A 55,724-nucleotide genomic window follows, 5' to 3' on the forward strand; every position below is an offset into this window, starting at 1 on the left:
CTATATGTTATACATATGTAAAAGTGCCTATGTACATATTATCCTATGATACATATGTATCATAATCTTAAATTTATCTCTGTTTGTAACTATTATTAAAGCCATTTTAGTCCTTTTTTAAAGACATGACCAAACATTATAGATTGTGGCTCTGTTTAGTTCATAAAAAATGTGCTATTTCTATCAAACATCTAATATTATTTGGCTGATATTTAAATTTCTCTATTAGCTACTAAATATTCTGTTAAAGTTGGGAGGCAATAAGAAAAGAAGAAATGCAGTAATATTCTTCCATATGTAGTTTTTATTTTCTGAATAAAATTTATTATTTTTGTGATGTGCCTATTATTCTCTTTGTAATAAATCCATACTACAAAAAAGTATAAATAATTAAATAAGTCAGACATTATCTGAACTCCTGTCACTGTAAAGAAGCCCATTCTCTCTTCTAATACACATCCAGATATTGCTGACATACATACACACCAACTAGAAATATGCACGTGTGAAATGTTATATGAATATACGGATGCTATCTCTCTTTGTTTCACAAAAATAGAGTTATATTTATACATACATTTATGTACTTATTAAATGCCTGAAAAGCTTGGGATTTCCTCACTGGCTTGGCTCTAAAACATTGTCCTGAGAGACTGTGCAGCATCACATGGTAAACGGGCGTCTGTGCCTACTATGTTCCAAATGAGAACAGCTTCCCTTTGCTTTACTAGTGTTGTCTTTTGCAGTATTAAAAAAGCTTTTAATAAACATCCTTGAACAAACACGATTAACCATCATTCTTGGGCACATATTTTTATAAGGCTTCATTGATATAGTTTTTAAAGTAAAAAAAAAAAAAAAACTACATATTTTTAAAATCACTGTTCCCAAAATACAGAATTTATTCCAGATGATTAGAATAAAAACAGCATAATAAAAAGACTGCTTACACAGTGTATTCCTTTCCTAGATCTATTGTAACAAATTATCACAAATTGAGTGGTTTAAGTAACAAAAGTTGAGTTTCTCACATCTTTAAAAACCAGTGTACCAAATCACAGTGTTGACAGGGTTTTCCTCCACAGACTCTAAAGGGATAGTCACTCCTCACTTCTTTCAGCTTTTGGTGGTCCCTGACCTCCTTCGCTTCATGGCTGTGTCATGCGTCACTCCCGGTTGCTTCCTCCATCTTCACGTGATATTCTTCTATGTGTTGCTGCGTCTCTATTTTTAACTTAATCTCTCTTCCCACCTTATAAGAACTAAGAACACTGATCATAGGATATAGTGCCCTTCCCTTAAATTAAGATAATCTTATTCCAAAGTCCTTAACTGAATTACACCTGCAAAGGCTTTTATTTTCCTAATAAGTTCAGGTTTGCAGGTTGTAACCTGACATATATTTAGAGGGATCAACATTCAACCCAATGCAGTTTATAGTTTAAATTCCTAATATTCCTAATACTAAGGAAACACTACAAAAGTGAAACATGAAGCTACAAGCCGGAGGAAATGACGTCACTAGGAATAGTCAGCATTGAGGTAACAAAGAATCCTTTCAGGGTTTGTACTCTGAAAGGGTTATGGACACTTGCAAAACAGACAAAGAAGGAAAAACTGCAAGAAAGCACTCAGATTCCCCTACTCCCACCAACTTGGATGTGGTTGTTATTTTCTCATCGTCTAAATCCAATCGTAAGTACAGAAAAAGACGGTGAATATTCCTGAAGGAATTGTAAGTTTCAAAGAAATTTCTTACAGTCATGACCATGATCATTGGTTATATTGCAGTTAACTATCATTTTATTGCTCAGGAAATCTCTTAACTCACTCTTTCCCAGTGAGAGGAAAGACAGGTCTTCAGAAGAGATCATTGCCATGGAGATAATTTGTGTTTTGATAACCCAGAAACCCTTAACTCTTTGAAACTAAGGTCCTTTCACATAATGTGAGATGGCAGTGATGATACTAACTATCAGTTTATAGGAACATAGAAATAAACTAGATTAATGTTTTCTGATGTATTTACATGGGAAACATAGAAACAAATTGCTTCTGTAATTTCAAGCCTTCGCGTCAACTTGATAATTTACTTAGTAGTTTCCTCAGTGCTACAGTGATATCTTTGTTCCTCAGAGTAAATATAATGGGATTCAACATTGGGATCCAAACTGTGTAGAAAACAGAGATCAACTTCCCAGTTTCTTCAGATTGATTTGGTTTGGGCTGTAAATAAGTGGTAGAGGCTGTGCTGTAGAATAAGACCACCACTGTGCGGTGAGACGAGCAAGTGGAGAAGGCTTTAGCCCTCCCTCTGGCAGATGGCGGTTTCAGAATGTTGGAGATGATTTTGCCATGGGAGACACCAATCAACAGAAATGGAACCATGATGAACACCGCTGCAACTGCATAGACTGCTGTCTTGTTCACAAATGTGTCCCCACAAGCAAGCTTGAATACTGGGGGGAGGTCACAGAAAAAAAATGATTAATTGTGCTAGACCCACAAAAGGGCAGAGAGGAAACCTGCCATGTTTGCCCCATTACAACAGGAGCTCCACTGACCCAAGAGGCAGTGACCATCTGGACACAGACTAGGGGCTCATGATCAGACCATAGTGAAGAGGGTTACAAATGGCCACGGAGTGGTCATAGGCCATCACGGCCAGGAGACACTCTAAACCTCCAAAAAGAAGGACCAAACACATTTGTGTAGCACAGGCAATGAAAGAAATGTGCCCTTTCTGGTTCAGAAGGTCCATGAGCGTTCTTGGGATAGTGACAGTTACATAACAGGTTTCTAAAATGGAAAAGTGGTTGAGGAAAATGTACATGGGGTTCTGGAGAGTAGGGTCAGTTCTTGTTATCAGTACAATGACACTACTGCACATCAGGATGATCAGATAGAGCACTAAAAATATCCCCAAAAGAATCCGTTAGAAATTAGAGATATCGGAAAACCCCAAGAGGATAAATTCCATCACTGTAGTGATATTTTATTTTTCTGTTCTTAATTTGTACTCCATCTGTAGATATGGCAAATTCAAGATGGTTAATTCATTAATGCTTTTGAGCAACGTTTCCCTTCTGTTAACTGGATCAGATGCGTGAATCTATTTACATAATCTATGCAAGTACTGCTGCCTTTGCCTTGCTCAGTTTTTAAGAAATGAGATTTGAAACCTCAGCAATGAACTGACGTGCAGTTAAAATCAATTAGGGAAATAAAATCCGTATTTTTTACACTTGGATGTACTGATACAAGAGGGCTTCCCTGGTATCTCAGCAGTAAAATAATTTGCTTGAAATGCAGGAGATACAGGAGATGTAGGTTTGATCCATGGGCAAGGAAGATCCCCTGGAGGAGGGGATGGGTTAGGGTATTCTTGTATTCCAGTATTCTTGCCTAGAGAATTGCATGGGCAAGGAGCCTGGTGGGCTACGGTCCATGGGATCACAAGGAGTCAGACATGATGGAAATGACTGAGCAGCAGCAGTAATGATACCAGAAACAATATGATGTATGCATTTTTATTTAGAGCTGTTGTGCAGCAATAGTATTAAATTGTTTCACCCCTTTTAAGAGTGAAATTATATGTGACACAGCCTTACTATTGTTTTTCTTTGGGTTCATCAATTTCTTTTTCTGTACCTATTGACTTATTCCATTTCCTTTCAACTCAAAGCTTTTCACTTAAAACTTTTGCCTAATTTTTATTCATAACATTTTAAGCCCTCCCATTTCTACTCCACTGAGAACTGACTTTCTTAAACTCAGTCCTTGTTATTGGGGGAACAGATACGTGTAATCATATTGTTCTCGTCTGTGTACCTCACCCATCAGTTATGCTACACATGGAAAGCATGTTACATCATGGGGTCCAGTAACATTCGCTATTCATACCCACTGTATGCTGCATTACAAATACCAATTAACCTTTAACTTGGTCCATACATATGACTTCATGATATTTGGAGTTCCCTGATAGCTCAGTTGGTAAAGAATCCACTTGCAGTACAGGAGATCCTGGTTTGATTCCTGGGTAGGGAAGATCCAGTGGAGAAGGGACAGACTACCCACTTCAGTATTCTCGGGCTTCCCTTGTGACTCAGCTGGTAAAGAATCTGTCTGCAAGGCGGGAGACCTGAGTTCGATCCCTGGGATGGGAAGATCCCCTGGAGAAGGGAAAGGCTATGCACTCTAGTATTCTGGCCTGGAGAATTCTATGGACTGTCCATGTGGTCACAAAGAGTCAGACATGACTGAGTGATTTTCACTTTCATGATATTTTAATATAGTCTGTTCTTAACCTATGTGATTCTCTGATCCATTGTCATCTACTTCTCTTACAACCAAATAAAATACTTCCTATATAATTCCTTTGTAATTTTATCTAATAAATGTAACTTTATTCAAACCCTATGATTATTTATTTTAGGAATGCAAATGGCAAAAGCAATAGATGGGGAAACAGTGGAAACTGTGTCAGACTTTATTTTGGGGGGCTCCAAATTCACTAGAGATGGTGACTGCAGCCATGAAATTAAAAGACGCTTACTCCTTGGAAGGAAAGTTATGACCAACCTAGATGGCATATTCAAAAGCAGAGACATTACTTTGCCAACAAAGGTTCGTCTAGTCAAGGCTATGGTTTTTCCTGTGGTCATGTATGGATGTGAGAGTTGGACTGTGAAGAAGGCTGAGCGCCAAAGAATTGATGTTTTTGAACTGTGGTGTTGGAGAAAACTCTTGAGAGTCCCTTGGACTGCAAGGAGATCCAACCAGTCCCTTCTGAAGGAAATCAGCCCTGGGATTTCTTTGGAAGGACTGATGCTGAAGCTGAAACTCCAGTACTTTGGCCACCTCATGCGAAGAGTTGACTCATTAGAAAAGACTCTGATGCTGGGAGGGACTGGGGGCAGGAGGAGAAGGGGACGACAGAGGGTGAGATGGCTGGATGGCATCACTGACTCGATGGACGTGAGTCTGAGTGAACTCCGGGAGTTGGTGATGGACAGGGAGGCCTGGCGTGCTGCGATTCATGGGGTCGCAAAGAGTCGGACACGACTGAGCGACTGATCTGATCTGATCTGATCAGTTTAATTTCTAGAAGACTGCTTCTGTTCGGTGATCATCTGGGTTTGTGTTTTAAGACTACTTTTTCTGTAGATGATTTGTCCTCTGAAGCTCCTTCTTGGCATAAAGGTTCCCCTCTGTGGGGGTGGAAAGATGACACTTAATTATCTAGCATCAATAGTGGAAAAATGACACTTAATTATCCAGTATCAATAGTACTTTCTGGAAAAAAATTAAAACTTTCAATTTATTGCATTCCAGACCATTAGTAATTGCTGTAAGTTTGCCTTCCTTAATTTTATTCCCATAATTCATTCAGATCTCATCTTTCACATCTTTAGAAAAGTGTATCACTTACTAATACACAAACGTGATATTGTTGTTCTTTCCAATATACTGCGGGGAGGATTAGATCCCTTTTCAGAAGTGGAACGCTGTTCCTAGATAAACTTTTGTAGAAATTAAAGCATGTTGTATCTGCTGACAAAAATCTAGGTAGTTTTATTCATGTTAGGATATCTAGTTGGTCATCAGTGTAGGTATCTAGCAGATTCAAAATGAAAGGCACCTTAAAAATAACCTAGAGCCTGTTATGCACAGTGAAGTAAGTCAGAAAGAGAAAGATACCCTATATTAACACACATGTGCACATAAATATATGTGTGTGTGTGTGTGTGTGTGTGTGTGTGTGTTCGAGAAAAATGATACTGAAAAACCTATTTGCAAGGCAGGAATATAGACGCAGACATAGACTTCTGAGGGAAGGAGAGGGTAGGACAAACTGAAAGATTAACATTGAGACATACACATCACCACAAGTAAAGCAGATAGCTAGTGGGAAGTTTCTAAATATATAAAACAGGGAGCTCAACCTGAAGCTCTGTGACAACCTGTGGGGGGACAGGGTGGGGTGTGGAGGGAGGTTAAAAACAGAGGGGATGTATGTACACCCATGACTGATTTACTTTGTTGTATGGCAGAACCAACATAACACTGTAAAGCAATTATCCTCCTATTAATAATTTTTAAAAAAACATTTAAACCCAATTATTTAAGACAGAAAAAAAAAAAAAAACCCTCCTACAAAATGCTTTTTCTATTTCAGCTACTTCCAGGCAGGTATGTAGCTAAAATTATCAGGAATGAGGTTACAAGGCCAATATCCACTTCTGCTCATAAGCACATTTTTTCTGTTTAGAGATTCTTTGACAATTTGAAACACTATTCATGTTTCTAAAATAGTGTTTTTGTCTTTTAAACTTGCTTCTCTTTATTACAGCATGTTCCTCATAAATTGGACTTATGAACTCTTTTTTAGGATTGATGTTGTACCCATCATGACAAATGTAAATAAACATTTGTCATATTTATTTACAAATGAGAATTGCACTGATGATTTGTTTCAACTAAGTTTTACTTACAGGATGGAAAAAACTGCATGTCTGTCACCCATCACCCATGTGAGTAAACTGATCTAATCCTTAAATCTATAGTTAGGATAGTGAATTGAATGTTTCTGTGTTCAATTCAATATCATCACCTGCCGGGGTCCAGCCCTGGTGGATCCAGGGAATTCGAAGCGGGGACGGCGTCGGCGAGGATCAGGAAACAACTGCTTAATTAAATGTTAATTAAGGATATAAAGAGTAATAGAATAAGGATAGCTCAGTAGGAAAATTCAGTGAAGAAAAGAGGCTGAAATAAGGATAGCTCAGTGAGGAAATTCAGTGGAGAAAAGAGGCTGAATAATTCAGCCAGAGGGTGAGAGAAAGAATGACATGGGGAGACCAAGTTTCGGTGAACAAAGCCCGCACTTTATTTTCCAAAGTAGTTTTTATACCTTAAGTTATGCATAGAGGATAATGGGGGAAGGGGTAGAGTCACGCAGCAAGCCAGGCTTTCTTCTTGCAAACTTATCATATGCAAAAGCTTAGGTGATTTGCATCATCTTCTGGCCCAGAGGCCTGTTAACATTTTAAGACCCTTTCTTCAGAAAACTTATTTTTCTCTAAAGGTGGTCAGGAGCCACCCTCCAAAAGCATTAGATAAAGTTCCATTCCTACAGAGCAAAGGTATGGTGGGCTCAATCAAGAAAAGAATTAACTCAAGGGTCCAAGGTTACAAACATTAAAGCTACTACTTACACCAATTATATTAATCAATACACTGCCAGGGACACAGCAGGTAAGGGATATGGAGACTTAGCAGCAAACATTGGCCCAACAAGTGAAAAACCCTTCACCAATACAATTTCTAATCAATCTTTTAACTGCTCAAAGGACTCTGTATTCAGACAGTTTAGAACATCTCATGCCTCTCACAGTTGGGAGGATCTGAGCGATCACATGTGGCCGGAAAAACCTATTCAGGCAGGCTAGAGGACTTCCAAAGGACTTTGTAGGTTGAAACACTATCACACCCAGGAACTTTATTAACTAGAGCTATAAGTTAACTCTTTTTTCAGAGCGAGGTAGTGGGGGACAGCGCCCCCCCCTCCCCTAAAGTCAGAGGTGTAGGTGAGAGCACAAAGCAGAAAGTAGGCAGACTCTGGTTTTGGGGGTAGATGCTCGAGAATTTCCAGGGGGACTCCTGAGGCTCGATCCCACCTTTTCGTATGCCGAGCCTCCTTCCTCATGACCTTTGCCATGGGCGAAGTTCCTCACGCTGGCTCCCGGCAGTGATAGAATTCTAGTTGAGCTATTCCAGATCCTGAAAGATGATGCTGTGGAAAGTGCTGCACTCAATATGCAATATGCAATATGTACTCAATATGCAATATGCCGGCTCCCGGCAATCACCTGAAAACAAATCCACACTCTGAGACAATACCTCAAATATACCAGTGTAACAAAATAAAGAAACATCTTGCAATCATATTACAGTACAAGTTTGCAGTCAGTGAAGAAGAAACTCTGGTTGTTTCCATCTAGGAGTCCCACTGTTCCTACTTCTTCTTAGTAGTTCCTACTGGATCTTCAGCATGCAGAAACCTGAGACGGCAGACAGAGAGAACATAAGGAAACAAATACACTATTCAGAGCCTCTATACGTAATAAACACATCACTTCTACCCATATGTCATTGTAGAAACCAATCACCTGGTCCAATGTAGTTCTGAGAAGGTTAGGGAATGATGTTCATTGTATGTCGATAAAACAGATGTATTTGAAGAGCATAAAGCCAGACTCTGTTGAAAAGAGTCCTCACTTTTGGTCACTAAAAATAAGCAACATGTATACCTTTGGACTGATGATTTAGCATGACACATAATGGAATAAGTGTTCATGGTACACATTTATGCATATTAATGTTTTATAGATATATTTGAGCCTAACAACACAATGCCATTATTATTTTCATTAGGCTTTGATGCTTAAATTAGCAATAGTGGTGAGGCATAATTTATATAACATAAAGCACGACCTTTAAAATTCAGTGATTAGTTGAGATATACTTGACTTTATAGCATTATATTAACTTCTGAACAACATAAATATATTTTAAATGATCATCACAATGTCTAATGTTATTATCCATCAATGTTAATATCCATCACCACCCAAAGTTATGCATTATTTTCTTGTGATGTGAATTTTTAAAAATTTCTCTTAACAACTTTCAAATATGCAAAATTATTTAACTATAGTCACCATGCTCTATATTATTTTCTTGGGCACCAAAATCAGTGTGGACGGTGAGCAGTCATGAAATCAAAAGGCATTTGTTTCTTGGGAAAAAAAGCTATGCTAAAACTAGAGTGGGTATTAAAAAGCAAAGACATCACTTTGCTAACAAAGCTCCGTATAGTTAAAGCTATGGTTTTTCCAGTAGTCATGTATGGATATGAGAGTTAAAATATAAAGAAGGCTGACTGCCAAAGAATTGCTGCTTTCAAACTGTGGTGTTGGAGAAGACTTTTGAGGGTCCTTTGAACAGGAAGGAAATCAAACTGGTTAATCCTAAAGGAAATCAACTCTGAATATTCATTGGGGGGATTGGTGCTGAAGCTGAAGCTTCAATACTTTGGTCACGTCATGCAAAGAGCAGCTCACTGACTAAAGGAGAAGGGGGCGATGGAGGATGAGATGGCGTCACTGACTCAATGGACATGAGTTTGAACAAACTCCAGGAGATAGTGAAGGCCAGGGAAGCCTGACATGCTGCAGTTCATGGGGTTGCAGGGTCAGACGAGACAGCTACTGAACAACATCAGCACCATACTGTATATTGATTGGATTGCTATACATTTTAATAGTGGTTTTATAAATATGACTAAATTTAAATTTACTGTCTTGCTGTTTGTGTTTTGTTTCTCTTATACATATATTTTCTCTTATACATATATATTTTCATTGTTTTTTATTATTTTTGTGATTTTAATATACTTTTAGTATATATGTATCCTTAGACACCATATTAAAAAGGAGAGACATTACTTTGCCAACAAAGGCCCGTCTAGTCAAAGCTATGGTTTTTCCTGTAGCCATGTATGGGTGTGAGAGCTGGACTATAAGTAAAGCTGAGCACCGAAGAATTGATGCTTTTGAACTGTGGTGTTGGAGAAGACTCTTGAGAGTCCCTTGGACTGCAAGGAGATCCAACTAATCCATCCTAAAGAAGATCAGTCCTGAATATTCACTGGAAGGACTGATGCTGAAGTTGAAACTCTAATATTTTGGCCACTTGATGCAAAGAATTGACTCATTTGAAAAGACCCTGATGCTGGGAAACATTGAAGGCAGGAGGAGAAGGGGACAACAGAGCATGAGCTGGTCGGATGGCATCACCAACTCAATGGACATTAGTTTCGGTAAACTTTGGGAGTCGGTGATGGACAGGGAGGCCTGGTGTGCTTCAGTCCATGGGGTCACAAAGAGTTGGAAATGACTGAGCGACTGAACTGAACCATTTTTTTATCCAATGTTCCTTATTAATTTTTAGCTGTAACTGTAGAGTTTGCAAAAGAAATATCTGCTTAATGCAATCTAACATTAAATAAATTATATACTTTAATATACAAAATGTTGAGATCCTGAAAAGAAAATACTCCTCTTTGGACAATCTTATCTTTTGTTTTGTATTATTGCTTTACACTTACTCTTTTTAAATTAATTTTTATGAGAAAACAGTTGATTTCCAATGTTATATAGCTTCTGTTATGCAGCAGAGTGAATCAGTGATACATAAGCATACTTTGACTCTTTTTAAGATTCTATTCCCATATAGATTATTGCAGAGTATTGAGTAGGGTTCCTGTGCTATACAGTAGGTTCTTAGTTAGTGAAGTCACTCAGTTGTGTCCAACTCTTGGTGACCCCATGGACTGTAGCCTACCAGGCTCCTCTGTCCATGGGATTTTCCAGGCAAGAATACTGGAGTGGGTGGCCATTTCATTCTCCACACAGTAGGTCTTACTACCTATCTATTTAGACAGGTTAGTTTGTATATTTCAACCCCAGTCTCTCAGTGTACCCCTCCCCTTCCACCTTTCCCTCTTGGTAACTTTAAGTTTGTTTGCAACGTGGGTGATTCTATTTTTGCTTTGTTTCAGTTCCAGTTCAGTCACTCAGTCATGTCCGACTCTTTGCAACCCCATGAACCTCAGCACACCAGGCCTCCCTGTCCATCACCAATTCCCAGAGTACACCCAAACCCGTGTCCATTGAGTCCATGGCGTCATCCAACCATCTCATCGTCTGTCGTCCCCTTCTCCTCCTGCCCTCAATCTGTCCCAGCATCAGGGTCTTTTCAAATGAGTCAGCTCTTCACATCAGGTGGCCAAAGTATTGGGGTTTCAGCTTCAGCATCACTCTTTCCAATGAATACCCAGGACTGATCACCTTTAGGATGGACTGGTTGGATCTCCTTGTAGTCCAAGGGACTCTCAAGAGTCTTCTCCAACACCACAGTGTTGGAGAGGCATCAAAAGCATCAATTCTTCAGTGCTCAGCTTTCTTTATAGTCCAACTGGCACATCCATACATGACCACTGGAAAAACCATAGACTTGACTAGATGGACCTTTGTTGGCAAAGTAATGTCTCTGCTTTTCAATATGCTGTCTAGGTTGGTCATACTTTTCTTCCAAGAGTAAGTCTCTTTTAATTTCATGGCTGCAGTCACCATCTGCAGTGATCTTGGAACCAAAAAAAAAAAAAAAAAGTCTGCCACTGTTTCGACTGTTTTCCCATCTATTTTCCATGAAGTGATGGAACCAGAAGCCATGATCTTAGCTTTCTGAATGTTGAGCTTTAAGCCAACTTTTTCACTCTCCTCTTTCACCTTCATCAAGAGGCTTTTTAGTTCCTCTTCACTTTCTGCCATAAGGGTGGTGTCAACTGCATATCTGAGGTTATTGATATTTCTCCCGGCAATCTTGATTCCAGCTTGTGCTTCTTCCAGCCCAGCATTTCTCATGATGTACTCTGCATATAAGTTAAATAAGCAGGGTGACAATATACAGCCTTGACGTACTCCTTTTCCTATTTGGAACCAGTGTGTTTTTCCACGTCCAGTTCTAACTGTTGCTTCCCGACCTGCATATAGATATCTCAAGAGGCAGGTCAGGTGGTCTGGTATACTCATCTCTTTCAGAATATTCTAGTTTGTTGTGATCCACACAGTCACAGCCTTTGGCATAATCGATAAATCAAAAATAGATGTTTTTCTGGAACTCTCTTGCTTTCTCGATGATCCAACGGATGTTGGCATTTTGATTTCTGGCTCCTCTGGCTTTTCTAAAAGCAGCTTGAAAATCTGGAAGTTCATGGTTCACATATTATTGAAGCCTGGCTTGGAGAATTTTGAGCATTACTTTACTAGCATGTGAGACATGTGAGATGAGTGCAATTGTGCGGTCGTTTGAGCATTCTTTGGCATTGCCTTTGTTTGGGATTGGAATGAAAACTGACCTTTCCAGTCCTGTGGCCACTGAGTTTTCCATATATGTTGGCATATTGAGTGAAGCACTTTCACAGTGTCATCTTTTAGGATTTGAAATAGCTCAACTGGAATTCCATCACCTCCCCTAGCTTTGTTCGTACTGATGCTTCCTAAGGCCACTTGACTTTGCATTCCAGGATGTCTGGCTCTAGGTGAGTGATCACACCATCGTGATTATCTGGGTGATGAAGATATTTTTTTATATTGTTCTTCTGTGTATTCTTGCCACCTTTTCTTAATATCTTCTGCTTCTGTTAGGTCCATACCATTTCTGTCCTTTATTGTACCCATCTTTGCATGAAATGTTGCCTTGGTATCTCTAGTTTTCTTGAAGAGATTTCTAGTCTTTCCCTTTCTACTCTTTTCCTCTATTTCTTTGCACTGATCACTGAGGAAGGCTTTCATAAGTCTCCTTGCTATTCTTTGGAACTCTGCATTCAAATAGGTATGGCTTTCCTTTTCTCCTTTGCTACTGGCTTCTCTTTTTTTTCACAGCTATTTTTAAGAGCTCTTCAGACAGCCATTTTCCTTTTTTGCATTTCTTTTTCTTGGGGATAGTCTTGATCCCTGTCTCCTGTACAATATCATGAACCTCTGTCCACAGTTCATCAGGCACTCTGTCTATCTGATCTAGTCCCTTAAATCTATTTCTCACTTCCATTGTATAACTGTAAGGGATTTGATGTAGGTCATATTTGGGTCATATCTGAATGGTCTAGTGGTTTTCCCTACTTTCTTCAATTTAAGTCTGTATTTGGCAATAAGGAGTTCATGATCTGAGCCACAGTCAGCTCTTGGTCTTTTTTTTTTTTTTTTTTTTTGCTGACTGTATAGAGCTTCTCCATCTTTGGCTGCAAAGAATATAATCAGTCTGATTTTGGTGTTGACCATCTGGTGATGTCCATGTGTAGAGTCTTCTCTTGTGTTGTTGGAAGACGGTGTTTGCTATGACCAGTGTGTTCTCTTGGCAAAACTCTATTAGCCTTTGTCGTGCTTCATTCTGTACTCCAAGGCCAAATTTGCCTGTTACTCCAGGTGTTTCTTGACTTTCCACTTTTGCATTCCAGTCCCCTATAATGAAAAGGACATCTTTTTTAGTGTTAGTTCTAAAAGGTCTTGTAGGTCATCATCGAACCATTCAACTTTAGCTTTTTCAGCATTACCGGTCGGGGCATAGACTTGGATTACCATGATATTGAATGGTTTGCCTTGGAAATGAACAGAGATCATTGTGTTGTTTTTGAAATTGCATCCAAGCACTGCATTTTGGACTCTTTTTTTACTATGATGGCTACTCCATTTCTTCAAAGGGATTCTTGCCCACAGTAGTATAAATAATGGTCATCTGAGTTAAATTCACCAATGCGAGAGGAAACCCGAAGTCCCAGTCACCTCTTGAGATGAAGGACGAGTTTCCCACCGCAACTCAAGAGGAGGCTTGACTTCCCTGTTGCAACTTGAAAGAAACCCGGAGTTTCCCACTGCAACTCGAGAAGAACCTCAGTTCCCCACCTGAACTCGAGGTGAAGCTTGATTCCCCTGCAGCCTCTCGAGAGGAAACCCGAGTTTCACCCTGCAACTCAAGAGGAGGCAACTCTCCTGTGACAACTCAAGAGGAAAGCCAAGTTCCCAAACTCAACTCGAGAGGAGGCCTGACAACCCTGTTGCAACTCCAGAAGAACCCCTAGATCCCCATCACAACTCAAGAGGAAAACCGTGTTTACCATCACAACTTGGGAAGAAACCTGAGTTCCCCAATCCATTCTAGATGAGGACGAATTCCCCTGCAGTGACATGAGATGAATCCTGAGTACCCCATCACAACTCAAGAGGAACCCCGAGTTCCCCACTGCAACTCTAAAGGAGGCCTGATTGCCCTGTTGCAGCTCAAGAGGAACCCCGAGATCCCCACCACAACTCACCACCCCCGAGATCCCAGCCACATTCCGAGATGTCTGCTGCAACACGAGACAAACACCAAGATCCCCCTCGCAACACCAGAGGATGCCTTACTCCCCTGTTGCAACTCGAGAGGAAACCTGAGCTACCACCTAATCTCGAAAGGAGCCTGACTCACATGTTGCCACTTGACAGGAACCACAAGATCCATTTGCAACTCGAGAGGAACCCGAGTTTCCTGCCACAACTCTAGAAGAACCCCAGGTTCCCTGTCTCAAATCGAAATGAGTCCCAATTCGCATGAAGTGACTTGAGAAGTACCCCGAGTACCCCACTGAAAGATGAGGGGTACTCATCTCGAGTACCCCTCGAGATGAGGCCCAAGCCCCCTGATGCAACTCCAGAGGCTACACAAGAGGAGCCTACCTCACCACAATTCGAGGGGAGAAATCTACCACAACAAGAGAGGAAATCCCATACAACAACTAAACAGGAGCCCCCTCTCCCTTCCAAAACTAGTGAGTATCTTCCTGCATGTCACAACTAGTAAAAGCTACCCTTCTACCACAACCAGAGAGGAGTCACCACCATCAAATTTCAGAAGAGCACTCTATCGCAACTAAAGAGGAGCCCATCTACCACAAGTCAAGAGGAGCCCAACTGCCAAAGCTAGAGAGGAGTCTGCAAACGACAACTTGAGAGGAGCCGACCCATGACAAATAAAGAGTTGACCTTCACTGCAATTAGAGTTGTGACCCATGCTGCAACTAGAGAGTAGCCTCCTGCACTTTGCAACTAGACAGGGGCAGCCTGCAGATTACTACCATAGAGGATCTGCCCCACTATAGCTCAAGAGGCTCCACAACAACTCTAAAGAAAACCCGAGTCACCAGCTGCAACTCAAGAGGCACCCCGAGTTCACTGCTGCAATCTGATAGAAACCCTAGGCTGTAACAAGAAAAGGTGCCACTGGCCAAAATGACAGAGGGGCTCCCCGGCCAAAACTGAAGCAGATTCCTCAGGCACAACTAGAGTGGAGGCTCCCAGAATATCACACCTAAAGAGAAGCCTTTCTGCCATAAATAGAGACAAGCTCTCTGAAGTAAGTCGAGCAGAGTACCTCACATATAGAGAAAAGCAATCCCACTAATTTTAGTGAATTATCCGTATCAGCCAAAGTAGGATTTCCCCTGTGGAGCCACCCACACCCCAGAGAGGATGCAACTCCACACCCAGAGAGCCCCGCACTTCCAGCACAACTCCAGAGGAGCCTGCTAGACATCACACATAGAGAGAAGCCCTTCTGCTGCTAAGAGATGAATCTCACACCACAAATAGAGAGGATCAAACCCACAACAACTACAGAATTTACCCTAAGCACAAGGATAGAGAAGTCCCATGCCAAAATTCGTGAGTAGCCTCCCAACATTGCAAAAAGACAGGAACAACCCTGCACATCCCTGCTAGAGATGAGTTGCCCCAAGACAACTCGAGAGGAGGTCTGACACTCCGGTTGCAACTCGAGTGAAAACCCAAGTTTCCCATCACAACTCGAGAGGAAACCCAAGTTCCCCATTGCCACTCGAGAGGAAACCCGAGTTTCCTACCACAACTCGAGAAGAACACCGAGTGCTCCGCCTCAACTCGAGATGAGGCCCAATTCCCCTGCAACAACTCGAGTGGAACCCCAGATCCCCCTCGAAATTCAAGAGGAGGCCTGAATCCCCTGTTGGAATTCGAGAGGAAACCTGAGATTCTCATTGCCTCTTTAGAGGAATCCCGAGTTCCCCATCACAACTTGAGAGGAGGACTGTGTTTCCTGCTGCAACTCGAGAAGAATCCTGAGTTCCCCACCTCCACGCTAGATGAGGCCTGATTCCCCTGCAGTGACTTGAGATGAATCCGGAGTTCCCCATTGCAACTCTAGAAGAATCCCAAGTTCCCCATCACAACTCGAGAGGAACCCCGAATTTCCCATTGTATCTCAAGAGGAACCCTGAGTTCCCCACTGCAACTCGAGAAGAGGCTTGATTCCACTGCAGCATCTCAAGAGGAACCCTGAGTTCCCCACTGCAACTCAAGAGGAGGCCCAATTCCCCTGTTTCAACTTGAGAGGAACCCCAAGTTTCCATCCGCATCAAGAGGAACCTCGAGTTACCCTGCTGCAACTAAAGAGGAAGGCTGACTGCCCTGTGGCAACTTGAGAGGAAACCCGAGTTACCCACCTAAACTCGATAGGAGGCCCGACTACCCTGTTGCAACTCAAGAGGAGCCCCTAGATCCCTGTTGCAACTCGAGAGGAACACCGAGGTTCCTCTCCCAACTTGAGAAGATCCCCAAGATTCCTGCCTCCATTCTAGATGAGGCCAGATTCCTGTGCAGTGATGTGAGATGAACCCCAATTTCCTCATCACAACTCGAGAGGATTCCCGAGTTCCTCATCAGAACTAGAGAGGAACCCCGTTTCCCACTGCAACTTGAAAGGAACCCTGAGTTTCCTGCCGCATCTCGAGAGGAACTTCGAGTTCCCTGCTGCAACTCGAGATCAGGCTCGATTACCCTGCAACATCTGAAGAGGACCCCTGAGTTCCCCTATGCAACTCAAGAGGAGGCCCAACGACCCTGCTGCAACTCAAGAGGAAGCATGACTTCTCTGTTGCAACTCAAGAGGAGCCCTGATCCCCATCGCAATTCAAAAGGAACCCCAAGTTTCCTGCTGCAACTCCAGAGGACAGCTGACTCATCTGTTGCAACTTGAGAGGAACACTGAGATCCCCGTTGTAACTCTAGAGGAACCCCGAGTTTCCCACCACAACTCGAGAGGAGCCCTGAGTTGGCTGCTGCAACTTAAGAGGAGGCCCCCCTTCCTTGCTGCAACTTGAGAAGAACCCCAAGTTCCCCCTCGCAACATCAGAGGACACCCTATTCCCCTGTTGCAACTAGAGAGGAAATCCGAGTTTCACACCTCAACTCAAGAGGAGCCTGACTCACCTGCTGCCACTCAGGAAGAACCCTAATTTCCCCCTCGCAACACGCGAGGAACTCCTAGTTACTCAATGCAAGTCTAGAAGAAACCCAGGTTGCCTGCCTCAACTCGAGATGAGGCCAGATTCACATACAGTGACACAAGAACCCTGAGTTCCCCGTTGAAACTCGAGATGAGCCCCAAGCCCCCTGATTCAACTCCAGAGGATACCTAAGAGGAGAGTAACCCACCAAAATTCGAGAGGAGAACTTTACCACAATAAGAGAGGAAGCCCCATAACACAACTTAGGAGGAGGTGCCCCCTTTCACAACTAGAGAGTATCCTCCTGCACATCACAAGTAGAAAAAGCACCCCTTCTCATAACCAGAGAGGAGTCACCCCCATCACAATTTGGAAGAGCACTCTACCACAACTAAAGAGGAGCCCCCCTGCCACAACTAGAGAGGAGTCTGCAAATGACAACTAGAGAGGAGCCCACCCACCACAAATAGAGTGGACAAATAAAGAGATGAACATCACACCACAAATAGAGAGGAGTTTGCACAACACCAGTAGAGAGAACCAAGCCCACCACAACTGCAGAGTTGACCCCAACCACAATGATAGAGAAGTCCCATGCCAAAACTAGTGAGCAGCCACCCAACACTGGAAAAAGACAGGAGGCACCCTGCACATCCCTGCTAGAGATGAGTCACCCCAAGACAACTCAAGAGGAGGCCCCACCACAAGTTGAGAGGAACCCTGAGTAACCTCCAACTCGAGAGGAATCCTGAGTTCCCCACCAGGGCTCAAGTGGAACTGTGAGTCCCACGCTGCAACCCGAGAGGAACATTGAGTTCCCACAACTTGAGAGGAGCTCTAAGTATCCTGCTGCAACTCAAGAGGAACCCTAGTTTCCCACCACAACTGGAGAGGAACCCCGCGTTACCCACTAAACTCGAGAGGAGGCCTGACTGCCCTGCAGCATCTCGAGAGGAACCCCAAGTTCCCCCATGTAACTCAAGAGGAGGCTGGAGTCCCCTATTGCAACGTGAGAGGAAATCCGAGTTTTCCCCCTCAACTCGAGAGTAGGCCTGACTACCCTGTTGTAACTCTAGGGGAACTCCGAGTTCCCCACTGCAACTCGGGAGGAGGCCCCACTCACCTGTTGCAACCCGAGAGGAAACCCAAGACCCCCATCAAAACTCGAGAGGAATCCCAAGTTTTCCACCACAAATCGAGAAGAACCCCCAAATTCCACGCTGCAACTCAAGGTGAGGGCTAATTCCCCTGAGGCAACTCGAAAAGAACATCGAGTTACCCGTCACAGCTCGAAATGAGCCACAAGCACCTTGATGCAACTCCAGGGGATTCCCAAGAGGAACTTACCCCAGAAAATTCGAGCAGGGCCCTCTTCTGCAAAGAGTGGAAGCCCCATGCCATAACTAAAAAGGAGGCCCCCCTGCTACAACTAGAGAGTAGCCTCCTGCATATCACAACTAAAAAAGCATCCCTTCTCATCACAACCAAAGAGGAGTAACCCACCTCACAATTTGAGAACAGCACTCTACCACAACTAGAGAGGAGCCAAACTACCACAACTGTAGAGGAGCCCCCTGCCACAACTAGAGAGGAGTCTGCAAATGACAACTAGAGAGGAGCCAACCCACCAAAAATAAAGAGTGAACTCTCCCTGCAATTAGAGTGGAGCCCCATGCCACACATAAAGAGTAGCCCCCTGCACATTGCAACTAGACACAGGCCAGCCTGCACATCACTACTTGAAAGGATCTGCCCCACTACAGCTCAAGAGGAGGCTCCACCATAACTCTAATGGAACCCTGTTGCAACTTGAGAGGAAATCTGAATTCCCTGCCTCAACTCGAGAAGAGGCCTGAATCCCCTGTTGTAACTCGAGAGGAACCCCGAGTTTCATGCAGCAACTCGAGAACCCTGAGTTCCCTGCCTCAACTTGAGATGAGACCTGATTCCCCTGCAGCGTCTTGAGAGGAATACTGAATTCTCCATCGCAACTCAAGAGGAGCTCCAAGCCCCCCGATACAACTCCAGAGGATTCCCAAGAGGAGCCTACCCCACCACAATTCGAGAAGAGCACTCTACCACAACAAGAGAGGAAATGCTATACCACAACTAAAGAGGAGGCCTCCACTGCCACAACTCGAGAGTAGCCTCCTGCACGTCGCAACTAGGGGAACCGTCCCTTCTCATCACAACCCGAGAGGAGTCACCCCCTTATAATGTGAGAAGAGCACTCTACTACAACTAGAGAAGAGCCCAAGTACCACAACTAAAGAGGAGAACACGGTCCTAATATGGCAGAGAAACAGCATGCGGAGACAACTTTCTCCCCCACAAATCCATCAAAAGATCATTTGAATGCTGAGCAACTTCCACAGAACAACTTCTGGACGCTGGCAGAGGACACCAGTCACCCAGAAAGGCAGCCCTTTCTCTTGGAAAGTAAGTAGTGAAATGTTGTTGCTGAAGCATGAAAGATGCCAGGATTCTTGGCCTCCGGACGAGAAGAGATCAATCCGGGGCCAGAGACGAGGCTTGATCACTCAGAGCTTTTGTGTAGTAAAGTTTTATTAAAATATAAAAGAGATAGAGAAAGCTTCTGACACAGACATCAGAAGGGGGCAGAAAGAGTGCCCCTTTTGCTAGTGTTAGCAAGGGAACAACATACTTTTAGTTAGTTATTACAATGAGTCAAAAGAATGTCTGGAGGTTGTAAAGATCCTACTAGACCCACTCCAATAATTTACATTTTAAGATAACAGGATTAGCCAGAAGGTTTTCAGGAAGGAGAAACCGTCCTCAAGCAGGATACATTGTTGTTATATAATCCTTCAGTTCAGTTCAGTCGCTCAGTCGTGTCCAACTCTTTGCGACCCCATGAATGACAGCATGAGAAGCCTCCCTGTCCATCACCAACTCCAAGAGTTCACCCAAACTCATGTGCATCGAGTTGGTGATGCTTTCCAGCCATCTCATCCTCTGTCATGCCCTTCTCCTCTTGCCCTCAATCCCTCCCAACATCAGGGTCTTTTCCAATGAGTCAACTCCCCGCATGAGGTGGCCAAAGTATCGGAGTTTCAGCTTCAGCATCAGTCTTTCCAATGAATACCCAGGACTGGTCTCCTTTAGGATGGACTGGTTGGATCTCCTTGTAGTCCAAGGGACTACTGGTCTCCTTTAGGATGGACTGGTTGGATCTCCTTGTAGTCCAAGGGACTCTCAAGAGTCTTCTCAAACACCACAGTTCAAAAGCATCAGTTCTTCAGCGCTCAGCTTTCTTCACAGTCCACTTCTCACATCCATACATGACCACTGGAAAAACCATAGCCTTGACTAGATGGACCTTTGTTGGCAAAGTAATATCTCTGCTTTTGAATATGCTATCTAGGTTGGTCATAACTTTCCTTCTGAGGAGTAAGCGTCTTTTAATTTCATGGCTGCAATCATCATCTGCAGTGATTTTGGAGCCCAAAAAAATAAAAGTCTAACACTGTTTCCACTGTTTCCCCATCTATTTCCCATGAAGTGATAGGACCAGATGCCATGATCTTCGTTTTCTGAATGTTGAGCTTTAAGCCAACTTTTTCACTCTCCTCTTTCACTTTCATCAGGAGGCTTTTGAGTTCCTCTTCACTTTCTGCCATAAGGGTGGTGTCACCTAAATACCTGAGGTTATTGACATTTCTCCCGGCAATCTTGATTCCAGCTTGTGCTTCTTCCAGCCCAGCATTTTTCATGATGTACTCTGCATATAAGTTAAATAAGCAGGGTGACAATATACAGCCTTGACGTACTCCTTTTCCTATTTGGAACGAGTCTGTTGTTCCATGTCCAGCTCTAACTGTTGCTTCCTGATCTGCATGTAGGTTTCTCAAGAGGCAGGTCAGGTGGTCTTGTATTCCCATCTCTTTCAGAATTTTTCACAGTTTATTGTGATCCATGCAGTAAAAGGCTTTGGCATAGTCAATAAAGCAGAAATAGATGTTTTTTCTGGAACTCTCTTTTTCAATGATCCAGTGGATGTCGGCAATTTGATCTCTGGTTCCTTAGTACAGAGTTTAAACTGAGTTGTTTGTTGTGTAATCATCAGTTCTTAAAGACAAAAATGTTTTATGTGACTAAGACTAAGGAATGTAGAGGGGAAAAAAACCATTTGTCCTTTCCTCCTCCTTGAGAATTACAGACCCCTATCTCTTCCTCCTTGAGAATCCCAGACCCTTCTCTCCTTGGGGACACCCGGACTTCTTATCAACCTGCCTAGGAATTGACTCTCTCAGTAGGACAAAATCTAAAAGACAAAAAGAGAGACAACCATTAGGGATGAAGACCAGTTCAGGGGAGGGAGTCATGAAGGAGGAGAAGTTTCCAAACAGCAGGAACCCCTCTCACTGATGGGTCTGTGGCAAATTCTGTAATCTTAGAGGGCAATATAACCGGGGGTGGCGGGGAACAAAGAATGCATGCCTAACCACAACTCCCAGCAGAGAAGTAGCCCAGAAGCTCACGTCTGCCACCAGTGAGCTGGGGCTGGACAGGGAGGCGTAGGCAGATGTTTAGGGTAAGGACTGGGGCTGAATGCCCTGAGGACAGTCTGAGAGAGCTAACGTGAGATAGCAACCCAAACTGTGGGTTAGCCAGAGAGAGAAAAAAAAGAGAGAGAACTTTCTTGCAAATAGCTCTAACCTAAGACACAGCCTGGCCAGATCACAGAACAAAGGATTGAGCCAATACCAATGGAGAACTAGCCAGCTGTGGACAGGCCCCTTCCCCCCGACAAGAGGCAGAGAGACAGGCAGGCAACAGCCAGAGCCAGAAGGCAAGGTGCAATCTTGGCCCCAGAGACAGCATCCTCCTTCAAACTGTGAGCAAGCTCCCAGTTGCTAACCATGTCTTCCTGGGATCCTGGACAACTGACATTTGCCAGGAGGCTTGCAGCCAGAGATCAGCATCCAAGAGGAGACACACAGCACACCTGAGATGGCGCTTTCGCGGCGCACCCAGGAAACCAAGGGGCCGGGATTGGGGAGGTGATTAAGATACACAGCCCACTTGGGACAGTGCGCTCCCCAAGCACCTGGTCACCTGAGCTGCTCAGACCTAGGAAGGGCACAAAACGCACAGCCAACTTATTCTGTACCCTTGCGGAGTACCCAAGAACCTGAACCTGAGCAGCTTAGACCTGGGAAGTGCACGAAATGCAGGGTCTGCTTTGGACAGCACCCCTGCAGAGCAACCTGGAGCCTGAGCAGTGTAGACCAGGAAAGAACACGCTGCCATGAGCTGGGGTAAACCCAGTGTGGTCCAAACACTGCGAGCACTCCCCACACATGCCAGTGATATTTGTTTGCAGTGTTCCTCCCTCCCCATAACACAACTGAACAAGTGAGCCTAAATAAGTGACCACCTTCAGTGGCTCAGAGGTTAAAGCGTCTGCCTACAATGCGGGAGACCCAGGTTTGATCCCTGGGTCGGGAAGATACCCTGGAGAAGGAAATTGCAACCCACTCCAGTATTCTTGCCTGGAGAATCCCATGGATGGAGAAGCTTGGTAGGCCAAAGTCCATGGGGTCGCAAAGAGTCGGACACGACTGAGCAACTTCACTTTTCACACCCATGTGTCAGAGAGGAAATTAGACACTGAAGAGACCTGCAAACAGACAAAGCCAAAATAAACAAAGAAGAGGGAACCACTATGGAAATGACAGGTGCAACAGATTAAAACCCTGTAGTTAACATTGACTAAGCACTGGAAGAGGCCTATAGACCTTGAGAAGAAGTATAAGCTGGAACAAGGAACTATCTGAAACAGAAATAACCGCACACTGCCCTCAACAGCTCCAGAGAAATTCCTAGATATATTTTTACTAATATCATTTCTTAATTTTAGCTTTATTATTCTTTTATTTTTATCTTCTTTATTACTCCTTTAATTTTCATTTTTATAACCTACTATTAGCTATTTTTGAAGCAAATTTCATACAGACAAATTTTTTATAATTTTCATGATTGACTTTTTTTTTGTATTTCTAATATTGTATTTTTGAGACTCTAACTTCTAGTCTAGATTTTTAATCTTTGCTTTTTGATATTTGTCATCAGTTTTGTACTTTTAAGAACATAATTTTCAGTATCCATTTTTATTTAGGGGTTTGATTACGGGCTTCATTGCTCTCTCCCACTTTGAACCCTCCCTTTTCTCCCCCAGGTCACTGCTATCTCCTCCCTCCCCGTTCTGTTCTCTACTTAAGTCTATGAATCTCTCTGGGTGTTCTGGGATGTGGAGGACACTTAGGGAACTGGTTACTGGCTAGATTGGTCTCTCCCCTTTTGACTTTCCCTATTCTCCTCCTGGACACCTTTATCTCCCTCCTCTCTCTTCTCTTCTCTATGTAACTCTGTGAACCTCTCTGGGTGTTCCAGACTGTGGAGAGCACATAGGGAATTGATTACTGGCTAGATTTCTCTCTCCTCTTTTGATTCCCCCTCTTCTCCTGGTCACCTCTATCTCTCGCCTCCCTTTTCTCTTCTAATGTAACTCTGTGAACCTCTCCGGGTGTCCCTCACTATGGAGAATCTTTTCACCATTAACCTAGATGATTTATCATCTGTGCTGTACGGATGGAGAAGTATTGAGGCTACTGTAAGAATAAGACTGAAAGCCAGAGGCAGGAGGATTAAATCCAAAACTTGAGAACACCAGAAAACCCCTGACTCCAGGGAACATTAATTGACAAGTGCTTATCCAAAAACCTCCATACCTACACTGAAACCAAGCTACAACGATTTCAGAGTAAGCCATACAATACCAGAGTAAGACATACCATGCTATTTCTTCAGCAATGCAGGAACACAGCCCTGAGCATTAAAATACAGGCTGCCCAAAGTCACATCAAGCCCATAGATACCCCAAAATTCACTAATGAACACTTCATTGCACTCCAGAGAGAACAGATCCAGCTCTACCCACAAGAACACAGAGGCAAGCATCCCTAACCAGGAACACTTGAAAAACCACTACTCCAACCCCACCCATAGGGAGCAACCTCCACAATAAAGAGGAACCACAAACCCCCAGCCTACAGAAAGGTGACCCCAAACACTGCCATATAAACAAAATGAAAAGGCAGAGAAATATTCAGCAGGTAAAGGAGCATGGTAAATGCCCATCAAGCCAAACAAAAGAGGAGGAGATAGGGAGTTTACCTGAAAAAGAATTCAGAATAATGATAGTAAAGATGATCCATAATCTTGAAAACAAAATGCAATTACAGATAAATAGATTAGAGACAAAAATTGAGAAGATGCAAAAAATGTTTAACAAGGACCTAGAAGAAATAAAAAAGAGTCAATCAATAATGAATAATGCAATAACTGAGATCAAAAGCACTCTGGAGGGAACCAACAGTAGAATAACTGAGGCAGAAGATAGGATAAGTGCGGTAGAAGATAGAATGGTGGAAATAAATGAAGCAGAGAGGAAAAAAGAAAAAAGAATTAAAACAAATGAGGATAACCTGGGACAATGTTAAACGCCCCAACATTTGAATCATAGGAGTCCCAGAAGAAGAAGACAAAAAGAAAGGCATGAGAAAATACTTCAGGAGATAATAGTTGAAAACTTTCCTAAAATGGGGAAGTAAATAGCTACCCAAATCCAAGAAACCCAGACAGTCCCAAACAAGATAAACCCAAGGCAAAACACCCCAAGACACATATTAATGAAGATCAAACACAAAGAGCAAATATTAAAAGCAGCAAGGCAAAGGCAATAAATAACACACAAGAGGATTCTCATAAGGATAACAGCTGATCTTTCAATAGAAACTCTTCAGGCCAGTAGGGAATGGCAGAACATACTTTAAGTGATGAAACAGAAAAACCTACAACCAGATACTATACCCAGCAAGGATCTCATTCAAATATGAAGGAGAAATTAAAAGTCTTACAGACAAGCAAGAGCTGAGAGAATTCAGCACCACCAAACCAGACCTTCAACAAATGCTAAAGGATCTTCTCTAGACAGAAAACAGAGAAAGGTTTATAACCTCGAAACAAAGACAACAAAGTAAATGGCAACGGGGGTCATACTTATCAATAATTACCTTAAATGTAAATGGGCTGAATGCCAAAACTAAAAGACAAAGACAGGCTGAATGGATACAAAAACAAAATCCCTATATATGCTGTCTACAAGAGACCCACCTCAAAACAAGGGACACAGACAGACTCAAAGTGAAGGGCTGGAAAAAGATATTTCATGCAAATGGAGAACAAAAGAAAACAGGAGAAGAAATGCTCATATCAGGTAAAATAGACTTTGAAATAAAGGCTGTGAAAAGAGACATAAAGGACACTACATAATGATCAAAGGGTCAATCCAAGAAGAAGATATAACAATTATAAATATATACGTACCCAACATAGGAGCACTGCAATATGTAAGGCAAATGCTAACAAGTATGAAAGAAGAGATTAACAGCAACACAAAAATAGTGGGAGACTTTAATACCCAACCAGATAATTAGCAAGGAAACACAAACTTTAAATGATACAATGGACCAGTTGGACCTAATTGATATCTATAGGTATTTCATCCCAAAACAATGAATTTCACTTTTTCTCAATTGCACACGGAACATTCTCCAGGATAGAGCACATCCTCGGCCATAAATCTGCCTTGGTAAATTTAGAAAACATGAAATCATTTCAAGAATCTTTTCTGATCACAATGCAGTAAGATTAGTTGTCAACTACAGGAAAAATAGTATTAAAAATACAAACATATGAAGGCTAAACAACATGCTACTTAATAACCAACAAATCACAGAGGAAATCAAAAAAGATATCAAAATATGCATAGAAACAAATGAAAATGAAAACACGACAACCCAAAACCAATGGGATTCAGTAAAAGCAGTGTTCAGGGGAAGGTTAATAGCAATACAAGCTTACTTCAAGACAAGAGAAAAATCAAATAAATAATCTAACTTTACACCTAAAGCAACTAGAAAAAGAAGAAATAAAGAACCACAGGGTTAGTAGAAGAAAATAAATCATACAAATTAGGGCAGAAATAAATGAAAGAGAAATAAAGGAGACTATAGAAAAATCAACAGAACTAAAAGCTGGTTCTTTGACAAGATAAATAAAAGGGACAAACCATTAGACTCATCAAGAAAAAAAAAGGGAGAAGAATCAAATCAACAAAATTAGAATTAAAATGGAGAAATCACAACAGAGAACATAGAAATACAAAGGATCATAGACTACTCTTGGCAACTATAGGACAAAATAATGGACAACTTGGAAGAAATGGACAATTTCTTAGAAAATTATAACCTTCTAAAACTGAACCAGGAAGAAACAGAAAATCTTAACAGACCTATCACAAACACAGAAATTGAAACTGTAATAAAAAAATCTTCCAACAACAACAACAAAAAAAGCCCAGGACCAGATGGCTTCACAGGTGAATTCTACCAAAAACTTACAGAAGAGTTAACACCTATCCTACTCAAACCTTTCCAGAAAACGGCAGAGGAAGGTAAACTGCCAAACTCATTCTATAAGGCCACCATCACCCTAACACCAAAATCAGACAAAGATGCTACAAAAAAAGAAAACTACAGGCCAGTATCACTGATGAAGATAGATGCAAAAATTCTGAACAAAATTCTAGCAAACAGAATCCAGCAACATATTAAAAAGATCATACATCATGACCAAGTGGACTTTATCCCAGGGTTGCAAGGATTCTTCAATATTCACAAATCAATCAATGTGATATATCACATTAACAAATTGAAAGATAAAAAGGATAATATTATCTCAATAGATACAGAGAAAGCCTTTGACAAAATTCAACATCAATTTATGATTAAAAAAAAAAAACTCCAGAAAGCAAGCATAAAAGGAACATAAAGCAACAGAAAAAAAAGCCAAATATGACAAACCCAAAGCAAACATTATCCTCAATGGTGAAAAACTGAAAGTATTTCCCATAAAGTCAGGAACAAGACAAGGGTGCCCACTCTCACCACTACTATTCAACATAGTTTTGGAAATTTTACACCACAGCAATCAGAGAAGAAAAAGAAATAAAAGGAATCCAGATTGGAAAAGGAGAAGTAAAACTCTCACTGTTTGCAGATGACATGATCCTCTAGAGAAAACACTAATACATCACCAGAAAATCACTAGAGTTAATCAATGAATATAGTAAAGTTGCAGGATATAAAATTAACGCTCAGAAATCCCTTGCATTCCTATACACAAACAATGAGAAAACAGAAAGAGAAATTAAGGAAACAATTCCATTCACCATTGCAATGAAAAGAGAATAAATCTACCTAATGAAAGAAAACACATATATATAGAAAACTATAAAACAATGATGAAAGAAATCAAAGATGACACAAATAGAACAGTCAATACAGTGAAAATGAATATACTACCCAAAGCAATCTAGAGATACAATGCAATCCCTATCAAGCTACCAACGGTATTTTTCAGAGAACTAGAACAAATAATCTCACAATTTGTATGGAAATACAAAAAACCTCAAACAGCCAAAGCAATCTTGAGAAAGAAGAATGGAACTGGAGGAATCAACCCACCTGGCTTCAGACTATACTACAAAGCTACAGTCATCAAGACAATATGCTACTCGCACAAAGACAGAAATATAGATCAATGGAACAAAATAGAAAGCCCAGAGATAAATGCATACACCTATGGATACCTTATCTTTGACAAAAGAGGCAAGAATATACAATGGAGAAAAGACAATCTCTTTAACAAGTGGTGCTGGGAAAACTGGTCAATCACTTGTAAAACAATGAAACTAGAACACTTTCTATCACCATACACAAAAATAAACTCAAAATGGATTAAGGATCTAAACGTAAGACCAGAAACTACAAAACTCCTAGAGGAAAACATAGGCAAAACACTCTCTGACATAAATCACAGCAGGATCCTCTATGACCCACCTCCCAGAGTAATGGAAATAAAAACAAAAATAAACAAATGGGACCTAATTAAACTTAAAAGCTTTTGCACAACGAAGGAAACTATAAGCAAGGTGAAAAGACAGCCTTGAGAATGGGAGAAAATAATAGCAAATAAAGCAACTGACAAAAAATTAATTTCAAAAATATACAAGCAGCTCATGCAGCTCAGTACCAGAGAAAAAAATGACCCAATCAAAAAATGGGCCAAAGAACTAAACAGACATTCCTCCAAAGAAGACATACAGATAGGTATTAATCACACGAAAAGATTCTCAACATCACTCATTATCAGAGAAATGCAAATCAAAACCACAATGAGGTACCATCTCACAACGGTTAGAATGGTTGCTATCCAAAAGTCTACAAACAATAAATGCTGGAGAGGGTGCAGAGAAAAGGGAACCCTCTTACACTGTTGGTAGGAATGCAAATTAGTACAGCCACTATGGAGAACAGTGTGGAGATTCCTAAAAACAGGAAATAGAACTGCCATACAACCCATTAATCCCACTGCTGGGCATACACACTGAAGAAACCAAAACTGAAAGAGACACGTGTACACCAATGTTCATCGCAGCACTGTTTACAATAGCTAGGACATGGAAGCAACCTAAATGTCCATCAGCAGATGAATGGATAAGAAGGCTGTGGTACATACACACAATGGAATATTCAGTTCAGTTCAGTTTGGCCACTCAGTCTTAAGACTTAAGAGCCACTCAGTCTAAGACTTAATAGCGGCTCAAGCTCTTAAGACTTTTGGCTTCAGTTTAGTTCAGTCACTCAGTCGTGTCCGACTCTTTGTGACCCCATGAATCGCAGCATGCCAGGCCTCCCTGTCCATCACCATCTCCCAGAGTTCACTCAAATTCACGTCCATCAAGTCAGTGATGCCATCCAGCCATCTCATCCTCTGCCGTCCCCTTCTCCTCCTGCCCCCAATCCCTCCCAGCATCAGAGTCTTTTCCAATGAGTCAACTCTTCGCATGAGGTGGCCAAAGTACTGGAGTTTCAGCTTTAACATCATCCCTTCCAAAGAACATCCAGGACTGATCTCCTTTAGAATGGACTGGTTGGATCTCCTTGCAGTCCAAGGGACTCTCAAGAGTCTTCTCCAACACCACAGTTCAAAAGCATCAATATTACTCAGCTATTAAAAAGAATTCATTTGAATCATTTCTAAGGAGGTGGACGAAACTGGAGCCTATTATACAGAGTGAAATAAGTCAGAAAGAAAAACACTAGCACATATACATGGAATTTAGAAAGATGGTAACGATGACCCTGTATGTGAGACAGCAAAAGAGACACAGATGTAAACAACAGACTTTTGGACACTGTGGGAGAAGGCGAGGGTGGGATGATTTGAGAAAATAGCATTGAAACATGTATATTACCATATGTGAAACAGATTGCCAGTCCAAGTTCGATGCATGAAACAGGGTGCTCAGGGATGATGCAATGGGATGACCCTGAGGGTAGTGAGGTGGGAGGGGGGTTCAGAGTGGGGGACACACGTACACCCATGGCTGACTCATGTCAATGTATGGCAAAAAGCACTACAATATTGTGAAGTAATTAGCCCCCAATTAAAATAAATTAATTTTTTTTTAATGTCTGACACTTGCAGCCTATTTCCTCCATTTGGAGACCCCTGGCCTTCCTGCCTGTTACCCTCTCACTACCGCACAACACAACTCAACAGGAGCCAGTGTGCTAATCGCTACTAGAAAGGAGCTGCCCCACGCAGCTCGAGAGGAGGCCCCATCACAACTCTAAAGGAGTTCCAAGTCACCTGTCGCACCTTGAGAGGAACCCCAAGTCCCCCACCACAACTCGACAGGAGCCCTATGCTGTCACAGGGAAGGAGACCCCGGCGACAAACAGAGGAGCTCCTTGCCAAAACTGGAGAGGATTTCCCTGCCAAAAGTATGGAGGAGCCACCAGCACATTGCGCCTAGAGAGGAGCCACTCTACCGCAAATAGAGAGGAGGCCCATGAAGTAACTCGAGATGAGCCTGTCACAACTAGAGCGGAGCAACCCTGTGAAAACTAGTGACGAGCCCCCAATGCCACAAGCAGAGAGAACAGCCTCCCCACAGAGAACCCCCAGAGGAGGTACCGCCACTACTAGCTAGGAGCCCCGAGTCCCCTTCTGAACTTGAGAGGAGGCCTATGCCACAACTCAAGAGAAGCCCATGGCCACAATGAGAGAGGAGCCCCACCAGTCCAACCTGGAGAGTGTCCCACCATCACAGCTGGAGAGGAGAACCCGACATCGCACCTGAGATGAATTTCTCACAGGAGGTGCGAGCAGCTTCTCTCTTTCAGAAAACTCAAGAATGAGACCTGGAAGTGATCAATCAGAAGCAAAGCAAAGCCACCACAAGGTTTGTCAGTAACTTACAATGTAAAATCTAAGTAGTATTCTGAGGCAGAAAAGAGGCTTTAGAAAGCAAGTTCTGACTTCCTGGTTCACAGCATGATTCGGAAGAATGTGAAAACACAACCTGGGCACTCGGATCCTCCTGTGAGATTACTGGTTTTAAACAGAGAGTTCTGTGAACAGAGAATACTCTAAGTCTACCTAGCCTGCTTAAGTGAAAATGTACCCTGAGATGACCCTCTAATAAGGAGTTACAGACAGCTTGCTTTCATTTCCAAAACGAACAGGATTTGGCTAACAAAGATGTGGAACTGAATAACACACAAGGAAGGAAAGTTTTTCCAAGTAACTTTCAGTCTAAAATCAACCAGGCTTCAGATGCAGAAAATAGAGCTTTAATCCAAAGCTGGGTTCAAGGATCACACACAGCATGTTTCTGAAGAACATAAAGACACAAAAGGGCTGAGTGGATCCTTCTGGGAGAACCATTGTTTGAGCAGACAGTAAACTATAACATTTTTAGGTGTACTTGACCTCTTAGAAGAACCCCTGCCAAGGCATGACAAGCAGCTTCTTTCTTTCAGAAAGCTCAAGAATTAGACTAGGAACCTGTCAATCTGAATAAAATGAAGGAGATGGCAGTGTTTTTCCAGGAAATGGGTCAAAACCCAACTTGTTTGCTGATTTGCAATGTTACAGCTTGAGCCAAAAGCTCAGTTTGCTATGTCCCCACACAGCATGAGTCTCGGATTCTTCTCTAGGTGTACTGGTTTGAGCAGAGTTCTGTGACTTGCTAGTTCTCTAACTATAACCTGCATACATGAAAATGTCATCGGAGATGGACCTCCTAACAAGGATTTGCAAGCAGCTTGGTTGTTTTGAAAACCTCCACGATTAGACTAAGGCAGTTGTTGAAGAGAATAAAACAAAAGCAAGCAAGGCATCTCGAGGTTGCTTTCCATCTCAAATTAACTCGTTCTCTGAGCCAGAATGTACGTCTTTGACCAGAGCTCAGCCTCAAGGTTCACATGGAGCATGGTTCCAAAGATTTCAAACACACCCAGGGCCCACAGGATCCTTCTGTAAGAACACTGATGTGAGCGGGGAGGTCTGTGACTAGTTAGTTCCTTAGCTATAATAATGTGGTTAGGTGCAAATGTTCTGAGATGACCTCCAAACCAGGATGTTCATGCAGCTTGTTTGTTTCAGAAAAGTCAAGGTTTAGACTAGGAAGTTGTTGATATGATTAAAACAAAAGTTGACCAAAGCATTTTTCAAGTAACTGACCCAAGGCCTAAGAAAAGACCCAAAGAAAAGCCCTAAGCAAGAGCTTGGTTTTCCAGGTTGACACACAGCATGATTCTGGAGACTGCAAAGACACAAACAGGGCACACAATTCTGTGGAAACCGTGGTTCAAGCAGGGAGTTCTGGGTCTCTTTAGTGCTCTGAACGATAACTCACCAGGCTGGGTGAAAATAGACTCAGAGATGACCCTGGAGCAAAGAGTTGCAAGCAGCTTGCCTGTTTCAGACAACTCAGGGATCAGACTAAGGAAGCTGTTGAATGGATTCACCCAAAGCAACCAAAGTTTATTCGGGTTACATTCAGTGGAAAACGACCTCCTTTTCCAAGGCAGATAATACAGCTTGAACCCAAAGCTCGGGTTTCAAGATTCACACACAGCATGATGTGCTTGCTGTGTCTGAACCTCGTAAAATGTCACAACTTATGGATGCCACTGAACTGAATGAAACAATACTTAAGGAATTTGTTGACTGCAATAAAAGAAAAGCACCATTGTGTTTTGGAGGTCAATTTCAGTCTAAAATGGACTAGTTTTCCGAGGAAGGAAATAGAGCTTTCACCAAATGCTCAGTTTCAACATTCACACACAGCACGTGCCTTCCTAAGGTAAAGACACAAACAGGCCCATTAGATCCTTCTCTGGAAACATGCTTTGGGTTGGGAGTTCTGTGACTAGTTAGCACTCTAACTATAGGAAACCTGGACAGATGAAAATGTACTCTGACATGACCTAATGAGGAGTTGCAAGCATCTTTTTCAGTTCTGAAAAGTTGAGGATTAGAGTAGGAAGTTGTCAATTTCCACAAAGCCAAAGTGAGCAGCAAATCGTGTTGCAAGAGGCTAGTTGCCTGAGGCAGGAAATACAGCTTGAACCAAAAACTTGGTTTTCAAGGTTCAGCAGGCACATCATGTTTCCAAATCAGAATGTAAAGACACAAACAGGGCACACTGGATCTTCCTGGGAGAGCGCTGCTTTGAGCAGAGAGTTCTGTGCGTAGTTACTTCTGTCACTACTGCTAAGCTGGTGAGGTACACATGTGCTCTGAGATGAATTCCTCATGGGAGGTGCAAGCAGCTTCTCTCTTTCAGAAAACTCAAGAATCAGATCTGGAAGTGATCGATCAGAAACAAAGCAAAGCCACCAAAGGGTTTGTTGATAACTTACACTGTAAAATCTAAGTAGTTTTCTGAGGCAGAGAAGAGGCTTTAGCCAGCAAGCTCTGATTTCCCGGTTCACAGTGTGATTTGGAAGAATGTAAAGACACAACCTGAGGACTCGGATCCTCCTGTGAGAACACTCGTTTTGAACAGAGAGTTCTGGACCAGAGACTACTCTAAGTCTACCTAGCCTGCTTAGGTGAAAATGTACTCTGAGATAACCCTCTAACAAGGAATTGCAAGCAGCTTTCTTTGGTTTCCAAAACCAACAGGATTTGACTAAGGAAGTTGTGGAACTGAATAACACACAAGCAAGCAAAGTTTTCTAAGTAACTTTCAGTCTAAAATATACTAGGTTTCAGATGCAGATAGTTCAGCTTTAAGGAAAATGTCAGTTTTCAAGGTTAACACACAGCATGTTTCTGACCAGTGTAAATGCACCAACAGGGCATACTGGATCCTTCTCTGAGAACACAGGTTTGACCAGAGTTCTGGACTAGTTTGTACTCCAACAGTAACTAACCTGGTTAGGTAAAAATGTACTCTGAGATGATCTCCTAACAAGGAGTTTGCATGCAGCCTGTTTCTTTAAAAAAAAAAACTCAAGGGTTAGACTATGGAAGTTGTTGAACCTAATAAAATAAAAGCAACTGAAGTGTTTTTCATGTAACTTTCAGTCTAAAACTACCAAGTTTTCAGAGGCAGAAAATACAGCTTTTGTCAAGAGGCTCAGAGTTTCAAGTTCACACACCACATGTTCCTCATTAGCTTAGAGACATACACAGTACATGCTGGACACTTCTGTGAGAACACTGGTTTGAGCAGAGAATTCTGTGACTAGTTAGTACTATACCTATAGCCAACGTGGTTATTTGGAACTGTACTCTGAGAAACCTCCTAACAAGGAGTTTCACAATTCATATGGAAACATGAAAGACCCCGAATAGCTAAAGCAGTCTTGAGAAAAAAGAACAGAGCTGAAGGAATCAACCTTCCTGACCAGATTATACTACAAAGCTACAGTCATCAAGGAAGTATGGTACTGGCACAAAAACAGAAATATAGGCCAATGGAACAAGATAGAAAACCCAGAAATAAACCCATGCGCCTATGGGTACCATATTTTTGACAAAGGAGGAAGAATATACAATGGGGCAAATATAGCCTCTTCAATAAGTGGTGCTGGGAAAACTGGACAGCTACATGTAAAAGAATGAAATTAGAACATTCCCTAACACCATACACAAAGATAAGCTCAAAATGGATTAAATATCTAAATGTAAGATCAGAAACTATAAAACTCTTCAAGGAAAACATAGGCAGAACACTCAATTACATAAATAAAAGCAATATCCTCTATGACCCACCTCCTAGAGTAATGGAAATAAAAAAATAAATAAACATGTGGGACCTAATTAAACGTGAAAGCTTTTGCACAGCAAAGGAAACTACAAACAAGGTGAAAAGACAACCCTCAGAATGGGAGAAATTAGTATCAAATGAAACAACTAACAAAAGGTTAATTTCCAAAATAAACAAGCAGTTCATACAAGTCAATACCAGAAAAACGAACAACCCAATAAAAAAAGGGGGTGAAGACCTAAACAGACATTTCTTCAAAGAAGACATACAGATGGCTAACAAACACACGAAAAGATGCTCAACATCACTCATTATTAGAGAAATGCAAAAATCAAAACTACAATGAGATACCATCTCACAGCAATCAGAATGGCCATCATACAAAAAATCTACAAACAATAAGTGCAGGAGAGGCTGTGGAGAAAAAGGAACCCTCTTGCATTGCTGGTGGGAATGTAAATTGATACAGCCACTATGGAAGATGGCATGGAGAGTCCTTAAAAAACTGGGAATAAAACCCTGAGGAAACCAAAATTGAAAAAGACATATGTACTCCAATGTTTATTGAGGCACTATTTACAACAGCTAGAACATGGAAGCAATCTAGATGTCCATTGGCAGGTGAATGGATAAAGAGGCTGTGATATGTATACACAACACAATATTATTCAGCTATAAAAAGAAATGCATCTGAGTCAGTTCTAATGAGATGGATGAACCTAGAGCCTATTACACAGAGTGAAGTAAGTCAGAAAGAGAAAGATAAATATAGTATGCTGCTGCTGCTGCTAAATCACTTCAGTCGTGTCCGACTCTGTGCGACCCCAGAGACGGCAGCCCAGCAGGCTGTGCCATCCCTGGGATTCTCCAGGCAAGAACACTGGAGTGGGTTGCCATTTCCTTCTAATGTAAATATATGGAATCTAGAAAGATGCTACCGATGAATTTATTTGCAGGGCAGCAATGGAGAAACAGACTAGAGAACAGACTTATGGACATGGGGAGGGGGAGGAGAGGCTGAGACGTATGACAAGAGCAACATGGGAACTTACATTACCATATGTAAAATAGATAGCCAATGGGGATTTAATGACTCAGTGAACTGATGACTCTGACAGGGGCTCAAACAGGGGCTCTGTATCAACCTGGTGGAGTGGGATGGGGAGGGAGATAGGAGGCAGGCTCAAGAGGGAGAGGACATATGTATACCTATGGCTGATTTATGTTGAGGTTTGACAGAAAACAACAAAATTCTGTAAAGCAATTATCCTTCAATTACAAAATAAATAAATTTTAAAAAGTATAAGATATTTTTGTCCTTCAGTCATAATGTTGTGTCTGACTCTTTGTGACCCTTTGGACTGCAGCACACCAGGCTTCCCTGTCCTTCACTATCTCCCAGAATTTCCTCAAACTCATGTACATTGAGTTGGTGATGCTATCCATCCATCTCCTCCTCTGCTACCACCCTTCTCCTCCTGCACTCAATCTTTCCCAGTATCAGAGTCTTTTCCAATGAGTATGCTCTTCAATTAGGTCACCAAAGTATTGGAGCGTCAGCTTCAGCAACAGTCTTTCCAATGAATGCTCAGGGTTGATTTCCTTTAGGATTGACTAGTTTGATATCCTTGCAGTCCAAGGGACTCTCAAGAGTCTTGTCCAGTAACACAATTCAAAAGCATCAATTCTTTGGTGCTCAGCCTTCTTCATGGTCCAACTCTCACATCTGTACATGACTTCTGGAAAAACCATAGCTTTGACTATACAGACCTTTGTGGGCAAAGTGATGTTTCTGCTTTTTAACACACTGCTCAGGGTTGTCATAGCTTTCCTTCCAAGGAGCAAGCGTCTTTTAATTTCATGGCTACAGTCACCATCCACAGTGATTTTGAAGCCCAAGAAAATAAAATCTGTCACTGCTTCCTAAAAGAATAAGATACCTTGAAATAAATTTAACCAAGGAATGAAATACCTCAAACTATAAATTACTAATGAAGGAATTTGAAAGTTATAGAAAGAAATGGAAAGATATCCTGTGTTCTTGGATTGGAAGAAATAATATTGTTAAAATGTCCATACAACCCAAAGCAATCTAGAGATTTAATGCAACCCCTATCAAAATATCCATAACATGTTTCACAGAACTAGAACAAATAATCCTAAAATTTGTTGAAACTGCAAAAGATCCCAAAGAGCAAAAGCAATATTGAGAAAACAAGAACAAATGTGGAGGTATCACATGCCCAATTCAGATCATACTATAAAGCTACAGTAATAAAAACAGCACAGTACTGGCATAAAAACAAACCCATATGTCAAGGGAACACAATAAATAAATGTAATTCCAGAAATAAACTTGCACACTTATGGTCAATTAATCTACAACAAAGGAGGCAGGAATATACAATGAAAAAAAGCTAGACTATGTACACTGTTCAGTAAATAGTGCCAGAGAACTGGACAGCTACAGGTAAAACAATGGAATTAGAATATTTCATCACATCATATACAAAAATAAACTCAAAATGGATTAAAGACTTAAATGTAAGACTAGAAACCATAAAGCTCCTACAAGAGAACATAGGTAGAACACTCTGACATAAATTGCAGCAATATTTTTTGGATCTGTCTTCTAAGTCAAAAAGAAATAAAAGCAAAAATAAACAAATGGGACCTAATTAAACTTAAAAGCTTTTGCACAGCACAGGAAATCATTGACCAAACAAAAAGACAGCCTTTATTTATGACTAATAAAGGATTAACATCAAAAAATATAAACATCTCATACAACTTAATATCAAAAAAACAAACAGCCCAATTTAAAAGTGAGCAGAAGACCTGACTAGACATTTTCCCAAAGAAAAAATACAGATGACCAACAAGCACATGAAAAAATGCTCAGCACTAGTATTTATCAGAGAAATACAAATGAAAACCACGAGATATCACCTCACACCATCAAAAAGTCCAAATATAAATTAATATGTATATATGTGCATACACACACAATAGAATAGTATTTGACCATAAAGAAAAGAAATTCTGCAATTTTCAGTAATGTGGATGGACCTAGGGAGTTTTACACCCAGTGAAATAAGTTACACTGAGAAAGACTAATACTGTATATTATCACTCATATACGGAATCTAAAAACTAAAACAAATAAATGTAGTAACAAAACAGACTCATAGATATAGAGGAAAAACCAGTGGGGAGAGGGAAGGAGGAGCAGCGAGATAGGGGTATGAGATTAAGAGATACAAGGTACTTACACATAAAATAAAGAAGCAACAAGGATATATTGTATGGCACAGGGAAACATAGCCATTACTTTTTAAATGGATTATAACATATAAAAATATTGAATTACTATGTTGTACACTGTAACTAATATAATATTGTGAATTAACTAAACTTCAACAAAACATAAAGAAAAACTGACAAGAACAATAAGTCTGAGTTAAAATAATTAAGGGACTTGGAAGATTTTATTAAATGGAGATGCATTTCCAACGGCTGAGTGGAAAGACTCAATAGTATATAGATATCAATTTATCCCCAAATTAAGTCTATAAGTTGAAGGAAATTTTAATTTAAAAAATTCAATAAAAATTTTTGGAACTTGAAAAAATAACATCTCTTTTAGTAACTTTTACAACTTATCTTACTAGAAAAAAATGTGTATCTTCAAATATGGACTCTGACAGTGCCATTAATTTAAAATTGCTGCATTTTAGTAAAAGCCATCTCATCCTCTGTCATTCCCTTCTCCTCCTGCCCCCAATTCCTCCCAGCATCAGGGTCTTTTCCAATGAGTCAACTCTTCACATGAGGTGGCCAAAGTATTGGAGTTTCAGCTTCAGCATCAGTCCTTCCAATGAACACCCAGGACTGATCTCCTTTAGAATGGACTGGTTGGGTCTCCTTGCAGTCCAAGGGACTCTCAAGAGTCTTCTCCAACACCACAGTTCAAAAGCATCAATTTTTCGGTGCCCAGCTTTCTTCACAGTCCAACTGTCACATCCATACGTCCACTGGAAAAACCATAGCCTTGACTAGACGGACCTTTGTTGGCAAAGTAATGTCTCTGCTTTTCAATATGCTATCTAGGTTGGTCATAACTTTCCTTCCGAGGAGTAAGTGTCTTTTAATTTCATGGCTGCAGTCACCATCTGAAGTGATTTTGGAGCCCAAAAAAATACAGTCTGACACTGTTTCCACTGTTTCCCCATCTATTTCCCATGAAGTGATGGGACCAGATGCCATGATCTTCATTTTCTGAATGTTGAGCTTTAAGCCAACTTTTTCACTCTCCTCTTTCACTTTCATCAAGAGGCTTTTTAGTTCCTCTTCACTTTCTGCCATAAGGGTGGTGTCATCTGCATATGTGAAGTTAGTGATATTTCTCCCGGCAATCTGGATTCCAGCTTGTGCTTCTTCCAGCCCAGCGTTTCTCATGATATTTCTCATGAAACTCCAATACTTTGGCCACCTCATGTGAAGAGTTGACTCATTGGAAAAAACCCTGATGTTGGGAAGGATTGGGGGCAGGAGGAGAAGGGGATGACAGAGGATGAGATGGCTGGATGGCATCACCGACTCGATGGACACGAGTTTGGGTTAACTCCAGGAGTTGGTGATGGACAGGGAGGCCTGGCGTGCTGTGATTCATGGGGTCGCAAAGAGTTGAACACAACTGAGCGACTGAACTGAACTGAGTAAAAGGTGAAATAAAAGATCTACATGTGTTCTGTTCCACTGATGTGGCCAAAGGAACTCAAGAAGAGCTTTGCTTAAGATCTTCATATTCTTTTTTTAGTCTTTATTGAATTTGTTATAATATTGCTTCCATTTATTTATTTATTTATTTTGGTATGTGGCATTCTAGGTCCCTGACCAGGGATCCAAATCAACATCCCCTGCAAATTTATTACTGTTGTGAAATGAGAAGGTTTGGAGATTTACCAGCTGCATTTTGACTACAAATATCAATTACATGGAAAATTATTTTAAAAATAAAACAAATTTCTTTTAGTTCAGTCTGTTAGACCCTTGTTCATGTTATTACTTTAGATAAATTAAGTTTGACTATTTCATGACTACAATTATATTTAATTTCTAACACAATTCCTGATTCAACCTTATTAGCACAATCTCTAGTGTTACACAATGTTAGTAAAAGGCCCGTGGTTTGTGCCTAACAAATGTCTATGTTTATGTTTAATTAGATTAAAAACATAAGTCGGATCCTAAACATGTTAGGATGGCACTGTCTGGTGGGTCCTGGTTGGGTTCCTGGTCCCTAAGTACCATGCTTCTCAAGGCAGGGATTAGCACCTTTTGGTAGCTGCAAAGAAGTTAGAAGGACAAAGAACCTCATTTAGGACCCACAATAACTTATTCCTACTGGATACTAGACCAGGATCCTGCTCCGTCACAGTTCTATAACCTTAGTTCCGTGAAGTTTTTCTCACTCAAAACAAAGGAGACACCATTCTTTCCTCATCAACCCTACTAGTATTTATCTTGGTGGTGGTGGTGGTTTAGTCGCTAAGTCGTGTCCGACTCTTGAGACCCCATGGACAGTAGCCTACCAGGCTTCTCTGTCCATGGCATTTTCCAGGCAGGGGTACTGGAGTGCGTTGCCGTTTCCTTCTCCAATTTATCTTGGAGGATGGTGTAAATCAATAAACTTTTAAGAAACCTTCCCCCAAATTTCAGAATTCAGAAATGTATAGCTTTAGTATAAGAAATTAGAGTGAAGGCTTACCCATGTTAGACTATGCCTTTGTGGCCTGAGAGATGAGCACGAGAATGACAATAAACGCGCTTTGGGTGTACTGAAGGGAACCTGGCGGATGGACAGAGACAATAGCAGAAAAACTGGGGAGACAAGAAGGTAAACTCAGTTCTAATCGACGGGGTTGTGGGTTTCGGTCTGAGACACAAAATTACCTTATAAGACGTCTGACAAAACCAACACGGCCCATAAAGACACACTCCCAACCACTTAGGAACCCAGACGCAGGGTTATCTGCAGGCGCCGGATGATGACGTACTCCCTAAACCAGAGGGTGATTGGTTTCTGAAGAGGAGAGTTGGCGGCCGATGCGACGTGGAGCCGGGGCCTAAGTCCTCGCGGGAGCTGCGGTCTCTGGAGCGGGATGGCAGCGGAGCCGGCCGGAGTTGGCCCTAGGCTCACAGATCCCGCTCTCTGGCCTGAAACATGGCCCGGGGACCTGGCCCTCTAACCCGGCCTCGCCCCGACACGGTCGCCATGCCCAAGAGAGGGAAGCGACTCAAGTTCCGGGCCCAAGACGCCTGCTCAGGAAGAGGTGGGCGAGGGGCAGGGGCGTTGAAAGACGGGGCTGGAAGCAGGGCTGGAAGGCACCGTGGCGAGTGCTCGCCTGTCTGCAATGGGAGGGCGGCTGGGGCCCTCTGGGAACTTGGAGTGCGCAGGGAATTTTGGTGGGGAGTAAGCTGAGGAGGGACGCCTTTTCCTTTGAGGGTTGGTACTGTGTTTCAGTGACCGTGGCGGATTATGCCAACTCGGATCCGGCAGTCGTGAGGTCTGGAAGGGTCAAGAAAGCTGTCGCCAATGCTGTTCAGCAGGAAGGTAGGCTTCCAACGAGTCTTTTCAGACTCAGACAGTAAACTAGGTTTTTTATTTTCCTGGGGTTCTGCCTCAGTGTTTTTCTTACAGTCCTTTGGGGATCTTCCTGTAAACGTGTTTGCTGTCCTCCGTTGTTACTTAATATTCAGAGGAGGGGAAAAATTAGCCAAGAGCAGTAGAAGTTTCTGTAGCGGTAATATTTTGTCTTTCTATTAAAAAATAAGTCCTTGATTACTCTTCTGTGGTTTCCACTGCTTTCTTCCTGCTTATTAATCTTCTTCCTATTGTTCACATATATTATTCTTCACTTAACTGCTATTTGTGTAATAACCTTGAAGCATTTTTTTTTTCCTTTTTCCATGCTTCTCTTACTTTCAACCTTGAAACTTGTGTTTTTATAGTAAGTACTGTCTCTCGCCCAAGATTAAGGTTAAATTGGATTTAATTCCTCTCAACATTCTCCTCAGAAATTATGCAAATGAAAATAGCATTCACTTTTTGCTTTTATCCTGCGGGGTTTATAGTGGAGAATAATTCACTCCCTTATTTCAGGTCTGATGTGTTTCACTCCCTTATTACAGGTCTGATGTGTTTCTGCAATTTTGGAATCAGTTTGCCCATTGCTTTCCAATTTTTTGTATTTAAAATGCCTTTTTTTTTTTTTAACATTCTCAGCTTTCTTTAGCAGACTCCCACACTGCTTTTGCTTTTTTGTTTTTCTGTTTTCTTTTCCTCATGTATGCTGACACCGTGCCTAAGCCATAGGCTTAGGCTCTGCTGTCTCATTCTCTTATTTTTTTCTAGTAAAATCTCTCTGTGGCTTGGAAGCCTCCCAGGTTCCTGCAGTGGAAGCTCTTTCTGGGGCTGGTGAGCCCTGTGACATCATCGACAGCAGTGGTGAGACTGATGCCCAGGAGGAAAGCATCCATGAGAGAACTATCTCCAGAAAAAAGAAAAGCAAGAGGCACAGAGGTACAAGGCTTGCTTTCTTTTGGATTATTAGTCCTATCTGTGGTGATAACTTGAAGCTGTCACTTCTCAGTAACACAAGAGGTGATACCAGTAGGGAACCCGAGTTTGAATGTTAGGAGTAGGACAGGACTTTAATATACCAGGGCTTTCCACTTATATCTAAATTTGAGAGGAAAGGAGAGTCGTAACAGTCAGTATATTTCTGGAGCTGTAAACTGTAGTAGCTGTTCATTGAGAACGTATTATGATTGAGAACATTATCAGGTAAAATCCATTTAACAACAGGAGAACAAAAAGCCTTTGCATTTCTGGATTTCTGAATGTGTAAGGAAGAAAACTTTTGACAAAAATGTTCTTCTAAATATTTATATAACCAGTTTCATTTCAGTTAGATATGTATGTACTCTGCAGTTGTTAATGTCTGCTTTATGTCTACTAGGTACTGTAGTAAATAGAAACATGTGATATTTATGTATTAGTGGTGATAAAACTTACACAAGTGAAACAAAGAAAGTTAGATTAATGGTATATAATGTGCCAATCCATCATTCATTGGTTTGCTCCAGAATTAAAAACTCATACTCTTGGAATGGAGCCCAGAATACCTATTCTTTTTTATTTGTAATTTTTGAAAATCATTTACGTATTGGCTGCACTGGGTCTCTATTGCTTTTTGTGGGGGCTTTCTCTAGTTGCGGTGGGCGAGGGCTACTCTTTGTTTTGGTGTGTGGGCTTCTCATTGTGGTGGCTTCTCTTGTTGTAGAACACATACTCTAGACACGTGAACTTCAGTAGTGGTAGCACACAGGCTCAATAGTTGTGCACAGGCTTAGTTGCTCTATGGCGTGTGGAATCTTCCTGAATTAGGGATTGAACCTGTGTCCCCTGCATTGGCAGGCAGATTCTTATCCACTGCACTACCAGTGAGGTCTCAGGGTACCTTTTGATAAAGCTAAAGTGGTTCTGATGATCGGCTAGAGTCAGGGGGAAGTTAAAATAATAATGTATAGTTTTGGTCTCAGATCTATGAGAACTTTCACCTATACTTGAGAATCAGATAACAGACTTTTGCATTTGTTAAAATATTTTGAAATAATCAGCAAATTTGGAAAACTCAGCAGTGGCCACAGGGCTGGAAAAAGGTCAGTTTTCATTCCAATCCCAAAGAAAGTAGTGCCAAAGAATGTTCAAACTACAGCACAGTTGCACTCATTTCACATGCTAGCAAAGTAATGCTCAAAATTCTCCAAGTTTGACTTCAGAGTACATGAACCAAGAACTTCCAGGTGTTCAAGCTGGATTTAGAAAAGGCAGAGGAACCAGAGATCAAATTGCCAGCATCTGTTGCTTCATAGAAAAAGCAAGAGAATTCCAGAAAAACATCTACTTCTGCTTTGTTGACTATGCTAAAGCCTTCGACTGTGTGGATCACAACAAACTGTGGAAAATTCTTAAAGAGATGGGAATACCAGACCACCTGATCTGCCTCCTGTGAAACCTGTATGCAGGTCAAGAAGCACCAGTTAGAACCAGACATGGAACAATGGACTGGTTCAAACTTGGAGAAGGAGTACGTCAAGGCTGTATATTGTCACCCTGCTTATTTAACTTATATGCAGAGTACATTATGTGAAATACTGGGCTGGAAGAATGATAAGCTGGAATCAAGATTACTGGGAGAAATAGCAATAACCTCAGATATGCAGATGACATTACCCTTATGGCAGAAAGTGAAGGGGAACTAAAGAGACTCTTGATGAAGGTGAAAGAGAAGAGTGAAAAAGCTGGCTTAAAACTCAAATTTCCAAAAATGAAGATCATGGCATCCAGTCCCATCACTTCATTGTAAATAGATGGGGAAACAATAGAAACAGTGACAGACTATTTTCTTGGGTTCCAGAATCACTGTAGATGGTGACTGCAGCCATGAAATTAAAAGACACTTGTTCCTGGGAAGAAAAGCTATGACCAACCTAGATAGCCTATTAAAAAGCAGAGACATTATTTTTGTCGACAAAGGTCCATCCAGTCAAAGCTATGGTTTTTCCACGTATCATGGATGGTTGTGAGAGTTGGACCATCACGAAAGCTGAGTACCGGAGAACTGCTGCTTTTGAATTGTGGTGTTGGAGAAGATTCTTGAGAGTCCCCTGGTGACTGCAAGGAGATCCAACCAGTCCATCCTAAAGGAAATCAGTCCTGAATATTCATTGGAAGGACTGATGTTGAAGCGGAAACTCCAGTATTTTGGCCACCTGATGCGAAGAGCTGACTCCTTGGAAAAGACCCTGATGCTGAGAAAGATTGAAGGCAGGAAGAGAAGGGGATGACAGAGGATGAGATGGTTGGATGGCATCACCAACTCAATGGATGTGAGTTTGAGCAAGCTCCAGGAAATGGTGAAGGACAGGGAAGCCTGGCATGCTGCAGTCCATGGGGTTGCAAATAGTTGGACACGACTGAGCAACTGAACAATGACAATTGAAATAATCAGTAATAAATGAACTGACATTGCTTTGCAATTATGCCAGTTATTGTCAGTTATACCACTCTTTTCCAGAACCAAGGATGCTAATAGACATTCTTCTCTCTTTCTTGCTTGAAATCCCTGCCTATTGTCACCATTGTATCAATGTTAGATATTGCTCTTGATTTTCTTCTTTGGTTTTGAGCACGTTCCACAGAAGACCTTACAGATTTTTAAAACATCTTTATTGAGACAAAATACATCCCTTTAAAGTGTGCAATGTATGGTTTTAATATGTTCACACAGAGTTCTGTAGCCATCAACATGATCTAAGTTAGAACATTTCTGTCAACCCAAACCTAATTCCCTCCTAACACTCTTTCCCACCCATCCCTTCCTCCCAGGCAACCACCAAACTACTTTCGGTCTTTATAGATTCGCCTACTCTGGACATTTCATATAAATGAAATCATATATCATATAATATGTGGCCTTTTGCATCTGACTGCTTTGACTTAGCATAGTGTTTTCAAGGTTCATCCGTATTGTAGCGTACATCAGTGTTTCATTCCTTTTTATTTGACTATTATGAATAATGTTACTAACTCATGGACAAGTTTTTGTCTGAAGTATTTTCATTTCTGTTGGGTAGGAGTGAAATTGCTAGATGACATGGTAACTGTGTTTAACTTTTTGAGGAATTACCAAGCTTTCTTTATGAAGTTTCCATTTTATGTCCCACTAGCAATTCCACATCCTAGCCAACACTTGTTATTTGTTTAACTTTTTAAACTATAGCCATTCTAGTGAATGTGAAGTGGTATCTCATGGTTTTCATTTGCATACTAATGTTGAATATTTTATGTGCTTATTGGCCTTTTGTATATCATCTGTAGAGAAATATCTAAATCTTTCACTCATTTTTAAATTAGGTTATATTTTTGTTACTGAGTTGTAATAATTCTTATGTATTCAGGAGCCCAGTTACTTATCAGACATATGACTTGTGGTTTACAAACTCTTAGCTATAATTCATCTTTTACTTCCTTGCTCCACTTTACCCTCATTAAGGTCCTTTATTCTCATCAAACCAGTCTCCCACCCCCCTGCCTCTTTTTTCTTTTAAGAAAGGAGCGTATACAAAAGAAGAATGAATAGTATAATGAATCCCATGTGGCTATCACATACCTTCAACAGTTATCAACTCATGGCTGTTTTTGTTTTAGCCACTACCCCCTCACCCCTAATCTCAACACACACACGTGCACAATTAGTTTGAAGGTTTCCAGACATCCCATTATTATATCTGTAAATATTTTGATAATTATCTCCAAAAGATAAATGCTCTTTAAAAAATTATCACATGTAAAAAAGTTAACAGCAGTTTATTAATATCATCAAAATCTTGCTCAACTTATCTGTTTATTGCCTTCACATATGTTTTGTTTTTCTGAATATTCAGGCTTCATGTTAGCTGTTTATTTCACTTGGAATACTTCCTCTTAACCTATGCCTATCAAATTTTCTATGTCCTACATAACTTACCTACATGAAGCTTTCCTTTACTGATTCCATTTATGTTTTGAAATTTCTTAATAATTAGGTATAAAATATTTGCAAAAAAAGAATATTGGCAATTTTTATAATCACTGAATTTTGTCCCTAAAGATAGAAAAATTTTAACAGTACTCTGCTTTGTAAAAGTCATCACGATTCTCAGTGGAGGAATTACTGAAAGTTGTTTGCCTTCTGAGAGAGAGATTTAATGTGGGAGAAGAGGGCCCCAAGGGCTGTAGGCTGAGCCTTAAATGGTTGCTGGAGATTTCAAGAAGCATAGGAACCACAAGAAACAATGTTTTAGAAGCATTGGTCTCCATTATGAAGAACCTAATGCAAGAACCTAATTGACTTATAGAGCTGCAGGAAGCCACTAGAAAAGCAGATGCAGCTTCAGGGCTTTGCCCTGGAAACAAAGAAACCTTGGTTTTGGATAGCTATATGACTAAGTCTCAATTAAAGTTTAGAGTTAGACCAGATTCTGGTGTCTCTATGGAGTGTGGATTTTTACTTGAATCTGACATGTATTATGGACCTCAGGGTCAAGAGAATTAACACTAATAAGGTCTGAAGGAGGAAGAAGTGAGGATATGTCCTCACAGGGTGTCTTTGATTACTGGATGCCCGTGGCCAGAAATGTAGACCAAGCTGATAGTGAAACCAGAAACTAGAAGAAAAAAAACATATGTGCAAGCAATTATTGAGTAATGAAAATACATTGTAATTTACTTAGTTTTTTATTTTGTACTTTGAGGATTCCTTATACTATATAAAAATCAGTTTTGTTTTTTAAATGACTGAACTGAAGAAAATGATGGATGGGGATTGCAAGGGAAATCAAGGGTAGAATTTATAGTGTAAAGTTGGAATTTGGAGAAAACTGGATTTTGTTTACCTTGACTACATGCACAAAGTAATATGGGCCACAATAATATAGTAAAATGGGCACCGTAATATTTTCCTTATTTTCATATTATTGGAGTTGAGTGGTATAATGTATGCTAAGGTACTTTGAAAACTTCAAAATAGTGTGTAAATACTGGATAAATAAAGGCCTTAAGAACACAACCTATTCACTTGGGCAACAGGAAACCAAAAATTTTAGCAGCTGCAATAAGCAGGAAATGTGAGTTTGAGAGACTTCCTTGGACCTATTTAAACTATTTTCTTAACTATGCAAGCCCTGGGAGAATTGAAATGATTAGGGATCTTTATATGTGCATATAATAGAAGGTCAAAGGTTATAGTTCTTTTTTCTATTTCAGAAGACCTGAACGGGACTGGAGGAGAAGAGTATCCCATGGATATTTGGCTATTGCTGGCCTCCTATATCCGTCCTGAGGACATTGTGAATTTTTCCCTGATTTGTAAGAACGCCTGGACTGTCACTTGCACTGCTGCCTTTTGGACAAGGTTGTACCGAAGGTGCGACCACAGAAAGCTCACTATGTTATCTGTGTGGCTGATTTCATTGTTTTTGATTTGATGCTACTCCCTGGATGGTGACCTCTTCACTTTCTCTAATTCATGCCTGGGCATGAACGTAGCTTTGACTTCCTTGAGCTCCTCTTTAAAATTGATATTAATTCATTCAGGTAATTGTCTTCCCTATGATTACCTCCTTACCCCCAAGCAGAATATTTATTAGGTTGGTACAAAAGTAGTTGCCGTTTCAGGCAGTGAATTTTAAATCATTGTAACTAGGCTCAAACATATCTTTGTTAATCAAAATAGAAACCATTACATTCAAAACATTTTTGCCAACAAGAAATAAGTTTGTTTATTCCTGTAGCATGAAAATCTACGCCTCCGGATTCAGTGAACTCTTGGAACGCATTTCTGCCTCCTGCTGCTTGTGGAAGCGTTTTACCTGCAAAAAGTTGTTGAGATGCTTGAAGAAGTGGTAGTCAGTTGGCAAGAGGTCAGGTTAATATGGCAGATAAGGCAAAACTTCATTGCCCAATCATTCAACTTTTTTTTTTTTCTTGTTCAACTTTTAAAGTGTCAGTTGTGCAATGTGCATTCAGGCATTGTTGTAGAGAATAATTCTTGGGCCCAATCTATTCACCAATGCTGGCTGCAGGCATTGCAGTTTTTGGTGAATTTCATCAATTTACTGAGCATACTTCTCAGGTGTAATGGTTTTGCTGGGATTCAGAAAGCTGTAGTGGATCAGATGGGCAGCAGACTACCAAACAGTGACCATGACCTTTTTTGATACAAGTTTGGCTTTGGGAAGTGCTCTGGAGCTTCTCAGTCCAGCCACTGAGCTGGTCATTGCTGGTTGTTGTATAAAATCCACTTTTTATCGCATATCACAATCCGATTGAGAAATGGTTCATTGTTGTCGTGTAGAATAGTAATGTAAAGTGAAATCACTCCGCTCAGTCATGTCCGACTCTTTGCGACCCCATGGACTGTAACCTACCAGGCTTCTCCGTCCATGGGATTTTCCAGGCAAGAGTACTGGAGTGGGTTGCCATTTCCTTCTTCAGGGGATCTTCCCGACCCAGGGATCGAACCTGGCTTTCCCGCATTGTAGGCAGACACTTTACCCTCTGAGCCACCAGGGAAGCCCTAGAAGACGACAATTCAGAATGACAATTTTTTTTATTTTTGGTCAGGTCATGAGGCAACTACTTATTGAGCTTTTTCACCTTTCCAATTTGCTTCAGATGCCAAATGACCATAGAATGGTCAATGTTGAGTTCTTCAGCAACTTCTCCTATAGCTGTAAGAGGCTCACCTTTGATGATGGTTCTCAATTGGTTGTTGTCAACTTCCACTGGTTGGCCGCTACACTCCTCATCTTCAAGGCTCTCGTCTCCTTTTCAAAACATCTTGAACCACCACTGCACTGTGATTGGTAGCAGTTCTGGGCCAAATGCATTGTTGATGTTGTGAGTTGTCTCTGCTGCTTTATGACCCATTTTGAACTCAAATAAAAACCGCTCCAATTTGCTTCTTGTCTAACATCATTTCCATAGTCTAAAGTAAATACAAAATAAACAACAAGTAATGTCATTAGCGAAAAAAAAAAAGTGAGAAATGTACACTAAAATGATGTATAATATATCCACATTTATTTAAGAATGTATTCCAATATGAAGTGGCAAAGTTCAACATTGTAAAATCCCAGTTACTTTTGCACCAACCTAATACTTTCAGCAAAAGTAAGGTCTCAAAAATAACTGTTTTTGACTTTGCTTCAGAGGTTTATCTTAGCTAGAATTCTCAGAAACTATAGATGCCCATCTGTTTATCTTTCCAACTGGGTTGGTTGTTTCTTAGATTTGCTAGTCATCTTGATTGCATAGTCTTTGCATTTATGTGGCTCTGTATAGTTGCAGTGGTGAGGAGAGTGAATGATGTGATTAATAAGAGGGCTAACTTTTGATGCTGGGTTAGAAGTGAAATGAAGATTATAAACTGTCGGTAAGAGTATGGTGGAAGGGGATGTTATCAGGGAGTAGAGAACTTTCTGAGACATATGACAAGAGAACCTGGTGGATCTTCTCCAGTGCAAGTTCTTTTGAGTAACTGAAGTATATTGTACTAGTATCAAGTCAGAGACTTGCCCTTTTTAAAGTGAACTAGGATTTAAAAATGTTAAATGAATAGAGAAGTGCAGGATTATAAGGTATATATGAATTGGGTTTTGCATAACAAAGAAAAGTAGCTGAGAAGTGAAGGAGATGGTGATTTGTGTGTGTGTGTGTGTGTGTGTGTGTGTGTGTGTGTGTGTAAGAGAGAGAGACCACATGAGAGCACTAGGGACAAACTAACTACTGCCAGTGGACTAGAAATGTAAAGTTTGTACAGAGCCCAGGAGTCCTAGGAGACGCCTAGAACAGAAGAGACAGGTCGCTTACTGGTAGGAGTAATGTGTCATGTTTCAGACACTACACACTGGATGCCTCTCTGCCTTTGCGCCTGCGACCAGAGTCAATGGAGAAGCTGCACTGTCTTCGGGCATGTGTGATCCGATCTCTGTACCATATGTATGAGCCATTTGCTGCTCGAATCTCCAAGAATCCAGCCATTCCAGAAAGCACTCCTAGCACATTAAAGAATTCCAAAGTAAGTGGGTATTAGTGGTAGGGTTTAAGAAATGGACTCTTGTATGACGGGCCTGTTATGATGGCTTGTTTCTAGCTTTCTTAATGGGGTGGTCTGGGGCTGTAGATACCAGGCTGCTCGGGGACTAATATAAACTTTCTGGGCTTGGGGGTATCGTTTCTCCAGGACATTCCTGCTGTGCTGGGCTGGCTTATGTTATCTTTACCTTAAAGCTTTCTTGTGCTTTTAGCATATTCCTTATTCTCTTTAATTTATTTTCATGCCTTATACATTGAACCACTTTAAATGGTTTGATGGTTTGAGCAAGGAAGAACACAGTTCTTCCTTGGTAGATGTAAACCATAATTCTCAAAAGGTGCTTTAAATCATGATATGCTAAGTAACTTCAGTCATGTCCGACTCTGTGCAACCCCATAGACTGTAGCCTCCCAGGCTCCTCTGTCCACGGGGTTTCTCCAGCCTAGAATACCGGAGTGGGTAGCCATTTCCTTCTCCATTAAATCATACAAAAATATAAAACAACTTACTAATTTTCTTTTTCTAATGTGACCTTGACATCTGGAATGTCACTTTCTCATTGACCTTCTTAAAAGATTCTGGTGTAGACTTCTTCAGCATTTGCAAAGTGCCTATTGTTGCCAGGCTCTGGGATGGATTGTTTCAGAGACTATAAAGTATTCCCACTCATAGACTTTAGCGCTCTAAAATTCTTCCTGTGTTCTAGGCCATTATTTATATCTCTGGATTTCCCCAGTAGTTTATATTCATTTATACATTGTATTCAAGTTTCATTGTATTTTTCTGATCTGTAAGTAGGTCTGTAAGCCTGTGGTCCATTTTGTCCTTTGTTCCACCATGAGGTATCTGTGAACACACCTTTGCCAAGCTAGACTATTATAGCATATATGATTATTTAGGCAAGTCGATGTCTCCAACTTTTTTCTCATTCAGCTAATACTATTGTCCAAACTTTGTATCTTTTGAGTTTGTGAATTATTTTTTTTTTTTATTCTGTTCCTACCCAAAGTCTGATGTTCTTTAGTACTTCGTAATTCTATTTTGTTTTTTATGCTTTGGATGTTAATGATTCTTTTTCCCTAGTTCAGCTCTAGTGTAAGAACATTCTACCTGATACATATTGATTAAAAGAGTACTGTTGATTTCAAGATCATCATGGTTCTTCCCAGGATTGTAAACTGAGGTGATCAGGGTCATTGGCTGAGCTCAATTTAATGTCACACTAGTTGATGGACTTAGGGCAGGGTTAGAATGCTGAGGGGGTAGAAATTTATTCCTTCTCATAATATGAGTAGACAGAGTATCTTTTCACATTTATAGTTTTCCTTCTCCCAAAGACCTTTGATCATCGCAGGTTAACTGTGGTGAGGTGGGATCACCCCAAAGCTGACCGTGGCTGGGTGCTAATCAGTTGCTGGGAGCAGAGCAGCACTGGGCAGACTTCATGCTGGACATCCTTGCGGCTCCAGTGCACAATGCAAGTGCTACTCCTAAATCTAAAATGCCCATGTCTTCATATTTTTATAATTGTATATTAATTTTTTAAGTGGACTACTAACAGTGGTGATAACAAAAATCTTAACCGAGACAGGAAGCCTAGGCCACCTGTCTGCTGTTTTTGTGTCCATTGTTTAGAGATCTGGAGGATGTGGGACTTGCAGTGGCCTATGTCCCATGCATTGCCTTGCTAGTATAACCATAATCGCATGGCATTCAGGAAGTTGCCAGCATGCCTGAAGGAAGTTGTCACATGTTGCTGGACTCCACCTTTTCGTATTTGATTCTCCCTCTCTCTCTTTTCAGTAGCATAGCTTGTGTGGGACACTGGAGCCGTTGTGTTGGCAGCAGAAGTGTTTGCCCCTTAAAGCCAAGCCCATTATTTTTGATGGAACAGCAGGACGTACAGGGCATGTCTGAAGGGCAGGACAGCTGGCACGGCGGACGACCCACCCCTTATCCCCTGGGAGGTACTTAACTTCTTGTGTTAACCCTAGCTGTAGCCTGACTTTCCTTGAGGGGCTTACTCTAGATTGAATTCAGCTCAGCTCTGTAGTTTCCATACTGGCTGTCTGCTCCCAGAAGGTCCTGAGTGGTTTGCTCCTATTACATTCAGGGTTGGCTATCTCTGCCTGTTTTATGGCTTTGTTATCATCTTATCTGATGGCTACTGACTGCCCTTATATTTTAATATAGAGTAGTGGCCTGCTGAATGCCCCAGTCTCTAGAGACCGTGTTTCTGTCTTTAAAGATGAGAACAATAGGGGTTGACCTTAATAGCATCTGAGGTTGACTTTTATCGGTACCTCTTCTCTTTACTGAACAGCCTTGGGGTTATCTCTTCTCATGTTGCACCAATGTCAAATTGGGGGGTGAGGGGGCAGGATATGGGGGTTTCTATCTGTGCCAAAGTAAAATCTCAGCATTGGAGCCATGGCTGTCTTTAGAGCTAGCAACAGAAAGGTTATTTTTATTTTCTTACAGTGCTTACTTTTCTGGTGCAGAAAGATTGTTGGGAACAGACAGGAACCAATGTGGGAATTCAACTTCAAGTTCAAAAAACAGGTATGCGTTTTTATCATCTCTTTGCTTTTCAGATAATACCTTGCTCTGATTTTACTAAACATAAAACTGCCTTTTTAAAATCAGATACTACACATTAAAACTTATAATAATGTCATGAAAAGAAAGAGGGAATTATTTTATATTAAAGAGGCACAAAGATTTAATAGCTCAATGCATAGAGTAAACCTTGAGCAGATCCTGGATTAATGAACAATGAGATACCTCTTTATGTATAAAAGACATTTTTGGTACAATTAAATTTGAAGATTCTGTGGATATTAGATGATATGAAATTATTGTTAATTTTTTTAGGTGCCAATGTTACTTTCAAATGACTTTGCCTCCCCCACCTCAGAGCTGTGATTTTTTTTTTAAACATGTGAATATATATATATTTATAAAATGAGAGATGTGAGAGGAAAGAAAACAAATATGGCAGAATATCCAATGGTAAAGGGTATACAGGAGTTTATTGCATGGTTTTATTAATTTTTCTGTATACTTGAAGACTTAAAAGTAGGGGAAAGGAGAGAACTTGTTAAAACAATGTATTGAGGTTATTTGCCTAGAATTTTTTTTCAAAGAAAATGTATTTGTAAACAATAATAATTCACATGGTTGTATATATCTGAGGCAATTTGAGGAAGCCATGGGGAGAGGGACTGCCAAGAGTGTTTGCAGGAAGAGCAGATACTATTGTACCTTTCTTTCTGCTTTTTGCTTGGACTGTACCTGAGATCTTGGCTCCTGAGAGGACCTGTTCTGCATGTGCTTGCATGTGTTTCCTCATCTTTCAAAGGGCTTTCCTTGATCTGTGTAGAAGCTGATATATATATTAAAGAGAGAAGAGATAACAGAAAAATGGATCTCAGCAGCTTTAGTTAAGCATTTTCATTGGTGGAGTCTTAGAGCCATAACATTTCCTCTAATCCATGAGAGTAATTCTTAATTCTTCTCAGTCCCCAAGATTAAAGAGCAAGTGTATGGGAGGATTGCAGCCTCCCATTCAGTACGAAGATGTTCATACCAACCCAGACCAGGACTGCTGCCTACTGCAGGTCACCACCCTCAATTTCATCTTTATTCCAATTGTCATGGGAATGATATTTACCCTGGTAAGTGGAGACAGGATGTCATCCTCAGTTCTTTCGTAGACTGTCACTGTACCTAGAGTTTGAAAGATTTGTATATTTAACCACTGAGGAAGAAATATTTGAAAAAAATTATTGTTTAAAATAATTTTAAATAAAATCTGAAAACTGACTTTTATATTAGGACTAGACTTATTTGTGGAGAAGTTAGTTATGTCTGAGAATATTTTACCTCTGTTTCCTTCTCCATAGTGAATAGAATGGTTTTATATCTCCTGTGTTGTGCTCGTTAATGTTTGAGAAACATTATCCCATTAAGGTTAATGGTAAAGCATGGGCACTATATGTCAGGATCTGAAGTATGCATGTGGTATCATAAATGGAATATTAAAATGTAGGGTTACCAGCTCTGTCCTTTGTGTGATTCCCTTGACTATTCAAGGTTTAGCTAAGAATTAGATTAGTAAACAACAAATATGCCTCTGGTATATTTTCCATATTTTTAACATTTTTAACTGGATTGGCAACTGGAGAGTTCATGTAATTTATCTTTTCTGTATTTTTGGCTAATTTTCAGAGATACGTTCCCCTCCACATTGAAAATAGCTTTATTCTTTTTTTAATGGTAAAATAAGTAATGCATACTTCATGTGAAGAATTAAATAATACATAAACATGTTGAGACAGTAAAGGTAACTTAGACTTGTATCCTATAACTGCACTTAACTTCTGGGGAATTGTTCTTTAATGTTTCTGTTAATATATACATGTATATACCCACTGTCTTAAATAATTTTGTGTAATTCAAAGTATGTCATATATCTGTTTTTATGGTAGGCATCTCATTAAGCCACATTAATGACTCATTTATATACTCATATTCCATATTCTTCCTATTCATACAATTCTCTATCTATCTATATATGTTGATATATAAACACATTTAGAGATTTTGTGGTTTATTTTCCCAAAAAAAGTCATCAGATCCCTCATCAAAATCCCTTCAAATCATCTCTTATAGCTCCAATCCAGTTTTTAAAAATTGTCACTGATGGTACTCTATGTGCACGTATCCTAATATGTGCAGCCATTTGAGAGGCTTTCTTTAGCACAGTTTAAATATATGAAGCTAAGAAAAACTTATAAAAACCACTGTTAATTTTTAATATTTTTGCAAAGGTGCTGGTAGTGTAACTTAGAGATTATTTTGTGGCCTAGTCCATGTCAATTGTCTAGACTGTTTCATTTCAGAGTGTGTCATAGGAAAACGAGGTTGTTAAATTTGGGTATTGAATTTACTTTTCCCTCCCAGTTTACTATCAGTGTGAGCACGGACATGCGGCATCATCGAGTGAGACTGGTGTTCCAAGATTATCCTGTCCATGGTGGTCAGAAACTGCGCAGTGAACAGGGTGTGCAAGTCATCCTGGACCCAGTACACAGCGTTCGACTTTTTGACTGGTGGCATCCTCAGTATCCGTTTTCCCTGAGAGCATAGATACTGCTTCCTGTCACTGAGGGCAGCCTTGAGCTAGGCCAGTCCATTTGTAATCAGATTCCAGTTTGGAAGGGGCAGCTGGATTGTATATCTAGTCAATAATCACATGCTCTTTAGGTTTCTGGGGTTCCTGGTAGAAGAAAGAGAAGGATTGAATCAGGAGGAAAAACAACTATGATTTTTAAACATATTTTAATGTAAAATTTTGCATTTGAAAGGAGAAACCTGGCCCTATTTTCTGTGTTAAACCCCATTTGGTGCTACTGAGTTTGTTCTTTATTCTTTTACCCCAGCCAAAGTGGATGATCTTGCTTTAGGGGAAAATTAAACTCTTAAGTCTCCAAACAAGGAAATTTTAGCATTCCTTTATGGATCAGAGTAACCTTAGAGGCATAAAATTGTTGCTACTCTTGCTTTCAGTTTAGCTGCCCCTCAAATTCAAGTGAATATTTCCTTGTTTCCCTTTACCCTTATCTAGAAATAAAGCAGGTGACAGGGTTTTCAGAATCTTAATGAGATTGACTTGTGTATCTTTCTTTAAAAATATTTGTTGCATAAATTTTTTTGGCCAGTTTTGAATTTTAGGTTTTTTTTTTTGCATGAAGCTGATAGTGGTGATGATAATGATTTTGTGCTATATTAGGAACTTTTCATAATGTCTCTAGTTCTCACGACCCCACAAGGTGGGTGATACTGTTCCTATTCTGTGGCTGAAAAACGC

The 55,724-nt window shown here is 40.9% G+C and overlaps 1 protein-coding gene, 1 long non-coding RNA gene and 1 pseudogene across 9 annotated transcripts; 1 reads left to right on the forward strand and 2 right to left on the reverse strand.

Moving 5' to 3' along the window:
• Positions 1-2,076: 2,076 nt before the first annotated feature.
• LOC133228271 (olfactory receptor 10AG1-like) lies at positions 2,077-3,043 on the reverse strand (annotated as a pseudogene).
• Positions 3,044-7,106: 4,063 nt separating this feature from the next.
• Positions 7,107-40,155, reverse strand: LOC133227440 (uncharacterized). The gene is made up of 2 exons (XR_009729823.1): positions 39,916-40,155; positions 7,107-8,066 (listed from the first exon to the last, which is right to left on the reverse strand). It is a non-coding gene; the product is annotated as an uncharacterized LOC133227440 (long non-coding RNA).
• Positions 40,156-40,219: 64 nt separating this feature from the next.
• On the forward strand, positions 40,220-55,516 carry TMEM183A (transmembrane protein 183A). 8 transcript variants are annotated; one of them, XM_061381842.1, is made up of 9 exons: positions 40,252-40,480; positions 40,672-40,761; positions 41,563-41,730; positions 47,023-47,179; positions 48,430-48,654; positions 49,654-49,834; positions 52,334-52,414; positions 53,374-53,529; positions 54,818-55,516. In XM_061381842.1, exons 1-9 carry the CDS (start codon positions 40,372-40,374, stop codon positions 55,001-55,003), a joined length of 1,353 nt encoding a protein of 450 aa, XP_061237826.1. In that variant the 5' UTR covers positions 40,252-40,371; the 3' UTR covers positions 55,004-55,516. The 8 variants fall into 8 exon arrangements, 7 of the variants coding, with proteins under 7 accessions (XP_061237827.1, XP_061237831.1, XP_061237826.1 ...); XM_061381841.1 differs by having other exon boundaries at positions 40,254-40,480; positions 47,020-47,179; XM_061381843.1 differs by lacking the exon at positions 48,430-48,654 and having other exon boundaries at positions 40,220-40,480; positions 47,020-47,179.
• The last annotated feature ends 208 nt before the right edge of the window (positions 55,517-55,724 follow it).

This window comes from Bos javanicus, chromosome 16 (assembly GCF_032452875.1).
Source record: "Bos javanicus breed banteng chromosome 16, ARS-OSU_banteng_1.0, whole genome shotgun sequence".
Classification (NCBI taxonomy): domain Eukaryota; kingdom Metazoa; phylum Chordata; class Mammalia; order Artiodactyla; family Bovidae; genus Bos; species Bos javanicus.

Bases quoted from the DNA above. Each gene is read 5' to 3' on its own strand.
- TMEM183A (XM_061381841.1), top strand. From the start codon at position 40,372: ATGGCCCGGGGACCTGGCCCTCTAACCCGGCCTCGCCCCGACACGGTC. The intron at 48,655-49,653 runs GTGAGTTGTCTC...GTCATGTTTCAG, and splicing joins CCAAATGCATTGTTGATGTT to ACACTACACACTGGATGCCT. The intron at 49,835-52,333 runs GTAAGTGGGTAT...ATTTTCTTACAG, and splicing joins GCACATTAAAGAATTCCAAA to TGCTTACTTTTCTGGTGCAG.